The sequence below is a fragment of the Pteronotus mesoamericanus genome, unplaced genomic scaffold (genome assembly GCF_021234165.1).
Source record: "Pteronotus mesoamericanus isolate MK-2021 breed Mesoamerican mustached bat unplaced genomic scaffold, CSHL_Meso_final contig_835, whole genome shotgun sequence".
In the NCBI taxonomy this organism is placed as follows: Eukaryota; Metazoa; Chordata; class Mammalia; order Chiroptera; family Mormoopidae; genus Pteronotus; species Pteronotus mesoamericanus.
The window spans coordinates 181,156-232,567 of record NW_026555266.1 but is presented as its reverse complement, the minus strand read 5'-3'; the positions used below and the strand labels follow the sequence as shown (position 1 = coordinate 232,567).

General features: G+C 55.4%; 4 protein-coding genes and 1 non-coding gene across 5 annotated transcripts; 3 read left to right on the top strand and 2 right to left on the bottom strand.

Moving 5' to 3' along the window:
• The first annotated feature begins 2,468 nt into the window (after positions 1-2,468).
• On the top strand, positions 2,469-9,771 carry CNN2 (calponin 2). Its single transcript, XM_054585330.1, has 7 exons — positions 2,469-2,573; positions 5,900-6,021; positions 6,578-6,644; positions 6,746-6,883; positions 7,866-7,982; positions 8,100-8,246; positions 8,786-9,771. The coding sequence occupies exons 1-7, from the start codon at positions 2,511-2,513 to the stop codon at positions 9,059-9,061; spliced, it is 930 nt and encodes a 309-aa protein (XP_054441305.1). The 5' UTR covers positions 2,469-2,510; the 3' UTR covers positions 9,062-9,771.
• Positions 9,772-10,615: 844 nt separating this feature from the next.
• On the top strand, positions 10,616-24,545 carry ABCA7 (ATP binding cassette subfamily A member 7). The gene is given in 57 exon segments (XM_054585325.1): positions 10,616-10,628; positions 11,908-12,112; positions 12,206-12,291; positions 12,480-12,621; positions 12,694-12,718; positions 12,836-12,958; positions 12,961-13,004; positions 13,006-13,027; positions 13,230-13,281; positions 13,284-13,342; positions 13,562-13,644; positions 13,646-13,718; positions 13,878-14,092; positions 14,433-14,482; positions 14,485-14,602; positions 14,949-15,011; positions 15,013-15,166; positions 15,298-15,469; positions 15,472-15,506; positions 15,558-15,646; positions 15,648-15,742; positions 16,011-16,142; positions 16,358-16,405; positions 16,408-16,510; positions 16,643-16,652; positions 16,826-16,904; positions 16,989-17,120; positions 17,123-17,142; positions 17,366-17,490; positions 17,569-17,678; positions 17,856-18,126; positions 18,287-18,319; positions 18,435-18,445; positions 18,448-18,596; positions 18,681-18,777; positions 18,780-18,849; positions 19,203-19,275; positions 19,277-19,472; positions 19,581-19,648; positions 19,651-19,736; positions 20,043-20,181; positions 20,272-20,369; positions 20,371-20,384; positions 20,740-20,810; positions 20,812-21,069; positions 21,142-21,200; positions 21,878-21,951; positions 21,954-21,973; positions 22,113-22,253; positions 22,864-22,909; positions 22,912-22,999; positions 23,085-23,183; positions 23,463-23,477; positions 23,479-23,553; positions 24,065-24,215; positions 24,217-24,306; positions 24,408-24,545. Coding segments are annotated over 57 exon segments (5,307 nt in total).
• A 1,758-nt stretch (positions 24,546-26,303) lies between these two features.
• ARHGAP45 (Rho GTPase activating protein 45) lies at positions 26,304-37,261 on the top strand. The gene is given in 23 exon segments (XM_054585314.1): positions 26,304-26,430; positions 27,294-27,624; positions 29,970-30,113; positions 30,293-30,377; positions 30,460-30,532; positions 30,642-30,708; positions 30,824-30,961; positions 31,061-31,125; positions 31,294-31,404; positions 31,479-31,559; positions 32,800-32,988; positions 33,199-33,336; positions 33,433-33,623; positions 33,740-33,855; positions 33,965-34,048; positions 34,191-34,298; positions 34,406-34,578; positions 34,755-34,943; positions 35,031-35,168; positions 35,390-35,616; positions 35,700-35,925; positions 36,576-36,684; positions 36,790-37,261. Coding segments are annotated over 23 exon segments (3,405 nt in total). The 5' UTR covers positions 26,304-26,340; the 3' UTR covers positions 37,122-37,261.
• Positions 37,262-41,613: 4,352 nt separating this feature from the next.
• Positions 41,614-41,717, bottom strand: LOC129080096 (small nucleolar RNA U13). The gene has a single exon (XR_008530155.1). It is a non-coding gene; the product is annotated as a small nucleolar RNA U13 (small nucleolar RNA).
• A 2,895-nt stretch (positions 41,718-44,612) lies between these two features.
• POLR2E (RNA polymerase II, I and III subunit E) lies at positions 44,613-51,176 on the bottom strand. Its single transcript, XM_054585313.1, has 8 exons — positions 51,027-51,176; positions 49,253-49,427; positions 47,125-47,240; positions 46,366-46,446; positions 45,965-46,023; positions 45,775-45,853; positions 45,445-45,534; positions 44,613-45,131 (listed from the first exon to the last, which is right to left on the bottom strand). The coding sequence occupies exons 1-7, from the start codon at positions 51,081-51,083 to the stop codon at positions 45,469-45,471; spliced, it is 633 nt and encodes a 210-aa protein (XP_054441288.1). The 5' UTR covers positions 51,084-51,176; the 3' UTR covers positions 44,613-45,131; positions 45,445-45,468.
• Between the last annotated feature and the right edge of the window lie 236 nt (positions 51,177-51,412).

Below are 51,412 nucleotides of genomic sequence, written 5' to 3'. Positions count from 1 at the left end.
ATCAGAAACATCATTTCAGCATGTAATCAATATGAAAAATGATGAATGAGGCATGTGACACCTATTTCTGGACCACGCCTTTGAAATCTGTCTTGTTTGCCACTCACAGCCCAACTCAATTTGTACACTCAGATGGCCTGGGAAATACTCACCTGTATCTAGATTTGGTAAAACTTACTCAGAAAAGGAAAATGCACACATTCCTTCCCAAGTTGTTTCAAATAGATTCAGACATTTTCCCAAAACTGATCCAGTGTCAGTTGCTCATCTTAAATTGGAATTAATTAAAATCAGCCACACTCGAAGTGCTCAGTAGCCATGTGTGGCCAGAGGCTGCAGGGGTAAACTGTGCCTAGTAGGGCACCTCTGCCCTCTCAGTCCTGTTGATCAGCATCGGTCTGCGTGCCAGGATTCGAGTTTTCCAGCTCTTATGTGGCATTTATGGTGTCCCGGGTGTTATTCTGGGTGCTGGTGAACATCATTTCCTGGGAAGTAGTTTGTTTCACAGATAGGAGACTGAAGCTGGGCAGCGCTGCGGGGCCTGCTGGGGTCTCCAGCAGGAGAGGTGGCGGGTGGTTCCAGGGTTTGCAACCATTCAGGCTCAGTCTTCTTGTTTCTGTTTTAGCTCCTGCCTATCCCTGCAAAGGCCCCACAGCCCTTCTTGATAGAAATGCTGTGGGAGGACCCAGCGTTCTGGAACACAGGAAGGCTGCTCTCCTATTAGTATGCTTAGTATTAGTATTAGTATTAGTATGCAGAACTGGCTTGGGGTGGACACAGGGCTGCAGGTATAGGTGGGAGTCATATGCAACGTATAAGAGACCCCGAATTCAAATGGTGTCCCTAGGGAGTAGCTGGTGGCCCACCGGACAAGCACCAGGGCCTGGGGCATGGCAAGAAGACCTATGGCCATGTTGCCAGCAGCCATGGACCACTGCAGGCTGGCCTCCAAGTGCCCCGGGGTCCACCTCCTGTCCCAATAGGACCCACCTGACCACCCACGCCATGTCCCTACCACCCTCACAGCTCCCACCTAGGCACCAAGAAACAGCCCTGTTCCGATACTCAGAGCTGCACTGTTTCATTGTTGATCTGCACCCTGCCCCCCAATAGCCCACTGGTCCCCACTTCACAGATGACGAGAAAAAGACCCAAAAGGGAGGGGACTCACCCAAAACCCTCCAGGTAGGACTTGAAGAAAGCAGTCTTCAGATAGACGGAACGGGAGAATGCCAGGCAGAGAAAAAGAAAATAGACATTGAGAGGTGGGGCATCAGGGATCCATGCTCTCCAGGGAAGAGGCAGCAGTGAGTCATTTCTGAGCCTTCACAGAGTCGCACCAGCTATTTGTCAAATATGTCAAACTCCTATATATGCTTCAAAACCCCACCTCATGTCTCCTCTAAGTGCAGCTTTCCTTGATCTTTCAAGCAGAGCCCCCACTTCCCTTCCAGGTTCCTGCACCCCAGCCTCTTTTTCTGTCCTGTACGTGCTCTGTGCCTGGCTCTGTCTTCTCAGGGATAGGCAGGGCAAGAGCTAAGTTCTCCTGGGAGCCAGCATTGCCTAGCAAGGGACTGGCCCACGGAGCTTTTGATGAGTGAATAGGTATGTGAATGAATTAATAAATGAACACATTACTGAATAAGTGAATTAATTTATTCTATTATTTATTAATTTATTGATTTATCCGTACAAGTAGACATCACCTATTGAGTGCCAACTGTGGGCCTGCCCTAGTATGCTTAGTAGCCTCAGCCCTAACCCCAAGGCACCTCCTGGCTTCAACTGTGCTGTTTCATACACATCCCCATCCCCATCATTCCTCAGCCCAGAGTTCAAGGTCACTTCTCATCCTCCCTCTCCCAATCTCTCTGGTTGATCTCTACATCCTTTCAACCATTGACCGTCTTCCTAGGTCTTACCGCCTTTTGTTCTGCCAGGGACAATAATCCCTTTTAGACTAGCAAACTCCTAATCATCCATCAGAGCCCTAGCTCCAGTGGCCCCGTCCTCTGAGGACTCCTCTAGCTCCTTGTCCACCACCGAGCTACGGTAGTTACTGGATGGAGGGTGAGGCTAAGCTGCGAGGTGTCTCTAAATGGCAGGGAGGAGTACTCATTCGGGCCCCAAGGGAATTAGAGTCCCACTCAACAATTCCCCGTTTTCCATCGCCGAGCAGAAGGGGAAACAGACCCAGAAAGGGCGAGAGAGCCACTTAGAGGCCCCCGGGAGGGACAGGGTAGGTGTGCCATGTCTTGATAGTCCAGAGTCCCTGCCCTTCCTTGCCTCAGTTTCCCTCCGGGCCTCTAGGGATAAGGCGCTCCGCTGGGGAGGGGTCCGAGGGAGCTGAAGGGGTTCAGGAAGTCCGCGGCCGAAGGAATCCGGCGCATCCCGGCCTTATAAGGACATGTGCGCCGGGGGCCAATCACCGGCGGGGGCGGGGCCCGGACCCGCGAGTCCACGGCCGTCTCACCCCGCGGACCGTCTGTCCCGCCGCCGCCGCCGCCGAAATGAGCTCAACGCAGTTCAACAAGGGGCCCTCGTATGGGCTTTCGGCCGAAGTCAAGAACCGGGTGAGTGAGGGGCGCCCCCGGTCCCCACCTCGGAGTTCCCGTACCCTCGGAGTTCCTGTGCCCTCGGACTTCTGCAGGGTTGGGCGCCCCGCCAGGCTCCCCGATGTCTGGGGCGCAGTAGCTCTGAGACCTGGGATGAGAGTGGCTCTTCTCCCCAACATCTGCGATTTTGGGGGCGCCCATCGAGACTTCTTGAACTCTGGGGGAGCAGTGAGGTCCGCGATTCGGCACCGCCACGGCAGCTACGAGTGGTTGGATCTGACCCTTTCCCCAGCCCTGCCCCGCAACCCTCCCCTACGAGAACCCCATAGCCTGGGCCCCTTCAGCACTTCAAGGCCTGAGAATAACTTGCGGGTCTGAGAGGACCCCAGGAACCCCCTCCTCATCCCCTGGCCACACTTCTGCTTTTGGGGCCACTTAAGGAGAAGGGGTGGGCCAGGTGTTATTGTTTTGTTTTTATTTTTAATTAGTGTGTGGGCACCCCCCCCCGGAGGAATTTCCCAACCTCCTACACCTGGGGAGGGGGAGCCCCAAGGGGAAGTTGGAGAGGAGGCAGCCTGCCTGGGCTGTTCCCTTGTATGTTCTCTTTGTCTCCATCTGACAAAGGAACAGCAAAGTGATCCCATAGGACTCCTGAGTCCCCTGAATATGACCCTAAAATGTGTGGGTTTTGTACCCTGTAAACATGCGGTGGAGCTGCAGGAGACACTTTTTAAGACAACTTTGTGGTTCTGGGTCAGAGAGGGGCAGACACTTTTGGAGGGTCACACAGCAGGTCCCATCCTAGGGAAGAGGAAGCATGGGGTGATCCCAGACCCAGGAGGAGGTCTCAGGCCTGATAAGCAAGGGCTCTTCCAGCTGAGGGGGGCGTTGCCATTCCTGCACAACCCCCCCACATCCTTCCACCAGACATCTGGGAATGTGGCCTTGGAAGGGAGCCTGCCTGGGCATGCTGAGGGCACAGCCCTGCCATCTCCAGATAGGCACCTGTGGTGGGTACCCCAGGGTCTGTGGACGGCGGGGAGAATTCTGCATCACCACCTGTGGGCTCCTTGGAGCCTCCCTTCACCCCTTTCACAAAAGGAGAGACTGAGGCTTAGGAATCCAAGGACAGAGTATGGTCACTTGGCAGGCTCCGGACCCCTGTTAAATGCACGATTTCCCCCTCCCGCAACAGTCTCACAGGGTGAATATTGAATGTTGACGTGCTGTCTGTGCAGGCGCAGAGCATGGTGCCCTGCACAGCACAAAGGCGGTTTAAGGGCTCCAGTTTGCACATGGGGCTCAGAGCGGCCCAGGACCACACCACGTGAGAGTGGCGGAGTCAGGACTGGAACGAGACCTGCTGCATCCAGTGCCTGGTGGCTACTGGTCTTCCTGGACTCTACATTTAACCCTGGGCAACAGGAAGTGGTTGAGAGCCAGGTAGCTTCCAGAGATGGAGTAAGATGGGGGCAGGTTGATACCTGCACCACGGGTGAGCTCAGAGGCTCCTTGAAGCCATTTCAGTTTGCAGGTTTGGAGTGTGGGCGGGGGACCTACCAGCTACCAAGGTCACTCAGGGGCCTGCTTTCCAGGTCTCTGGGCCCATGCCCCCACTCACTTTTCCAGCTGCGTACGATGGAAGACCCAGAGACTGCCTGGCCCCTGTGCCTCAGTTTACCCCCAGCTGGATGGCCTGAGGCAGGCAGATGCCCAGTGTGTCCTTCTGGAGCAGCCATGGCCACTCGATTCTGGGCTGGGTTGCCGGGGTTTAGACCATTGGGAACAGCTGGTCCCGATTTAGCAGATTTCTCAGGAGGCGGTGGCTGCATTCCTGGCAGTTTGTGGTGATGAGGAATGCTTCAGGCCACGGTGGGGGGGGCCAGACGCCTCTGCCCAGGACCCTGGCCCTTTCGAGCCGTCAGGGACGGGGCCCAGCTGGGCAGGCTGGGCAGGCTTGCCAGGCATCCAGACCAGCCCATCTGCCTCAAATTCAACGATCAGGACATGACCCTGCTTATTCCTCAGGCTGGACAAAGCTTCATCTGGGCAGGGCTGCTTCCCCGGCCATGGGAACCAGGAGATTGCAGCTCGAGGGGGTGGGCCAAGCAGATTGGGTTAACTGGCCAGCCTCTTGCCTTTGTCTCCCCTGAGCCCTGGGCGGCTCAGCCGTGATCCTATGTCACAAGGATTTACATGCAATGGCCAGGAGGAGGGGAGGGAGGGGGAGCAGAATTCAGGAGGCCCCTATGCAAACGATTCCAAACATAGATGAGGAAACTGAGGCATGGGGAAGAGAACTGTTCACAGTTGTGGAGGAGTTGGGGGCAGAGCTGGGAGTAGAAATTAGGTCTGCAAAAGGTCTCAGTTCCCTTGGCAATGGAAGGAGAGGAAAAGGGCCTCCCAAGCTGGGATCTGTGAGCAAAGGTACGCAGGGGATCTGAAGCAGCAAATGCACTGAGTGTCATAGTCTGGTCCTGAGTGGGGGCTGGACTCAGCTTCTTATCAACCCCAAGGAGCTGCCCTGGAGCTGACTGACTCTGCCCATACTGGCCCCGGTCTCCCTGACTTTTGGGGGCTTCCCTGGGTGCTAGCCATTCTGATTTTCTTAGCTTTTGGTGCTCTGAAATGGGTAATTGGGAGTGTGTGTGCGCGCGCGCTTATGGTCAATGGGTGTGCATTGATGGGGGACCAGGAGCACTTTTATCCAGAGACAGCACTGAGCTGGATGGCAAAGCCCGAGGGGGAATGGATCATAAGCCAGGAGCTGGATCATAACAGAAGGTGGAGATAAAAGCTAGAGGGAAAGTAAGGCAGGGTCAGGGAGAGTTGTCATGGCTAAGGAGGTGACCTTCCAGTTGTGACTGTATGGAAGGCAGGAACCTAGCCATGAAAACATAATGAGAGAAGCCAGACACAAAAGGCCACACATAGCATGATTCCATTTATGTGAATTGTCCAGAATGGGTAAATCCACAGAGACAGGAAGTAGAAACAGAAGGGTCTGTTTCTTGTGCAGGTAGAGCAAGGAAATGAGGAGGGCATGGGTTGGAGAGTAGATCTGCAGGGACCATGTTGGCTGCCATGAAGTGTTTGGCATCATTGGAAGTGGATTAGAGCTGATGTTTGTCAGTGAGAGATGAGTGTGTTCACGGAGTACGGTTTATCTGCCCATGAGTTTCACTGCTGATGGGAAAAGGGGAGGGTTGGCTCTGCAGTGTGGGGTCCTCCAGACCTCTCTGTCTCTTCTTCCCATGGAGCCACCAGCCTCGCCCCATCTGGAGCTTCAGGGAACTTCTGCTGGGTGTGTTTTCACCCCAACCCTGTACCTTCTGCTCCTCCAGCTCCTATCCAAATATGACCCTCAGAAGGAGGCAGAACTCCGCAGCTGGATTGAGGGACTCACAGGACTGTCTATTGGTTCTGACTTCCAGAAGGGTCTGAAGGACGGGATTATCCTGTGCACGTGAGTGTGGACGTTGGCACATGCTCATCACTGATTGTCCTGCACAATATGATCATTCTTCTTGTGCCTTTTGAAGCCTGCTTGCTTTTTCCTCAATGAGTCTTGGGTCTCTCTCTCTCTCTCTCTCTCTCTCTCTCTCTCTCTCTCGTTGTATTGCTTTGTCAAGGATCTCTAACAGGGGACATTCTTGCCTTATGACCGTCCCTTCATGGGAGAGCCTCTAAGATTTCTGGGGGGCCTTTCTGTGCTGTATCCTATTTGACTGTAGTTAAAACATTCCATGTTTTGCACGTTAAACATATGAATGGAAATTCCTGGATTCGCTCCCAGAAATCAGGGCTTATTCTCACAATACTCATTATTGTCACTCTTTAGCATCTTTGCTTTGTGGGTGAAGATGAAATTGCAAGAGGTGAAACTAAGACCCAGAAAGAGGCAGTGAGGTTGCCCAGGAAGGTGGCCAAGGTTAGAATTAGCCTCTTGGGTCTGTGAGGTTCGAGTTTACCTATGTTGATAGAGATTCCCGTTTCCTCCGCACCCATGTGTCTCCCTCCAGACTCATGAATAAGCTGCAGCCCGGCTCGGTCCCTAAGATCAACCGCTCCATGCAAAATTGGCATCAGGTGAGGGGCTGGAGGGTGGAGCAAGTACCGGGTTGGGGGACCCCGTCAAACCTGTGGGCAGCCCAAGGTACCCTTACAGCCCCTCTCCTGCCTTCTCCCAGCTAGAAAACCTCTCCAACTTCATCAAGGCCATGGTCAGCTATGGCATGAACTCCGTGGACCTGTTTGAGGCCAATGACTTGTTTGAGAGTGGCAACATGACACAGGTGCAGGTGTCTCTTCTGGCTCTGGCAGGGAAGGTAAGGCTCAGAGAGGGGCAGCAAGTTACCCAAAGCCACACAGCAAAGTTGATGCAGACTTACATACGCTCTCATTTATTCCTTGGCTAATATTTCTGAGCACTCACAAGGCGCCAGGCACTCTGGACTCAACAGTAAACAGGAGAGACACAGTTCGCCCCTTCATGGGCTCACAGTCTGATGGAGGAAGCAGAAAAATAAATAAACCTTTTTTTTTTAATTTTAAAAAAACACATTACATTTTAGAGCAGTTTTAGGTTCACAGCAAAACTGAGAGGAAGCTACAGAGAGTTCCCATATGCCCTCTGCCCACATCCTCATCGGAGTTTGAACCATTTGTTACCGTTAATAAATGTCCATCCACACCTCATCAGCACCCAGAGTCCAGAGTTTACATGAGGGCTCCCTCTTCAAGTCACTTTTTAATAAGTTATAAATAAGTCGTACATTGTGAGACATGCCTGGAGGGAGAATAAAGAATTAGACCGATGCGTAGGGTCCGGTGACCCTTTAACCAAGACCGGGGTAGGTTGGAACAGTTTTTCCAGAGGAAAAAACAGCAAGACCCTAATGTGGGAATAAGGAGGAGGTTGTCATGTCAGGAATTGTGTTCTGAATGGTGTTTTCAGGAGCCACCTGTGGCTGCCCCATAAGGATTGGGGGTGGGGAAACCAGGGAGGAGCCAGGAGCAGGTGTCCAAGCAAGAGATGTGGGCAGGTCCTCAACAGGCAATGGTGAGGGTTGGGTAGAAGGTGATGGAAAATGAGAGAGAGGGGCAGCAAGGAAACCCCCAAAATTCTTGGCCTGAGCAACTGGAAGGTTGGGGGCCAACAGGACCTCTGAGGCCTGAGGCATTGGGCAGCAGGCAAAGGGGGCAGGTTGCAGCCCAATCCCTCTATCTCCTCCAGGGTCACACACTCTGGGCCTGGCTCAAGGCTCCAAGCTGCCCCTCCCTGATACTCCCAGTCCTTCTTCCCTCCAGGCCAAGACAAAGGGGCTGCAGAGTGGTGTGGACATTGGCATCAAGTACTCAGAAAAGCAGGAGCGGAATTTTGACGATGCTACCATGAAGGCGGGCCAGTGTGTCATTGGGCTCCAGGTGGGGCACCAGGGCCCACTGGGGGAGGAGGGGATTCTGCCGGGACCCAGGCCCTGTCCTGCTCAGTGCCCCCTTGAGTTTGGGGCAGCCTGACCTGTCCTGCCTACGTCCCTGCAGATGGGCACCAACAAGTGTGCCAGCCAATCAGGCATGACGGCATATGGCACGAGAAGACATCTGTATGATCCCAAGAACCATATCCTGCCACCCATGGACCACTCAACCATCAGCCTCCAAATGGGTACCAACAAGTGTGCCAGCCAGGTGGGCCTCACCCAGTCCCCCTCAGGCCCCCACCCCACCCCACCTAGCCAAAATCCTTGTTCTCCCTTAACAACCCCACTCTGGGCTTCCCTCCTGCCTTCTCTGTCTCTGCCTCAGCTTTCTGTACATCCTCAGGGAAGTTTCTACCCAGCTTTGTGCCTCAGTTTCCCTCAAGGGATTGCTCCAAGGCCCAGTGAACTCTGAAATTTTTAGATTCTATGATTCTCACTTTTCCTGCTGTGTCACATGTAGTAGTGTGAAGGTGGCTTTGCAGCACTCATGTTTTCGGGAGACCTCAGCTCCAACCTGGGAATCTTCCTGGCTGGCAGGGAGAACGGGACCCAAACATCCCTATTGCCAAAGGAGATGGTCACTAGTAATAAATTCAACTCAGCAAAGAGGGCATCTAAGCAGGGGTTAGAGGATGCATGGGAGTTTGCACTGTGACTATAAAGGGAAATGGGAAATCATGTGGAAATTTGAGGGCCTAACATTTCCCCCTCATCCCTTCCATCTGACACTATCTCCTCCCTCTTTAGGTGGGCATGACAGCTCCTGGGACCCGGCGGCACATCTATGACACCAAGTTGGGGACCGACAAGTGTGACAATTCATCCATGTCTCTGCAGATGGGCTACACGCAGGGCGCCAACCAGAGTGGCCAGGTCTTTGGCTTGGGCCGGCAGATATACGACCCCAAGTACTGCCCACAAGGCCCAGCGGCCGATGGGGCTCCAGAGTCAGCAGGCGACTACCCCAGCCCAGGGAAGGCCCCAGAGTACCCCCCCTACTACCAAGAGGAGGCAGGCTACTGAGGCCCCATTTGTGGGGTGTCTCCCTCTATCATCACCCCACCTGAGATTTTAGGTTTTTCTGTGTCTTCATCTTGTTTTTCTATGTGTTCAAGTGCTTCCAGCTGAGGGCCTATGAAGGCGAGATCCAGATGCTTGTGGGGTGGGGGTGGGGGGTCCCTGCCAGGGCACATCTAGGTAGCAAATTTCCCAGCAGGCTTTGGGCCAGGCTGGGGGGCGCGGTGCGGAAGAAACCTGTGCAGGGAGGGAAACTGGCCCCAAATGGCTTCCGGTTGTTTCTGCCCTTCCCTTTTCTCTGCTGATCAGTTTGTGGTTTCTGTACCCACAAAAGTTTCAGGCGCTTTTAACAAAACAAAAGTAATTTTTGGGGGGGTGTATGGTGGGGGGGAGTAGTGCTGAGAAGGAAGTCCCCTGGGAGAGGGCCAGGCCACAGTCCCCAGATATTTTAGGCATCGTGAGGGACTGAGTTTCTCCAGGGGCCTGGTGAGGAAACCAAGGCCAAGACAGGACAGTGGAGTTCTGAGTGTTTGAGGCAACGCCAGACCCCCCCACCTTCCATACTAGTCCCTTCTCCCCAGTGAAGTACTGCACAGGGACCCCCCACCAGGAGGCCCTCTCTGGGACCAACCCCACCCGGGAGCCCTGGGAACAAGAGATAATGTGAAATACCAACTGTGGACCAAAGACAATAAAAACCTTTTTAGCAAAAGAAAGTGCTGGGAGAGTTGGTGTCAGGGACAGCCTTGGGGAGGTGTTTGCTTGAATCACTTCTGGGGTCCTGAGGGTGGGGCAGTGTGACAAATATCTGGTACTCACAGCTGTCTTCGGGGAGAGAGAAGCTGACGCCCAGGGCACAGACCAGTCTGGGTTGAAGAAATTACTTGAGGGCCAGGATCTGGGATGGGGGAGGAGGTGGGGCCTCAATGCAATCCCTCACCTGCCATACTAACAGCTGGTGCTCCACCCAGCACTCCCTCATCCAGCCTCCGTGCCTTGGCTTGTGCAGTCACCTTGCCTGGAGTTCCCTCCCTGACAAACTCCTATTCATCCCACCAAACCCCAACAACAAAATCACCTTCCATAGAGCCCTCCCCTACACCACTCACCCTTCCCAGCACCTTCAGAGCTGTGGATCCATACTCTTGTTTCATCTTCAGGATCTTGTGAAACACCCACTTTAATGGAGCAGGAAACAGATCTGGAGATTTTCCTTAAAAGTCGGGTGGCCTTTAGGACCCAAAACTCTAATCTTAGAATGTTGGGGGCCCTTTTCCCTTTCTGCCATCTCCTGTATCACTCTAGATACCAAGGATTGTTTGTGCAATGAATGATGAATAGTCGAAACCCCGTTTTCCTGATGGACAAATAACAGTCTCAGGGTAATGGGGTGAGTATAGCTAGGACCCGGATCTCACAGGGGAAAGTGGGGAGAAAGGGGCCTCTTGCTACCGGGAGCTGCGGTATTGCAGGAGGCTCAGACGTGGGAAAACAGCCGGGCCGGCGTGGGCGGGGGCCGGCCGGGATTGAGCAAGGCTGCCGCCCTGCCACCTCACTAGGATGCAGCAAAGAGGTGAGCGGTCCCTTTAAGAAAACCAGTTTGGCACGGCCCTGCTGTGACCCCACCTATTTTCTCTGTGCACGCGTCTCCGGCTGGCCCCAAGCTTTTGAGTGGTGGTCCAGCATCCAATAGCAGTTGGCGGGGACAGGCCCTGGCGCTGCCCGGGCGCGGAACACAGGAGCCGTCAGCGGCAGGGGCGCGGCGCCCGCTTGGAGTCCTTTCTTAAAGGGGCCGCGCTTCCCCGCCGCTGTCAAAGCGCTAGGACGGCTGCTAGCGCTGGTGGCTGGAACAGCGACAGGGTCCTAGAGAGAGACGAGGTTCCCCAAGAGGATGCAGGTGTGGGGATGAGTGGGACAGAGGCAATTTCCCTGGGAATTAGGGGGTGCGAGCCAGGTCCAGACTCTCACTCACCTTGGCTCCCTGCGGGTGAGTATTGGGTGGGCGGCAGAATTGGCCACTAATTTTCAAGGGCAAGTTTAAACTTACCTGAGACGGGCTTTACCAACGTACACCTGCAGCCCCTTTCCTCGTTAGAACCCCTCCGAAACCTGTGCCCCAGTTTTACAAATAGAAAAACTGAGACCGCTCCCCCAGATCCCACTTTACATAAAGGAGAGTTCTGGAGTGGAGGTCGGGGGCCCAGGGTCCCCTTTTGTATGTGAGTGTGGCAACTCCCTGTCCCCCTAGTGACCTCAGTTTCCCCATCTGTACAATAATTAAGTGGGTCACAGCTGGACAATTACAAGCAAGGTACGGGGTCAGGAATCGCTGGTTCCAGAAATTTCCATCGTTGTCCCTTCTCCTAACCTATTTTCTGGATCTTGGGGGCCCTCTGAGCGATAAATAATAATTGAGAGATAGGTAGGGCTGAGGTCCCGCCTCCAGCTGGATAACTACTTGTTTCTTTGGGCTCTTCAGTTGGCCCTTCTTCCAGCCAGGCGTGTAAAATGTTCAGCACAGTAAATATTTATTATTATTGAGGAAGAGCGGGGAGCGGGGGAAACGGAGATCCTTCCGCCGCTGCCAGGGATGAGGGTGGGAACCAGGGTCTGCAGGCCCCCAGGTGGGCTTAGGGTAAAGCCTGGTGATAAGAGAGTTAAACCGAGACCCCGCCCCCTGAAAATTCAGTTGCTAGGTGTTTGCACCCTTGACTCATTACAGGGAGCGACAGCCCTGGCATCCAATCAGATTCAAGGGATTCAAGGCCTGCTTCAGGAAGTGGTCCCATTGGCTTACTGCACCACAGCGGAGTAAGCACTTTAGTAAGAGCCTACTGTTTGGCTCTAAGCAGAATGTTCAGAAATTGTGCGCAAGGGGATAAAGGAATGAAGTTCCGAGAGGGACAGGAAGTTGCCCGCAGCTGCACAGCACTTCCTCAGCCTGGCTCCTTCGTGCTGTCTCCTGTCTATTCCCATAAGGGCCTTCTCGGCGCAGCTGATACTGTTGCTTTGGAAGAATTTCCTGCAGCGCAGGAGACAGCCAGTAAATGTCTGGGCGTTTGGGACAGGGTTGGCCCGTCCCGTCCCAGGCACACCCCGCACCCCTCCCCCAACTGTTCCTCACTATCCTGCTTGTTCTGTCTCTCCCAGATCTAGCTCCTGGTGGAGTTGTGACCTCTTTCTTTTCATTCTGGTGGCCGTCTGCCATTCCCACCCCCCATTGGGGCAGTTTGAATGTAAGCCCCTGCAGGGTCCAGGTACTTTGTATAGCGAGGGAGGCAAGGGGTCGCCCTGTGCACAGGGCCCCAGTGAGCAAATGCCAGAGAGCAGAGTCCCCAGCAACCAATAAATGGCTGAGAGTGGGCAGAGGGTGGGATCATGGTGAGGACTCTGTCAAGGCCTGCAACACCTGGCATCCCCTCAGGACACTTCCTCAACAAGCCACTGCTCTCTGCGGGCACCATACCCTTCCTCCAGGATCTCATCTGTAATATGAACAACACCTGCTCCCTGCAGCGCATGCCCAGTGAGGAGCCAGGCATCCTCAGCACCTTTAAGTACTCCCTGTGAGCAAGCGCTGCTGTGGGTTCCAGGGGTGCCTGTGGAGCTCCAGCACCCTGCCCTCTCTCTGTCCCCAGGGTCTCCTGGTTCCTGGCAGATGCTGTGTTGAGAACAGAGGCTCAGAGAAACAACAGTTAATTATGCCTGACAGACTTAAGGAAAGAGAGATAGCTAGCCCTGGTAAAGAGGACCTGAAAGAGGCTTTTCTTGTCCTTTCAGTTTCCCAATTGGGAATTGGGCTGGTGGGTATGGAGGCATGCCTCATGGCGCCTCCAACCCGGCCCTGCCTGTGCTGAGCTGATGGGGGCCCTGGACACGCACCCACTGTCCCCCTTGCTCCGGACAGGCATCTGAAGCTGCTGGTCTTGAGGAAACTGCTGTTTGCACCTCACTTGGCAGCTCATGGCACAGGTGGAGGCGGAAGGGGGTCTCCAGTCCCTAATCCTTCCCTCAGTTCAGGGGAGGAGGGCCAGGCCCAGGAGAAGGCTCGAAGAGACCTGTGCCATTCATTGCTCAGAGGCACAGGATGGAGCAACATGGAGGAGAAAGAAGTGCACGGGGGCCCCAGAAGAGAGGTGAACATGGCATTGATCTGGGCTCCTGTCTCCCCCAGGTGAATCAAACCTTCCAGGACCTGGCCCTTTTGAAGGATGTCCAGGAGGTGTGGGGGTGCTGGGACCCCAGCTCTTCAACTTCATGAATGACAATGCAAATGTCATACCGCAGGTGGGCCCAGGATAGAGGGTGGCGAGTTTACTCACAGCCTCCCCAGTCACATTACCCCCTGCTGAGAATTAGGGCAAAGGGCAAGTGAGAGCCTCCTGGGCAAGAGTGTGGAGGTGAGATGTGGCCTCCATATTGAGGACAGACCCCAGTGATGGGAAGAGGAACGACAAGACAATGAATGCCCCATGCAGACCCCTACGTTCCCCTCCTGTTCCTCAGAAGCTCTTGCAAATTCAGGACAAAGGAAAGAAGCAGCTAGGACCCAGAGGCTAGCACCAGGTGGAGGCCCTCTGAGCCTTTCTGTGGCAGCTACAGCTGGCAGGAGGCCTGTGCAGATGTGGAGCTTCTGGTGGGCAAACTGGGCCATGCTGTGGAGGTGAGGGGCCTTCCACTGGGAAACTCTTTTGAGTGGGGAGACAGCCTGTCCTGAGGGAGGTCTACTGGAGGAGGGAGCCCTGCCCTGGGGCTCCTAGGAGAAAGTTAGACTCAGCCTGGAGGTCCAGGACAGGACCAGGGTGCCTCTGACCCTCTCCAGTGTCTTACCCTGGACCAGCTGGAGGCAGCACCTTTGGAGGCAGCTTTGGCAGAGCAGGCTCTGGAGCTGATTGCCCAGCATCGCTCCTGGGCAGGTGTCATCCTGAACCCCAAGGATTCCCCACACCCAGGGTATCTCCCAGGCCCAGGCCATCTATGTATCAAGATCTGCATGGACCTTGACAGTGTCATCAGAACCAGTAAGATCAGGGACAGGTGGGAGTGTGGCCACGTGGTGGGGCCAAGAATGTGATGAGTGAGGTCAGGACATCCTGCCAGTGGAGACCAGCTGGCAGAGCCTGATAGATTCCCTAGACCAATTAGGGCCCGTTGTGGGCGGGGCCTAGGTTGCCTAAGGGGCCTGCTCAAGGGCTTGATGGATGGGCTCAACACTTTGGCTTCTGTGACAAATGGGAGTGAGTGTGAGACAATTTTGTGGCAGCCCTGGCCAGGCCTCTAGTTGAGCCTGCGGGTGAGGATGGCCCTCAGACTATGATGGACAGGGCCCTTGGAGTTTGCAGTCAGCCCCTGCAGCTGACCATTATGCCCCTCACAGGTTTTGGGGCCCGGCTGCTGACCCCCTGACAGATCTGCATTATGTATGGGGTGCCTCATGTACGTGCAGGACCTGCTGGAGCATGAAGCAGTGAGTGTGCTCAGTGGCAATGTGTCCCGTGCCAGCCTCTATCTGCAGCAGATGCCCTACGCTTGCCATGTGAATGATGTGTCAGCCTCTCTTCCCCGCTCATTCCCCTGGCTGCAAACCCCAGGCCTTAGGTGGGACTTGGGCTCCTTTTGGAACATTAACGCAGTCAAAGCTGTGAATTGCTAATTTAGGTAGACCACTCCCTGTGACCTATAGAGGGAGGAGCAAGGACTCGGAGGATATGAGGTCTGGTGCACAGAAAATGTGGCCTGTGCTGACAGCTGGAACCCTGAGACTGGATGAAGGGTCCGAGGATAAGAGTGGGAGGATGTCTGTGGCTGCCTGCGCCTTAGGATCTTGGGGTAGGAAACACAGTGTCGGATGGGAGCTGCTCAGGGTCTCCAGCATCCACCTCTGCTGCCCCAGATTCCTGTGTGTGCTAAGCTGGTCACTGCCATTCTTCCTGGTTCTGGCCTGGATCTGTGGGGCCACTGACAGCGGAGGCTGTGGCGCATGAGAACGAGACAGGGCTGCCCTACACGATACACTCTATGGAACTCAGGGCACTGCTGTGGCTGGGCTGGTTCCTCAGCTGCCTAGGGACCTTCCTTCTTAGCACCGCACTGTTCATTATGGTACTCAAGGTGGGCATGCCATGGTCTTCCCAGGCCACAAGAGTATGCAGGGATGGATAACAGGCAGGAGGAGCCTTGTGTGGGTGCATACTCCTAGGCCAATCTGGGCATCTGATCTGAGCTCCCTTTGCCTCCTGCAGCTCAGGGACCTCCACTATAGCCACCCAGTTGTGCTCTTCCTGTTCTTGGCGGCCTTTGTTGTGGCCACGGTGGTCCAGAGCTTCTCGCTGGGTGCCTCCTTCTTCCGTGCCAACCTGGCAGCTGCCTGCAGCGGCCTCGTGTACTTCGTGCTCTATCTGTCCTATGTACTGTGTGGGACCAGCTGCCCATGGGCGGCCAAGTGGTCATGGTGAGAGCTGGGCTGGGGGAGTGCAGGACCTGAAGCTGCGCTCACCCACAGAGCATTCTGTCACCTGTGGCGTTTGGCTCCAGCTGCGAGAGCCTGGAGCTGCTGGAAGAGCAAGGCGAGGGCGCACAGTGGCACAATATGAGCCGATGCCTTCAGCCAGCCTCAGGTCTCTGGCCCTCTGCTGCTGGATGCTGCGCTCCAGGGTCTCGCCACTCAGTACCTGGAGGCCATGTGCCCAGGGGGGCTCCATGAGTAGGGGCTCCCTGATTGTGCACACCTGCACCAGGGAGGCTAGGCTGAGGGGCAGGTTCACCCAGGATGCCTTAGGTAAGAGGGTGGGGATTCCTCACACAAGGACATGGGTGGCTGCATTTGAGGATGGCCTGGAAGGTGGGTGGGGTCTTCTAGTCACCGCCTACCTGAATGCTTGATTCCAGGTATGTGGCCAGAAGATGGCACACTCCAGGGGAATGGGGTCAAAGGATAACTGAGCACTGCTCCCCACAGGCCGGTATGGGACCCCTGAACTGTGGAACTATCCCCTTCAGAGTTGCTACTGGTCTGGGCCTAGACATTCCAGGTGTCCCACCCTGCCCCCAGCCCAACAGGACCCAAAAGATGAGGAAACAAGCCTTAGTAGCTGCTTCCCCAGCTGGACCTCCAGGCCCCTCCAAAACCCAAGTTCCCATGGACCCCAGCCTCTGACATCCCCAGCTCCCCAAGCCCATGGGGTACCCCACCTTCCCATAGCCTGTAACCCAGCAGCTCCCTGACTCCACAGGTGGGGTTTTAACAGCTGCTCAAGGGCTCCCACCATGGACTGCCCTCTTTCCCCCGTGCTGGTGGACAAGGCTCTGGCCTGATTTCCGGGGTCTCCATATGGCACCTGGACAAGCACTTACTGGCGACCCAACACCTGCCCTGTATGGGCCTTGCCTGAACTTCTACCAGGGCCACATCACTGCTTTCCTGGGCCACAGCTGCACCAGCAAGTCAACTACACTGTGAGTGGCCACCACCCCTTTCCTTCCCCTGGACCTCAGTTTGCACATCTATTTAAAGGGAAAGCCATGTAGGGCCAAATGGTTCCCATCTCTGCATTGGTAATGTGGCCCCCAGTTCACTTTGGTACACAGTAGACAGGTGGTAAGTATTTTCTTCGAGTTTCCCTCCCATAAAATAGGGACATAACACTGCTTTGGTCTGGGCATTCAATAGGTGCTCTATAAATGTTGATGCCCCTTCTTTGGGGAACAGCTGCTCTGAGACCCCTGCACCCCCGGGTCCATCCAGAGTGGCCTCTCTCTACCCGTTGATAGCTCACCATTACTCACCCAAACATAACCACGGGGCTCAGGATTCTGCCAGAGGAGTCAGCCCTGGAGGACGTGGAGCTGGGTGAGTTGCCCTATCCTGACACTGTGACCCTGTGGCCCTTCTCAGTTCCCCCAGTGTGAGCACTGACCCTTCCGTCCCTTACAGCTGGGTCTGCCCCAGAGACACTGGCCCTGCAGGGCTCTCGGCTGGATGTTGTGGGCTGGGTACAGGGTTTGATGCTGACCTACCAGCAGTTCTGGGCCCTGCTTCTCAAGTGCTTTCTGCTTGCCCACTGCAGCCACGTGGTCTGTTCACACAGGTAAGGGCGGATGGGCACTAGGGAAGGCACATGGGGGACCCTGGGTACTTTTTCTTCATTGTAGCCTAACCCACGTGCCTGACCCTGGGCATATCCTCCACCCAGCACACCTTTATTGAAAGCACTGGGGAGCCAGGGATAACTGTGAAGTGGGAGCAAGGAAGGAAGGGTGTGATGAGCGTGGAGGCTGGGTGGGGAGAGCAGCTGATGGCCGGTCCTTCAGATCCTGCTGCCCGCCCTATCTGTGGGCCCGGCACTGATATTCAGCTTCATCGTGCCTCCCTTTGGGTACTCTCCAGCTCTGTGGCTCACTCCCAGCATGTATAATGCCCAGGTATCCTTCTTCGGGTGGGTGCAGAGGAGAAGGGCTGGTGGCAACAGGACCAGCGGCCCATGGGCACAGCCCTGACCCTGCACCCTGCACAGTGAAGGTGCCCCAGAGGACCCCAAACATGCCCACCTTCTGTAGGCGCTGCTGGAGGAGATGGGATTGGAGAACTGCCACTTGCAGAACAGCTCCCAGAGGGGAGTCCCTTAGCCTGGCCCTGGTCCTTCTCTGGCCTCGGCTTTCCTATCTGGGCTCTGGCCATTGGGCCTCAGGGGTGCCCAGAGCACCCTGCCATGCCTGCTTGGGATCTGAGAGCCTCCACGTTCCGGCCTCCCTGGAAGCTGGGTGCACACAGCCCTGCCCGGCTCCTGCGAAGCATCCAAGCGCATGCAGCCCGTCACCTGCCAGTTCTCGGTGCCCAAGATTCCCACAGATGTGGCTGAGGTCTTGGCCAGGGGCACCCTGGAGTCTGCATCCCCTGCCTGCCAGTGCAGCTGGCCTGCCACCCACTGCCTGCTTCCCAGCTGTGCCACTACCTCTGGTGGCCCCCCACCACCTCAAGTGCTGACCGGCTCAGGCGAAATTGTGCAGAACCTGACAGGCTGGAACCTGTCTGGCTTCCTGGTCAAGACCTACCCGCGCCCGGTGCTCCAGGGGTGAGTGGTAGTCAGACTCAGTGTGCCCTGCTGTTCTACGGGGTAGATGCCCAGGTTAGAGGCCACCTGAGTGCCCTCCATGCCCAACCCCTTTTTGTGTCTCACCGGACCCCCCAGCATCTTGCATTCTGCCTCACGTCTCCGTCTGTCTGTCTCACAGCCTGAAGACTAAGAAATGGGTGAATGAGATCAGGTGAGGAGGAGCGCCTGCCTTGAGTTCTCTTCTGCACCCCCTGCCCACTGGTGGGCTTTTCCACCCCTTCCTCTCTGGTCCTCACCTACCCCTATCTGCCCTCACTGCCCCAAAGGTATGGGGGCTTCTCCTGGGGAACCAAAATGTGGGCCTGCCCTCGGGGCGTGAGGTGGGACGCTCGCTGGAAGAGCAGCCAGTGCTGCCAAGCTCCCAACCTGGCGGGGCCCTTGACCGCATCCTGAATGACCTCACAGCATGGGCTCAGGACGGCCTCCAGGTGGGAACTGGGGTAGTGGGCAGGTGCTGGTGGGAGCAGGGCTGACTTCGCCACCCTGACCCCTCAGCCCTGACCCCACTCCAGATCTGGTTCAACAACCAGGGCTGGCATGCCATGGTGGCCTTTGTCAACCGAGCCAACAATGCGCTCCTCCATGTCCACCTGCCACCAGGCCCAATTGCCGTGCCCACAGTATCCACACACTCAACCACCCTCTGAACCTCACCAAGGAGCACCTGTCTGAGGCCACCCTGTGAGTCCCTCTGCCCTACGTGTCCTCCCCCACCTCGGTTTCCCTGTTATTTGGGGGTGGTAGGAGCTGGATTTGCATTCTGCACACTCTTGCTGTATAAATGGAGAATAGAAATGCCCCGTCCTCTCCCTAGGCCAGGGTAATGGGACATTGTCAGGCTCCAGTCTCCCCCAATGGTCCACATGTCCTTGTCACATCAACCTTGTACAACTTCTCCTTGCCAGATGACCCAGCCACCCTCATCCCAAAATGGCTTGAGCCATCTCCCCAACCAGTGACCAGCTCTGTGGCCCTTGGTCCTATCAATGGAATGCACAGTTCTGCCCCACGCGCTCATGCGCCCCCACCCCCAGGATGGCCTCCTCGGTAGACATACTTGTCTCTCTCTGCGCGGTCTTCGCCATGTCCTTCATCCCAGCCAGCTTTGACTCTGGTCCTCATTGGGGAGCATGTCACCCAAGCCAAACACCTGCAGTTCATGGAACGCCTGTCCCCTACTCTCTATTGGCTCGTCAACTTTCTCTGGGGCGTGGTGCAGGGACTGCCCGTGAGGCGTGGGGTGCCCAGCCGCTGCCCCTCGCTACTGCCCTTTCTGGCCTCTTCCGGGCAGAGACTGGGGGGAAGTTTTGGAGGCTGTGGAACCTTGCATTCTGCTCTCAAAATGCGGGTGGTCAGGATGGGTCACAGGGCCGAGAGCAGCAGCTCCCAGCCCTGCACACTGACGGGGGTAGCTGCTGCTGCTCTGCAGTGTAACTGCTTGGTGTCAGCATGCGTCGTGGCCCCAGTGGCCATGCCCATGGTATCCTCATATTTCTGGCCTTTCAGCAGAGGGCGTCCATGGCCCCTGTCAACCTGCCTGCCCTCCTGCTGTTGCTCCTGTTGTGTGCGTGAGGCCTCCAAACCCATAGGGCCCGTTCTTACTGGCCACCCTGCCACCACAGCCACCACGGATGCTGTTGAGGGAGATAGGAATCTGCAGTAGTTCCCAAGGAGAGAAAGAGAATATGGGGTCTGAGGTGACTCCAAGTGGGATCTAATTCAATGGTGTGTCAAGGTGGCCTTAAAAACTCATCTTGTCCCAACTCACATTGATAGAGGTCTGCAGTGCAGAAGATGGGAGAGATCTGTATTCCTCTTGGGCCTTCTCAGCTCCCCATCTGAGTGGTTACCAGGCGACTCCTGTAGCCCCCCAGCTGGTTGATCACGCCACTCACGTACTCGGCCTCCTTCTCTGTGCCCAGAATGGTCCACGTGGCGCTCACCTGCTTCCAGCTCTTTACTGGCATCAGTGGCAGCATGGCCACCTTCGTGCCCGAGCGCTTCTCTGACCAGGTGGGACCCTGCAAGGCTGGGCCTCAGGCTGGGGCCGGGCTGCGGCCTTGGTCCCTGAGAGTCACCCTCCTTTTCCCTTCTCCTGAGCAGAAGCTGCAGGAGGTGGGCTGGATCCTGAAACACATTTTTCTTCTCTCTCCCCACTTCTGCCTGGGTGGGGGGCTATTGATACAGTGCAGAACCAGGCCATTTTGAGCGCTTTGGTGAGAACTTTCCTCCAGGTGGGGTAGTGCCTGCCAAGAATCCGTTACATAGGGCAGGGACAAACAGCAGACCCCAGGAAGAGAACTGGAGGTTTTAGGTGGCCCCAAGTTTGGGTCAAGTTAGAGGTGCAGAAAAGCGGCCATAAATAGCTCATTCCATCTGGGGTTACAGGACAAGAAGTCTAAAGCCCTAAATAAGGGAGGTGGTGATACCACTGTTTTCTGTATTAGTTAGACCCCCGTTGAGCGGCCTCTGCAGTTCTTGGTCCCTTAAGAACCTAAGGTGACTTAGATGGGGAGGGGCTCAGAAACCAAGGCCCTCCAAGGACCCAGCCCCTCCTTCCTGTTTCCACAGGAGACAGGTAGTTCCAGTCACCCCTGTGCCAGGTGGTAGTTGGCAAGAACCTCTTGGCGATGGTGGTACAGGGGGCCCTTCTTCCTCCTCTTCACACTTCTGCTATGGCACCGCACCCACCTCCAGCCACAGTCAGTGGGGACTGGGGCAGGGTGGCAGGGGCTAGGGTCCAGCTTTGGGCCCACTCATGTCTCTGTTCTTAGACCCAAGCTGAGGCCACTGCACCCTCTGGGAAAGGAGGATGAGGGTGTGGCTCGTGGGTGGGAATGGGTGGTTGAAGAGGCCACGCAGAGGGACATGTCAGTGCTGCAGGACCTAACCAAGGTGAGTGCCGAGTGCTGGGTGGGGGCTCCCACTGGCCCACTCACCTTTCTCAGGGTCCTGCACCCCTCCCCGGTGCAGCCCTGGCAGAAGACACCAGCTGTCGAGCGCCTGTGCCTGGGCATCGCCCCCCCGGTGAGGTGAGTCCAGGGTAGAGGTCCTGGTACAGGAGCGGTAAGAGGTTGCCCTCCTGTGTGCCCACTGCCCTTTATTGAACACCTTCTGTGTGCCTGCTGCCTTTTATTGAGCACCTACTGGTTGTCACCATTTGAGCTCCTAATTTGAGGCAACAAACTGTCATTAAACACCTGCTGCATGTTTACATTTATTGACCCCTCCTATGTGTAATAAAATACTAGTAAGCCCCTACTGAGGACAAGCATATATATTATTGAGCGTCTATTATGTGCCCACACATGTGCCAGTAACCTTTATCAAGTACTGTGTGCTAGCCAACCTCTCCACCTTGGGCTGACTGTGCATCCAGACTGAGTACCCCCTTCCCATGTGGCAGGAAATAGTTGGAAACCTCGTGTCCCTATATGTAAGGAGCACTTGCTGTGTATTACCTCTATAGGTTACCTACTGTGTGCCAGGACTGATTAAACACATGCCATGTGCCAGTCTCCATTCCTTACTAAGTGATGGACTTCTACCTCCCCACACACCCCAGCATTTGCCCCAGGGGTTTCCCTTGCCCACAGCGCAACCTGCAGAAACTTAGAAATCCACCCAGAATCAGAAGTGCTGGGATAAGGGGATCGAGGCCTCATCGAACGCCTCCTGTGGGTGTCATCGCAGTGTTTTGAGCTCCTAGTGTGAATAGAACAGGGAAGACTTCCATGTTTCACATGGCAACTGGGGACGCATTGCCCAGCAGGGGCGAGGCTATACCGCAGGCCACAAGCAAGGGGCCTCCCGGCGGGGGCGGAGCAGGCTCGAACCCCCACACCCTCACAGGCCCAGTCGTGAGCAGGGTGGGCCCTGAGGCCCCGGTGTTTGCCCCAGCATGCCTGAGGCCTAGCTAGTTCCCTGAACACCTGTCCCCGCAGCGTGACCCAGGACTGGCCGCAGCACCCTGCAACATGGGCTGCTGTCCTCAGTCAGGTGCCGTCTGTGAGCTGCTGACTGGCCAGGAGCACCTTGAGCTGTTTGCATGCTGGCATGGCATCCCTGAGGCCAGGACTGTCCAGGTGACTTGCTGCCCCCTTCCCTCCCAGGGCCTCTGGTCCCCAGCCTACCCTGGCCCTGGTCGGCCATACCTTCGGTCCAGTCCCACTGGCCCTCTCTATTCTCTGGGCCCCACCCCTGCCCTTTCCCAGCTCCCACGGACGCAGGGACCACCGCGCTTTCTGCTGTTACCCAAGCTGTGCCTGCCCCTTCCCTCCCGAGTGGGCCGTATCCAGTCCGTCCAGGACCCTGCCACTGGCTGAGGACTTTGGGCCTTTCTGCCCCTGGGCCAGGTCTCACTTTGCATTCACTGTGGCCCTGCCCCCTTATTTACCTTTAGCCCATCCTTATGCCCGCCCCTCCATTCCTATCTTCTCTCTGATCCCACCCAGTGTGAGGCTCCACCCACTCACCGTGCTTCCCCCACCTGATCCTACCCTCACTCTGGTCACCCAACAGTTCACTCGGGTCCCCTAAAGGTCATTGATCCCTGCAAAATGACTCTGGACCCCCAGTGCTCACTCTGACACCCCCCACACCCATTCACTCTGGTCTCTGCTCACTTTGGTCCCCTCAACTTTCATTGGTCCTCCCACATTCATTCTGTCCCCCACCCGCCTGGCACATCCACAGACAGTGAGCTTGGGCCTGGCGAGCCTGGGGCTCCAGCAGCATGCGTCTAGCCCGCGGGCACCTACAGTGGTGGCAACAAGCAGAAACTGGCAACAGCTGTGGCACCAATGGGGAATCCAGCAGTGGCCCTTCTGGTGTGCGTGTGCCAAGGCCTGGGCGAGGGTGGGGCCTGGGAAGGGCAGGGCCAGTCTTACCGAGTCTTACTCCTGCCCTCTCCCAAGAGAGCCGACTGGCATGGACCCCAGTGCAAGGTGCTTCCTCTGGAACTGCCTCCCGGCTGCGGTGCTGCAGTGCCGTTCCGTGGTGCTCGTCTTGCACAGGTGGGCCCTGTGCCCAACCCCAGGGCTGTGGGTCAAAGTTACCCGGGCTCTGGAGGGAGAAGCTGAACCCAGTGAGAGGCTGTCAGAGCGGAGGGACACATGGGATGGGTGGTCCTGACCCTGGAGGAGGATGCCAGGCCCGAGTGTGAGGACACAGGGCAAATCTGGAAACTGAGTGGTCTGGGCCCAGTTGGACACATTCAGAGTGGCAGGGTGGTCCAGGCCCGGAGGGTAGGTGGTCTGGGCCTGGGTGGAGCTCGCAGCGCTTGGCCCTGACAGTATGGAGGGATGTGAGGCTCTGTACGTGCCAGACCGTTGTGGTGAATGGGTGGTTCCGCTGCCCGAGAAGCTCGCAGCACCTCAAGGGCAGGTAAGCTGGGCCAGGCCTCAAGGGCAGGTGTTGGGGCAGCAGGAACAGGCTGGAGGAGGGTGGGGGTGCAGGCAGGGCCAAAGGAGAGACCAGGTGCAGGGCCAGCTTGGCTCTAACAGGTGAGGAGGGAGGATCAGGGACTGTCCAGGTGAGATGTTGAGGGGGCCGGGCAGGACCTGGAAGGGCTGGAGTCTTTTGGGTACTGGTGGGTGGGTGGGGCGACGGGTGAGGTAGAGGAGGGCCAGGTGAGTGGGCAGGGCCATGTGGGGGCAGGGCCTTGGGGGAGGAGGGGTTGGAGAATGGATGAACATTGTAAAAGACAAGGAGATGGGGTTACCTGTACTGGGTAGGGAGTCAAGAGAGGCCTGGTGTTGAGGGTGGGGCCAGAAGGGAGCAGGAAGCTGTGTGGCTGGGTTCGGCTGTGGGCATGTCCGGTAGCCCCTCCACCGTGACTCCCCTCCACCACCACCAGCACCACCACCCTCCTCCACCACCACCCCTTTACCACCAGATTCAGTTCTGACCACATGCTGACCCTGCGGGTGCCCATGGGAAGCTCTGAGCCAGTGGCAGTCTTTGTAGCAGCTGCATTCCCAGGGGCTAAGCTGTGGAAGGCACAGGAGAGTCGTCTGCGTTTCCAGCTGCTGTCAGGAGGGTGCTGCATCCCTATCGCACATCTTTGGAGAGCTAGCTGCTCCAGGGGCAGAGCAAGGCATGGAGGACTTCTCAGTGAGCCAGACTGCCCTGGAGGAGGTGCCCGAAGCACCGGGAAGGGGCTGGGGGCAATGGCGGGCCTAGGGGCCAGGCCCTTAGGCTGACCTCTCCCCTATTCCCTCTGGCCACCCACCCGCTAGGTCTTCCTATACTTCTCTGAGAATCAGGGGAAAGAGGAGGGGGAGGATCGCTGGAAAGCGGGAGTGGGGGGCGGACCCTGGGCTAAGCCCATCACCTGGCTCCTGGATGATCCCAGCACAACGGAGGTGCAGCCATAAGCCTCCCTCCTCTGTGGGGCTCGTGGGAGTCCCTAGGTGTGACGAGGCAGGACAGAAGGCCTGGAACTGGCTCCTAGACTCCCAGAGGAGTGCTTTCCTGGAGGAAATAAAAAGAAGTCCTCCTGTGAAACCATGTGTGCGTGTGTCCGTGTGCCAGTCTACATGTGCGTCCACAGATGGCTCTGTGCTCGTGTCTGGATCCAGCCTGAGTGTGTGCATGAATAGGTATGTGCACACATGCAACTCATAGGGCACAGGGGAGAACCAGCTACAGCTGACTGGACCCCCAGCTGTGAAGGCCTCTGGTGGGCCTGGGTAGTGGGGGGCTCTGCACACAAGTGGGCTTCATAAGAGTGTCCATGTGGCCTGAGGGCAGTGCGAGTGAGCGCCTGGCCATGCAGGGGGCATGAGGTTGGGGCTTGGGGATGTCTGGGGCAGCTTTAGAGGAGCCCAGTGAGGGTGGCTGGGCCCTAGAGATCTCAGGCTTTGCAACCAAGCCAGCAGCCTGCCACGAGCCAGTCTGCCCTCACCACCTGGTCTCGGCCCCCAGAGCAATGAGTGGTGGACAGAAGACCCTCAAGGAACTTTTAGGCTGGGTTTGCAGATGGACCTGGGCCTGGAGAGCTGGGTTTGGCATAAGGGGCTGCAGCCCATGTGCCCTGTACCTTGGAGACCTACCCCTCCCACCTCAGGTCAGTGAGGGCTGGTGCTGGGTAGTGGGGTTGGAGATTGTGGGTGGGCCTCTGGAAGTACGCGTGGGGGGCTCCAAGTGAACTGGAGGTCATGGGGGAGGGGACGGGGCTCAAGGGCCGGTAGAGGGGTGTGGGGATCTGTACACATGGCTTATACCAGGATGTGAGGAGGTGGCCTCATGAGTTTTATCAGCCCTGCTGCCCAGCATGTGTTTGGTCAGCCCGTGCGTCCCTGGAAGGCAGAGTGGGGGATGGGGGTAGGGAGCTGAGCTGAGACCAGCACAAACGCCACGCTGAACGGTGACCTGCCCCTGCGTAGCTTAGGCCCTGGGGTCTGCAAGGGTGAGGGGTTGCCAGGGGACGTAGGGCGGGCACGCCTGTGAGAGGACAAGGGGACTGGGAGGGTGTCTGTGTCCCAGGTCTGGGTGCAAAGCTCCAGGTTATCCATTTCATCTGCAGAGCTTTATGGAATCTGAGCATGTGTGTGCATCAGTGTCCCTGTGGTTCAGTGTCCCTGTGTGTCATTGTACACACATGTCAGTGTCCCTGCATCCTTGAGCATCCGTGTCCCTGCATTTCAGTGTCCCTGCATTTCTGTGTCCCTGCATGTCTGTGTCCCCGCATCATCATGCCTGCGCGTCAGTGTCCTGGGCATGTTCATGCCCGTGTCAGTGTTCCCCTGCTTGCACTCGGGTGTGTCTGAGGATCTGTGCAGTCAGCCATGTGCCTCTCTGTGCCCACCTGTGCCAGAAGGGGGCGCCCAGTCCAATACACATGCAGAGCTCCTGAAAGTGGAAGCTGGGGGTGGGGCCTGGGCCAGGGGCGGGGCTTGGGACCCCACCTTCAAGCCCACTCTGTGGAGTGGCAGGCTGAGGCCTCAGAGGGTTGGGGTGTGGGTCTGCGTCATCACCTCCGGAGGCCTTTTCCTGTGGGGGGAGGGTCTGCCAATGAGAGCTGGGCCTGTCACGTGGCCCTGACAGCTGGGGACAGAGGTGGCTGGTGTCTGTGTGGTCCTGAGGTGGTCAGCTCCTAGAGCTGCATCGCTGCGACCCCGGCCTGCTCTATCTCCGCCCGCCTGCCTAGGCTGCTCTGCTGGCCCCACCATGTTCTCCAGGAAGAAGCGCGAGCTCATGAAAACCCCTTCCATCTCGAAAAAGAACCGGGCGGGAAGCCCCAGCCCGCAGCCCTCAGGGGTAAGTCACCCTCTTCGGGTAGGAGGAGAGGGTGGGGACCTTGGAGCAACAGCGGGACAAGGGTGCGCCCTCTGCTTGGGCAGCGATCGGGGGCCCAGCAGCAACAGCATGCCGGGCCTGCAGTGGGGGCTCAAGCTGGCTACAGCCCCCACCAGGCAGGACTGCGGGAGCCACACAGGACCGGCCAGGACCCTGGTGTTCAACTCATGGTCGGAGTTTTTTGGGATGGCCACTACCTCCGCTGTCTCCTCCAGGGCTGGCTGCAGGACCCAGGGAGCGGGGTAGGGTGCTAGGGTGGGAACGGCATTTGGTTCTGGACTCTGTAGGACAGGGCTCAGAGAACTAGGGCACATCGTTGGGCGGGAGGTCCTGGGTGTGGCAGAGCATTCACTAGGACCCCCGAGGGTAGGGCCTCCAGGGCCCCGGGAGTGTGCACAGTTTGGGAGTGTCTGTGGGACTCGAGGGTCTCCAGGACCCTTAGGGTACAGGAATCAACAGCGGTGTCTTTACCAGGGAATAGGTGTGTCTGCCACGGCCTGAGATGGGCTATAAGGCCCAGCAGCCTCTCCTTGCTCTCTGTGCCTCACCAGGAAGTGGGGTACCGGCGCCCCTGCTGGCCCCGCCCCTGGCTGTGGTTTAGGCTGACGGTTGTTTGTGAAAGCTCTGGGGAGAGGATGTTGGGTAATAGGTATGAGAGGAGCATGGCCCCAAATCTCAGCTTTCTGACCTCTAGTCTTTGACCCCCATGGGGTCAGGCTGAAGACCCCCAGAGCCCCATTACACTTCTGGGGAAACTGAGATAGTACCTGGGCCAGAGTACCTGCCTTACCCCCCACCCCACCCCACCCCACCCCACCCACCAGGAGCTGCCCAGGAAAGATGGGGCTGATGCTGTGTACCTGGGACCCACCCTGGACCCAGTGAGCGGGGCTTCCAATGCCAAGGTCACAGGCACACTCAAGAGGCCCACAAGCCTCAGCCGCCATGCCAGCGCGGCTGGCTTCCCTCTCTCCGGTGCCAGTTCCTGGACTCTAGGCCGGGGCCACCGAAGCCCACTGACAGCAGCCAGCCCTGCTGAACCACCCTTCGAGGGGCCCTGCCCTGATGCCGTGGAGGACATCTCGCAACTCCTGGTCGACGTGGCCCGCTTTGCCGAGGGCTTGGAGAAGCTCAAGGACTGTGTTGTTCGTGACGGTGAGAGCCAGCAGGGACAGCGAGGCCTGGGTGGAAGACCCAGGTGGAGAGAGATATCCCAAACCCTGTGGGGTCAAAGCAGGGTAGAGGGAAGGACTTGGGTAGGCTCAGAAGAGGGTCACAGGGACAGCTTTGTGGAAGAAGCCACTGCAGCTGAGGCTTTGAGGGAAGTGTAAGAGTTTGATGGCAACTAGAAGGGAAAGACATTGAGGCAGAGGAGATGTCATGTGCACAGGTCAGAAACATTGAATGGAGTTGTATTTGAGGGAACAAGATTTGGCTGCTTCTGGTTTATAAAGTGTGTGAGGCTGAAGGTATTGAGGACATTAGGCAGAAGGATCTTAGACGTTTTCCTGAGGTCAGTGGGGAACCACAGGAGGTGTTAGAGCAGAGGTAGGACAAAGTCGAATTTGTGTGTTTGGCTGAGGTGGACTAGAGGTAGGGTGAGTTCTGATGGAGAGTCTGGAGGGACAAGAGCAGGATAGCATGTGAGCTGCAAGAGGGAGCAGCCTGTGGGATGGCAGTTCCGTTTTCTCCTCCACGAGACTGACAGCCTGGCTTCCTGCTGAGTTATTTTCATCTGTTTCCTGTTTGTCCCTGGCAACCCTGGCAGGCACCTCAGACTAGGCAGGCACAGCACCTTGTGTGCTGCCTACTCCTCCCGGAAACCACAGTGCCAGGGCCACGCCAAGTACTCTGACCTACTCACCCAAGGCATCCACTTTACAGATAGGAAAACCGAGGCCAGGAGTGGGGTGCTGACTGCCAGCTCACCCAGCCAAGGAGGGGCCAGAGCCAGATCCAACCTCAGGCCGTGGGCTCTGTGCCTTCAGGGTGCTGATGAGGAGCTCTCTGCAGAGGCCCAGCCCCTGCTGGAGCCCCCAGTGTTATCTGGTCACAGGGCAGGGCCTGGGCTGTTTCCTGGGGAAACTCTCTAATCTCGGTTCCTATCCTATTCTGGTACTTCCTTGGAGGTCAGGCCTGGGTGGGGCTGAGTCCTGCAGGCAGTTTGCATGGAGTTGGGGTCACCCTTCTCTCTGCCTGGGGCATCCTGGGCCTGGGGAAGGGACTAGAACAGAGAGGATGTGGGTGTGAGTCCTGGTGCTGCCCCTGCTTGTCCAGCTGTAAGACCTTAGACCAGCTGCCACCTTTTCCAAGCCTCAGCGGTCTTATCTGTGATTTAGGGTAACAATATGCCCTGGGCTTACTGACTTACCAGGTGTTCTTAGCATATTGTGACTGTCATCTTGGAGACTGGTGTGCTGCTGCACAGGGCCTGAGGTGAGGGGACAGAGCAGGATGCGGGGTCCCCAGCATTCCAGGAGCACGTAGAGCTTGGGGACGCAGCTGCTGCAGCGCTTGGCTTGGCTGTGCCAAGCTGGGCATGCCCAGGCTTTGCTGGAGTCAGCTTCCCAGGCTGGGGTGCTGTAGGGGCCCCGATGGCTGAGGCCAAACAACACAAGGGGCAAGGGACTGGACGCGTGGAAGGAATGTCCTTGGAAGGGGCATGGCCTGACCTTTCCCCAGCACGTTCCCTGAATCCCAGAAGCTCCTTTCTGCCTCTTTGAATTGGCCTCAGTTTCAGAGCCCCCGGGTTTCAAGGCATGGGGTCCACCCAAAGGGGTCCTCAGTGCCAAAAAGGGTTGGGCACCTATTTTTAGGTTCCACTTATGTTTTCGAGCAGGACTGCCAGGCACAGAGTCAAGACCCACAGGTGTCAAAGCTGTCTTTCCCACTGGCCGTCAGGCCCTCCTGGGTCTTCATGCCTGGTTGTCCCTTCCCCTTACCTGCGCTGCTACCGTTTTGTTTCTGTTGGATAGTGTGTGTTCTGCCTGGTGTTCTCATGTCTTCAAACATAGTATAGGTGAAAGCTGCATGATCCTTGAGAAATGACTTTACCTCTCTGTGCTTCGGTTTCCTCATCTGCACAATGGGGATGACAGTGTCTGTCTTTCGGGGCGGCTGTTGGGAGAGTGTGAGATAACAGGGTGCTTGAGGCCAGGTGCCCAGGCAGGGAAGGTGCCGGGTAGGCTCCATGGACGAGGAGGTACCAGCACTGCAACCTGAAGGACAAGCAGGAGTTTGCTTTTTGGAGAGATGAGGAAAGTGTTCTGAGCAGAAGGGACTGACTGCTTATGCCAAGGTCTGGCCTTTGTTGCCCTGGCCAGCAGGCCAGAGAGGGACAGTGTTCTACCCGAGGTCCCACGGTGAGCCTCAGGCAGCTGCCGTCTCCCACCTCTGCCTCAGTTTTCTCACCTGGGGACAGGATCTTTGCGGACTAGGTGGGCGGGTTTTCCCTGGGGTAAGGCCCCTCCCTCCCTACTCAAACCTGTTCTGCCCAGCAGATCTCCTTGAGGCCCGCCGGCCCCTGGCCCATGAGTGCCTGGGCGAAGCCCTACGAGTGATGCGCCAGGTCATTTGCAAGTACCCACTGCTCAACACTGTGGAGACACTCACAGCTGCTGGCACCCTCATTGCTAAGGTCAAAGGTCAGCAAGGGGTCTGCCTGGAAGGGCTTTCTGGAGGAGGGAATGTTTGAAGCGGGTTTTGAAGGCTACATAGGAGTTCGATGGGCACAGTTGATCTAAGGATTTCCCTTCAGTTAGTTGCAGGGGTGGTCATACCCAAAAGTGGGCCAACCCCCTTCATCCTTGTCTCTGCCCACCAGCCTTCCATTATGAGTGCAACAATGAGGCAGACAAGCAGGAGTTTGAGAAGGCCTTGGAGACCATTGCCGTCTCCTTCAGCAGCACGTGAGTGCAGGGCCTGCAGGGCAGGAACAGGGGAGTGTGGGGCCCTTTTCCCTCTGGATGCTGACTGTGCCCCCGCCTGCAGTGTGTCTGAGTTCCTCATGGGTGAAGTGGACAGCAGCACTCTCCTGTCAGTGCCTCCTGGGGACCCGGGCCAGGTGAGCAGGGGTGGCTCCCTCTGTCCAAGGGGCAGTGATGGTCTCCTGCAGGGTGGGCATCAGACAGGACCTATCACAGAGCGGTACTCACCTGGGTCTCCCCCCGCAGTCCATGGAGAGCCTATATGGTCAGGGGAGTGAGGGTGCCCTGCCCAGCGCTGAGGACTGTGATGTGGGTGAGTCTTGGAGCCACACACACGGGTGGGCGCTTGCATGGTGGGTGGAGGGGCAGAAGGCTGGGACTGAGGGTGTGCTGGGGGGTGAAGCCTGGGCTGAGAGGCCACTCTGCAGGCTGCCTGGTACCCGAGGAGGTGGACATGCTGCTGCAGCGCTGTGAAGGAGGCGTAGATGCGGCCCTGAACTATGCTAAGAACATGGCCAAGTACATGAAAGATCTCATTGGCTACTTGGAGAAGCGGACTGCCCTGGGTGAGCGCTGACCCTGGATGAGATCTGCTGGAGGGCTCTCTCCCCTCACATCCCCCTCCCCCCTCCTCCCTGTATTGACTCCCCTTCCCTGCCCTGCAGAGATGGACTTTGCCAAAGGCCTGCAGAAGATTGTCCACAACTGCAGGCAGAGCATCATGCAGGAGGTGGGGCCATGGGCCTGGGCGTGAGTCTCTGTATCTGAGAAGGGCCAAAAGGAAGAGGTTCCCCATCTATGCTATGGTGGTGGCTGAGGGACCCTGAAGGGACCAGGGAGGGCTTCCAGGAGGGCCTGGATGCTGTCCCACCCCTCTGACTACCACTCTCCCCCAAAGCCCCACATGCCTCTCCTGTCCATCTACTCACTGGCCCTGGAGCAGGACCTGGAGTTTGGCCACGGCATGGTGCAGGCAGTGAGCACGCTGCAAACCCAGACCTTCATGCAGGTGGGCTGCACCCTGTAGGGTGGGCTAGGAGTGGGGGTGCCGAGGTTTCCTACTTATGGCCCATCTCACCTCAGCCCCTGAATCTGCGGCGGCTTGAGCATGAGAAGCGCAGGAAGGAGATCAAGGAGTCCTGGCACCGTGCCCAGAGGAAGCTGGTACCTCCACGGGCAGACGGGTGGGTGGGGGTGGGATGGGCCGGCCTCTGAGCAGGCGCTGTCCCAGGCATGTTCCCATGCCATGCTATGATTTCCCCACCTCTTACACACTTGATGACAGCTTACCAAGCACCCTTTCTGCTCCTGGCCCCTTACACTCACCCCACATCCAGAGGCTCTCCCCTCCTCCTTCCTTCCTTCTTGGCCCTTCACAGGTGCTCAGCTGTGGAGGCCGCATGGCTTATTTCACTAAACCCTTATTGATGTTAGTTGTTGCTGAGCTGTTGCTGTTTCAAACACCATTGTTGTGACCAGCCTGTGCCCTGTCTTTCAGACATGTGATCGAGCATTCTGATTTGTGCCTGAAAGGGAATGGCTGGGATGGGGTGTGAGTGTGTGAGCTACCCTCTTGAGCCAGAGCCAGACTTCCCCGTCTGTGAAGCTTGGTCCATATCCTTTGCTTCCCTTGGACTGTGGCTTTTTTTTTTTTTTTTTTTTTTTTTACTGATTTGCTCGACCTCTTTACATATTAGAGAACTCAGCCCCTGATGGTGTGTGTGTTACAGACTCCCCCTACCCAGTTTATTGTTTTGACTTTTGAACTTACGGATAGCCTATTTTGCCAGGTAGAAACCATGATTGTCAGCAGTAGTCTTTTCTGTTGTGGCTTCTGGGTTTTGTGTCTTACATCCCATTTTTTTATTTAAAAAACTCCCCCGTGGTTTCTCCTACTACCTGTATGAGTTCTTTATGTTTAAGCCTCTGATGGTGTGGCTGCAATGTGCCTCCAGAAGGCCGTGGGTTTTGACTAAGTGTCTTCCTGCTCACCCAGAGGGTGCTTGACTTCCTGCCTGGGTGGCTGCACTGTTCTCCTTTGTGAGAGGGGAAGTGAAAGAGAGCATGCGTCACCAGCAGTTCTGATGAGGGTGGGTTTAGGTGTCAGGGACTGTGCTTCGTTCAGAGCTTAGCTATGCTTCAGCTTCCGAGGCTGGTAAATGGACACACCAGACGCCACTTCCTCCTGGGGTCCCAGGATAGGAGTCACCTCCTGTTCTCCTACTGTCAGTTCTTGTGCAGTTCTTTTTGCTCACTGGGCCATGGGGTGTCAGCACAAGAGACATGGATGGTGGTGGTGCCTGATTCAGTGTCCTGCTGTTGGGGTGGAAAGTGGGGGAAGCTGGGACACCGAGCCCAGTTGAAGAGAAGTTTGGAACTGGTCTCCTCGCTCCCACACCCACAGCAAGAGGCAGAGTCCAACCTTCGCAAGGCCAAACAAGGCTATGTGCAGCGCTGTGAGGACCATGACAAGGCCCGCCTGTTAGTGGTCAAGGCAGAGGAGGAGCAGGCAGGCACTGGGCCTGGAGTCGGTGGCACGGCCTCCAAGACCCTGGACAAGCGGCGGCGCTTGGAAGAAGAGGCCAAGAACAAGGTGAGGCTGAGTTGGAGGTGGCAGTGGAGGATAGGACCCAGTAGGGGCAGTTCCCGACACACTATGTGAAGTTTCCCGCCTCTAGGCCTTTGCTTGGGCTGTACATCCTGCTGGGAAAGCCTTCCAACCATCATCTGCTGTCTGAGTTTGTGTGTGGGGCCTGAACCCCAGGCAAAGGCCTCTCTGCGCAACCCCTCTGCCCCATTCCAGGCAGAGGAAGCCATGGCCACGTATCGTACATGTGTGGCGGATGCCAAGACTCAGAAGCAGGAGCTGGAGGACACCAAGGTCACGGCGCTCCGGCAGATCCAGGAGGTTATCCGGCAGAGCGACCAGACCATCAAGTCGGTGGGTGCCAGATGCTCCCGTACTCTAGCCATGGGCAGGCTGGGCACCTACCCACGCAACCTCCTAACCTCACCGCCTGCACCCTATTGTCTTCAGGCTACTATCTCCTACTACCAGATGATGCACATGCAGACGGCCCCGCTGCCTGTACACTTCCAGATGCTGTGTGAGAGCAGCAAGCTGTACGATCCGGGCCAGCAGTACGCCTCCCACGTGCGCCAGCTGCAGCGTGATGAGGAGCCTGACGTGCACTATGACTTTGAGCCCCACATCTCCACAAACACCTGGTACAGCTGTGTGCACATGCCCTGGGAGCCAGCTTTCCACCTGAGTTTGGGCTGAGCATCACAATGTCCCTGTGACCCCCATCGTGGCTCTTCCTTCTGGCTTTTGGTCCTACCAGGTCCCCTGTCGTGCGCACCCGGAAAGGCAGCTTCAGTGTCGGTGATGCCGCAGAGGCTGCCAGCAGTCCTCCAGAGGAAGGTGGTCCCAGCGAAGGGGCGCCTGCCAAGCACAGGGGTGAGCGCCCAGTGGGGGTGAGGGCCCGGTAGGGTCATGAGGTGGGCGAAGCGTCCCTCCAGCCCTTCTCAGCCATGCTCAGTCCTTCACTAGGTGGCCCATTCCACAGGTGGGCGTGGACACCAGGTGCACAAGTCATGGCCAACCTCCATTCCAGACTCCGATGGCAACCTGGACACCAGCGCTGGCTCAGGTGAAGGGCCTGCCCTGCCAGCTGAGGACAGAGATCACCATGTGGCCAGGGTGATGGAGAGGGCTCTCGGGACAGCATCCGGCCAATGAGATGCCTGCTCTCTCCCGGCTTGGGGTAACTGACACCCTTATTTCTTGCTTAGGGGACTTTAAGAAGTTTGAGCGGATGTCGTCCAGCGGCACCATGTCATCCAGTGAGGAGCTGGTAGACCAGGAGGGAAGTGAAGGGATGTCGTCAGCCTTTGAGCAGGGTGAGAGGGACTGTGACCCTGGCAGTAGGGGAGGAGAGTTTAGACTCAGCTTGTGGGCGTGGGCCTGACCTGCCTTGGTGACAATGAACACCTGTCCTGCCTCCCAGCTGACCTCAATGGCATGACCCCTGAGCTGCCAGTAGCCGTGCCCAGTGGGCCCTTCCGCCACGTGGGGCTGTCCAAGGCAGCCCGTACTCACCGGCTTCGAAAGCTGCGCTCGCCAGCCAAGTGCCGGGAGTGCAACAGCTATGTCTACTTCCAGGGCGCCGAGTGTGAGGAGGTGAGTGTGGGCCCCAAGGACTGCAGGAAGGTCCCATGCAGAGCGCAGGGGACTCTGGGAGCAAAGATCTGGACTGTGCTTTCAGAAGCTGCCTTATGGAGATGTGGGTTGTGAAAGCTTCAGAGAGGAGGAGGAGGGGGGAGCCAGGCTCTCTGCTTACTATGTGCTGTCCCCAGTGCTGCCTGGCCTGCCACAAGAAGTGTCTGGAGACCCTGGCCATCCAGTGTGGACACAAGAAGCTTCAGGGCCGCCTGCAGCTCTTTGGCCAGGACTTTGGCCAGGCAGCCCGGGGCACTCCTGACGGTGTGCCCTTCATCATCAAGAAGTGCGTGTGTGAGATCGAGCGACGGGCACTGCACACAAAGGTGACTATTGTGGGGACGGCAGCAGGGGCTCTGTCCTGGGAGCGCAGAGGGGAGGCAGGCGTGGCTGACGACTGTGGGCTGCCACAGGGCATATATCGGGTGAATGGGGTGAAGACGCGCGTGGAGAAGCTGTGCCAGGCCTTTGAGAATGGCAAGGAGCTGGTGGAGCTGTCACAGGCCTCACCCCATGACATCAGCAATGTCCTCAAACTCTACCTGCGCCAGGTGAGCCCCATGGGGACAGACCAGATGCTGGGCCAGGACCTTTGACTGGCAAGGGTGGGGGTTTCTTGGGGCAATGGGCTGCTAGGCTGGAATGTGGCCAGGGCAGGAGCAGATCTGATTATGGGTTGGGGGTGGGACCACCACCTGGTAGGGGGATAGCCAGGTGGCCAGGGCAGGATAGGAGGGGACAAGGCTGACCCCACCCCACCGGCCACTTGCAGCTGCCGGAGCCACTCATCTGCTTCCGCCTCTACCATGAGCTCATGGGGCTGGCCAAAGACAGTCTGAAGGCGGAGGCTGAGGCAAAGGCAGCATCCCGGGGTTGTGCAGAGGTAGCTGAGCGTGAGGCTGCGGACATGGCTATGGCGGGCCGGCTGCGGGAGCTCCTGAGTGACCTGCCATTCGAGAACCAGGCCTCACTACGGTATCTGCTGCGGCACCTGCACAGGTGAGGGCCATCCAGGCAGGGGCTGGGATGACTGGGTCCAGGGAGCCGCTCTCACCCACTCCTGCACACCCCGGTCCCTCCAGGATTGCAGAGGTGGAGCAGGACAATAAGATGACCCCTGGGAACCTAGGCATTGTGTTCGGACCCACGCTGCTGCGGCCTCGGCCCACCGAGGCCACCGTGTCCCTCTCCTCCCTGGTCGATTATCCCCACCAAGCCCGCATTGTGGAGACCCTCATCACCCACTATGGTGTGGTCTTTGAGGAGAAACTGGAAGAGGAGAAACCTGAAGAGGAGGCCACAGGCCAGGTGAGGCAACAGGTGGACCCCAAGGCTGTCTCCTCGGAAGAGGGTGTAAGGTTTGCTCGTGGCAGGGTACAGATGGGAAGGACTGGGAAGTCTTTGGTTTCCACAGGGCAGCCTCTGAGGGGTCTTTCAAGCAAAGAATTGACAAAGTGTGGGCTCAAGTCTGGGGGAGACCCCACTTGGTGCAGAGGCTTTGGCTTGCCCTGTGCCCTCCAGCCAGCCCCTCAGCTGGGTCCAACCTGCTACTTTACCAGGCTACCAGGTTTTAATTTCAAGCCAGCAGTTTTCCTTTCTGCAGGCTGTTCTGTGTCCAAGCAGCACCCTGCTCTAGTATTCAGTGCCTGTGCCCTGTGTCTTTAACCATCTTCATGCATCTCTTGGGGTTTGGGCGGCAGGACTGGGTGTGGCCTCAGGCCAGCAGTTCCCTTGCTGGTCTTCCCTGCAGGACTCAGCCCAACTGCCAGAGGCTGCTGTCCCTGCTGGAGGAGCTCGGCCGCTCATGGGAGCCGGGCCCTCACCTCCTCAGACGCGGTGGACCATGACGACTGTTAGGGCTTTTTCTTTTTTTTCTTAATGTGGTTAATAAGATAGAAAATGGAGCTTGGATGGGCTAAATTCCAGGTCCCTCTCTGACCTCTCTGTCACCCCTGCAGTATGGGATGTCCACCCAGCGGGCTGAGGTGCTGCTCCAGGTGCCCTACCCGGAGGCCAATGAAGGGACTGCTTTCACCCTGCAGGAGGAGGCCGAGGATGGGGGCCCAGGTGAGCATTTGGGTCTAGGGTATTCAATGGCAGACACCTCTCCCGGTCTCTCCTTAGTTTCATCCCCCTCTGTCCCTCTCTCTTCTGTCTCTCCCTCTCTCGCAGACCTCCCAGAATCCCATGTCACCTCCAACGACTCTGACTCGGAGCTGGAGGAGTCCTCCGAGCTGCTGTCCTCAGCAGACAGGAGTGTCCTGAACCACCTCAGCTTCCTGGAGAAGCAGAGCAGTGAGGCCAGCGCGGAGGAGGCCCAGGACAGTGGCAGTGAAGAGCAGCTGGGGCCCTCGGCTGGGGAGGACGGTGACTAGGAGGGGCTGTCCCAGTACACCACCAACCAGTGCAACAACGTAGCTGAGGGCCAACTGCCTGCCATGAGGAACTGTGGTAGGCAGGTCACGGCAGGCACTGGCTGGGAGAGGTGGCCAGAATTTGTCTAGCTGGGGCTATGGGTAGCCTGTACCATGGGTGAAGGCCAAGTGCCACGCCATTCTTGGCTCTGTGGCTGTCCCTGGGACTGGCCACACTGTGCCAGGCTCTTTGCCCGGAGTGCCTAGAGGCCTCTCTGGCCCACAGTGATAAGGGCATCGCTGGCCACCTTTTCCACAAGCTTCTCAGAATGTGGGGCGAGCCCTGTGCCTCTCTGCATGACCCGCTTGGCCGAGCTGGGGACTTTGCTCTCAGGAATTACCATGGGGCTATGTGGACAGAGGAACCTCCAGTGGCCCCTGCCCTCTCCTCAGGGCTGGCCACTCCTTGGACCTGCCCTGAGCTATTATGACCTCTGGCTGCCAGGCTGTGGAAGGCCACTCTGCCAGCCAGCCAGACGGTAGGGGCCAGGCCACAGCACCGAGCTTGGACACCCGGGGTCTAGGTACATGGTGGGGTATCTCCTTCACATATGCATGTATTTTGCTTAAAATAAAGTCTGTTAACCTGAGTGGCAGCTTGGGAACTGGGACACAGGGGGGCTCTTTGCTTCCTTTTTTGGGAAGTTGTGAGGAAGGAAATTCTACCCCAAACAGCCTAGTGGGGTACAAGAGCCCAGGGGGCCTTTGAGGCGGGCCATGCGAAAACGCAGATGTCAGACAACCACCACTTCACACAAATGTCCCACTTAGTGCTATCCAGTAGGACCTTCCAGAGAAAGAGGAAACATTCTCCCTCTATGCTGTCTGGCTGCCAGCTGCCACCTTCATTTCCCGTGGGTGCTCAGCAGTTGCAAATAAGTTCCTCAGTTGAGTCTGGCCTAATTTCATTTCATTTAGTTTGTTTTGATAGAAAAGGCGCAGGAGGGTGGTGGCCACCATCAGGGACAGCGCAGAGAGGACGGACAAGGACCCGCCCTAATGCATGTTACCCTCCTGTAGCTCAGAGATCATCCCACACAGCAAGAGGGTTGGAGAGGGGTGGGCACCCAGCAGAGATGAGCCCCAACTTTTAACTTGGTACAGAAGAATCAGACAGAATCCATGCCCAGTTGTGACAAAGGCAGCCAGGAGAGCAGGGACCTTCCCTCCTGATACAGAACAGTCCCCCAAAACCACAGCACGCTCCAGGCATAGATAAGCAGCAGCTGTGACAAGCCAGTCAGGACACTTTGGAGCAGGCCTCATCCCTGCGGAAACTTTCAAAGAGCCAGAAAAGTAGACCATGCGCGAGCAAACTACAGTCTGGTGCTGTTTTTTGCAAACAAAGATTAGCTGGCACACAGCCACACACCCACTGACAGGCTGCCCTTGCACACCACTTGTTCCCAGCAGAGCTGGGTCACTGCCACTCTGAAAACATTTACTGTCTGGCCCTTTACACAAAAAAACATGCTGACCTCTGACCTTCATTTTTAAAAGGACAGAAGAATTAACGGATAAAACTAATAGTCCAGAGTTCAGCTGGACAGCAGCTTTCTACTCTCAGTGTTGGTCAGATAGCAAATGTCATGAAAAGCACCCCATTCTCAGATGCAAAACCACCTCCCGAACCTGGTGGGTCTGTAAACAACAGCCCCCAACCTGTTAGAGGTGCCTTGACAGGGAGGTCCAACTTCAGCCTCCTAGTATGTCCTGGTGGCAGGGGATTAGGCCAGGCCCCCACCTCATCCCACCCATCCTCCAGGAGTCCCAAAGTGGGTGTCACAGAGCAACGGCCCACCCTGAGCCAATCTCAGGACCTGGGAACAGGCCTCAAACAGTGGCAGAGACAGAATCTGGTCTCCAAGGAACAAAGGGGAACCAGGTGCTACAGGGAGGAGGGCACAAAGGCCACAGTAAACTCCCCCACAGGTGACAGCAGTGTCCATGCCTTCTGTGGCTGGAAGCCTAACCGACGGCAGGCTTTCACCTGCTTCAGAGACAGAGCAAACCCAACTACAGCAAAGGACTTTTCCATGGATGCTTGTGAGGTGAGTCTATTCACTCAAAGAGTAAATACTGAGGAACAACCAAAACATTTTGTGTGGTAAAATATACGTAAAATTTACCATCTCAACCATTTTTAGGCATGCACAGCTCAGGGGCATAAAACACATTCACACTGTTGTGCAGCCATCACCACCATCCATCCTCATCTTCCCGAATTGGAACTCGGCCCCCATAAATGCCAGCTCCCCTTCCCCTGCCCCAGGCTCTGGCTCCTACCGCCGCCTTTCTGTCTCTGAGTCTGACTCCTCTAGGGGCCTCCTGAGTGGAATCGCAGTGTTTTGTGCTTGGCTCATTCTGGCCAAGATGATTTTGGAGAAAAAGGGGACACTAATTCCACCATTAGACATACTGTAAAAACACTTTTAAAACTGAAATTGAGCAATGGAAGAAATCTTGAAAACTTACGTCTGTGAGTCTACATGGGAGAGACAGCCCAGGCTGGCTACCCAAGGATCTGCCAAATACTCCACAGTGTTGAGATCACTGTCTGGGGGAAAGTGACACCCCTGGGTCACAAGGTGCCCAGAAGCAAATCCCAGGATTTAAGGCCTGTGTGCAAACACCACACCTCTAACTGGATATTTAAGAAATACAAAAAATAAAACAAATTAAAAAATAGGATAATTTTTGCAAACTGTCTACCTAACTAGAATAAAGAACTACCACAGCTCAATAACCTTGCTCACCGCCACTGGGATGGACCATAACAAGGGTCCCACAGATGTGGAGAAGCTGGAATCTTTTTATGGGGCTTATAGGAATGTAAAATGGGGCAGCTGCTTTGGCAAACAATCTGGCAGTTTCTAGAAACAGTATCCAGCATTTCCACATGACCCTGCAATTTCCCTCTTAGGTGCACATCCAGAGTACTGAACACAAGTCCCCACAAAACCTGTTCACAGCACCATATTCACAACAGCTGAAAGGCAGACACTACCCAAAAGTGTCCAACAGCTAATGAACTCAGAAACACAATGTGTCCACCCATTGTGGACTCAATGTGTCCATTGAGTTTAATAGAACTCAATGGTGAAGTTCTATTAAATCTTCTGCAATTTATTGGTCAAGAATCCACACAGGCGTGTCCCAGAATATCCTTGGCAAATAAAATTAGTGCAACTCAGTAGTTACAGCAAGAGGACAACACTAGGTCAGATTAAAGGTTTATTGGGCTACCCTACAAATTAAAAATTGACAAATCCAGGATATCACAATGAAGTAGAAGACCACCAAAAACCAACTGATTTTAGACATAAAGATTTAAAAATGTAAGAACAGCTCTGGCTGGTGTGGCTCAGTGGATTGAGCACCAGCCTGCAAATCAAAGGGTCGCCAGTTCGATTCAGTCAGGGCATATGCCTGGGTTGTGGGCCAGGTCTCCAGTAAGGGGCTCTCGAGAAGCAGTAACACATGGCTGTTTCTCTCCTCTTTCTCCCTCCCTTCCCCTCTCTAAAAATAAATAAATAAAATCTTTAAAAAAACAAACAAAACACAATGAAACATCTTACACCTGCCAGAATAGCTATCATCAATAAACAAACAAGTGCTGACAAGGAAGTAGAGAAAAGGGAACCCTTCTGCACTGTTGGGAACGCAGACTGGTGCAGCCACTGTGGAAAGTGGTATGGAGATACCTCAAAAAATTAAAAATGGATCTGCCCTTTGACTCCGCTATCCCACTTCCGGGAATATAGCCAAAGGAACCCAAAACACTATTTCAAAAGAACATAGGCACCCCTATGTTCATTGCAGCATTATTTACAATCGCCAATGTATGGAAGCAGCCGAAGTATCCATCAACAGATGAGTAGATGAAACAACTATGGAACACTTACACAATGGAATACTACTCGGCCATAAAAAAGAAAAACTTATCTTTTGTGACAGTATGGATGGGCCTGAAGAACACTAAGCTAAGTGAAATAATGAGGCAGTCAGAAAGCTAAAAACCACATGATTTCACATGTGGAATCTATGTGGAGTCTAATGAACAAACTGAACTAACGAGGAAAATGGGGACAGACTCATACACGGATGGAGAGCAGGATGACAGCAAGTGGCGGAGATGACGGGGTGGAGGGACTGGGCAAAATGGGAAAAGGGCTCATGGGCATGGACAACAGTGTGGGGACTGCTGGGGGAGAGGGGCTATAAGGGCGCTAAGTGGTAACGGGAAAAATACAATAAAGATGGCAAAATTTAAAACACACACTAACATTAGGTTCACAGGTTCTGCAAAAAATCTCAACTTTGATCCTTATTTAGGCAGGCAAAACACTAACTGAATAAAAACTGACAGGCATCGAGAGCACTTCTTGGCCTTCGCCCTCCCTTCCCCCAGGAGCATCAGCTTTGCCTGCCCTCAGCCCCAAGGGCCCTTCTTTTGCTTCTGTAACTTGTTTCCTGAGCCTCCGCAGCCCAGAAGGCCAGAATGAGCAGAAGTGAGTCCTCAGTAAGTAAACGAGGGAAGAAACTAAAAACTAGAACATTTAAAGAAAAAAATTCTTTTTCACATTGGACGGGTAATGTGCCAATGCCGTAACAAGGTTTGAAGGAGGCACATCTCACAGAAGGGCATGAACACCCAATCACCATGCTTATGAGCTATAAAAATATAAAAAACACATCTAAAATTTTAAATTAAATGCTACAATAATGCCAAGACTTTCGTTACTGGGACATACAAAATTATTAGTTTAGCAACAACACGTAAGAAAGTATATAGGAAGAGAGCTGTGCTTCCTTAAACAAATGGAAATACTGGTATTTTGAAACTGAGTGGAAACCACATCCCCAGAATTCTGTATGACTTAAAGGTGTTCTTGACAGTAAATTTATAATTAACACTGTAGGATTTACAAAACAATGGGTAATTAGCTCTGGTTGGTGTGGCTCAGTGGCATGAGCGCTGGACTGTGAACAAAAGGGTTGCTAGTTCGATTCCCAGCCAGGGCACATGCCTGGGTCATGGGCCAGGTCCCCAGTGGTGGGGCATGCAAGAAGCAACCACACTTGGGATGTTTCTCTCCCTATTTCTTTCTCCCTCCCTTCCTCTCACTCTAAAAATAAACAAAATCTTTAAAAAAACCAAAACAATGGCTAATCAATTGTATTAATGACTATAAAATCACCATCAACACTATCCTGTTCAAAAATTCTAGACATGGAGAAAGATCATTTGTAACATCATAGCCCAAAGCTTATCACAGTTTCTGGTTTACTGTTATACTTAAAAGTCCTAGTTTTCCAGCTACCACAAAGTTAAAATTCTCAATTTGCTTCCTAGCTTTCAAACATCACCAATTAACTTATTGGTGTGCTTAGTGCGATTATTAAGTGTAAATGAACGGCTAACTAGAAAGTGAATTAAAGTGTGTACGTTAAGCCTGACCTCAGCTTCAATGAGCCTTTTCTTCAGAAGAAACTCCACAAATCTCAGAGCATTTGTTTTGCTTGAAGCCTAAGAAGTTGTCTCCAAAGCAGCCATACATGGTCCTTATGTAAAGCATCAAGAACATATGTCAGGATGAACAACGCAACTGACTCAGGAAGAGCAGAGCTAAATGGCTCAGTATCACTATTACCACAGGACCCACTAAGCGAATGTCCTCTACAAGCTACTTACAGAAACCCTCAGATAATCACCCCCAGTGTGTGGAGAGCTTTACAATGACTACAGGTAGTGTTTTTCTACAACTGTCACTCCCCCCCCCCCCGCCTTACTTACTAGTTTTTTTATCATTTGCAGTCTCTGTAGCATGTAAGTACTAAGGGACAGAGTTCAGAAACTGGTGTGTGGGGGTTACAGTCCTTATCATCATCATTCATTAACCAAATACTAAGCATCTACTATGTATCAGGCATTATTTCTACACAAAACACCAGTGGAGAAAAACAGACCTCTTGCCCTCCAGAAGCTTATGCCCTGTCAGGGAAGACAGGATAAAAATGAGCATGTAAGATACGCAGGATGCCTGGAGGATAAACTGAGAAAGGGGAACAGGGAACTTGCAGTTCAGACAGTAGCTGCAGAAGCCCCAGGTGACATCTGAGCAGCCCTGAGGGGGAGGGAACTGGCCGTGTGGATGCCTGGAGACTGGGACAGAAGTCCTGCCTGCAAGGGGGTTGGGCGGTGCCCCAGGCCACTGTACGCAGCCTTCAGTCCTACTGTTACACGTACCTGAGCACCTTTTACCTGGAGGTGAGCTCCCTTTTCACTTGCACATGTAAACATAACAGAACCATGGAAGGCGCCATTTCCTATGTCATGAAAAGAACGGAGCTCTGCCCATCATCATGTCTGCACTCCAGCTGGGCCACAAAACCTCACTGCTCCAAACGTGAGGAAGGAAATGCTGCTTGAAATCAGCTGGCCAGGCCACCACCACCCAGGTCTTTGTACCCCTACTCAGGGAAGAACCTAAACCACTGCCAAAAGCAAGCAAGATCTAAAAGCCACATATGTCCAGAAATAAATGCAGCACAGACTATTCCAATTCAGTGCAGCTGAGAGGCTTCCTCGCCTCCGAGGGCCATGTTTGTGATTACCAGGGAGCAGGGCAGAATGTCTGGTCTCTCCAAAGGGTGGACACATCCACCCACCAGGAAATATAGATGGGAGAGTGGCCTGCCTGTGCTGCAGGACACTAAAAGGTAATCTGCATGACCGAAGACTTGACCTGGGATAGTGAGCACACACAATACAATACACGGAGAATATATTATAGAATTGTACAACTGAAACCTATATTAACTAACACCACCCCAAAAAATTCAATTAAAAAAGAAAAAAAAAAAAAGATAACCTGTACAGCTGCTCAAAATGGCAGCAGAGGTGAAGTGGAGAAGAGGGTGTGGTTGTTAAGAGTTGGGGTTGCTTTTGAGGATAAAATGTCCCAGAAGTGATAGTGATGGGTGCACAGCTGGGAATATATTAAAAACCACTGAACTGTGAACTGTAAATGAGTAAATTGTATGGGATGTGATTACGTCTTAATAAAGCTATTAAAAATATACACGATTGCTTTTAACCTCGGGAAGGAAGGCCTTCTGGAACCAGACACTGAAGGGGAGAAGGGGCTCACTGTCCCCCAAACATTTTTAAAAAAAAATATTTATTTACTTTTAGAGAAAGGACAAAGAAGGGAGAAAGTGAGAAATATCAATATGAAAGAGATCCATAGATTGGTTGCCTCTTGCACGCCCCCAACCGAGGCCCTGGCCCGCAACCCAGGCATGTGCCATGCCTGGGACTAACCAGCAACCCCTTGGTTTGCAGGCTGGCACTCAATCCACTGAACCATACCAGCCAGGGCAAGGACCCCAAACTTCTACATGAGAAAAGCATATGGGAGCACAGCTGGAAGTGAGCACTGGAGGGCAGGTGCATAGACAGCCAGCCAGTCATGGCTGTGGCAGTTCAACGGTGGGGGGCAGAGGGGGGCCCTGAAGACCCTGCTTTGAAGCCACAGCAAACCTGTTCTCCCACCTGGGTTTTTCAAACAAGTGAAATTGTTTACTCAAAATTATCTTTAATTTTAAAACGCCCAGCATTCAACACCAACTCAAAATCCAGATGCATTTTAATTTCCTGGCCTGCTGCCCTCAGTGTGCTCACAGTTGACTCCTGGACAGGGACAGGGCCACTGTGAGGGCGGCACAGAGATGGGAAGCCAGAAAGAAGTGGCGGCTGACGAGAGACTCAGACCCATGTCCCATTTGTGGGGAACACGCTCAGGATGCCCGGGGGGAAGCAAGAACCTGTCCTGGTTGCTGGTGGGCTCACTGGCCTCCCCTCAGGATCCTTTCCCCTCCTGAGACACCATTACACAGGACCGCAGGCAGGGCTCAGTGTCCAGGTGAGGACATGGGGGTCCTCAGCCCACGAAAGGAAGCCAAGCAGCCTGCCTTGGGGTCCAGAGGAACTGGGGGTAGGTTTCAGGGGTTGAGCAGATTCCCGTGGGGCAGGTCGCCAGCATGCCAACTGCCCAGGGCAGGGTGGTCACAGTCCATTTGTCTGTCTCCCAGGGGCTGGGGGAAGAGAGGAGAAGGCCATCATGTGATATGCCTGTCACATGAGCTGGGCACACCCTGGCTGCTGGTGTCGCTGCTGCTGGACAGTGAAGGGCTGTGGCAGAACCTGGGAGGGGGTTGGGGTAGGGCACAGGAAAGCAGGTCCAAGAAGGAGGGTCTAATCTCTATGCTCCAGGTCAGAGCACCGGCAGGACAGGTAACAGACGCAGCTCACTTAGGGAGAGTTGGGTGCTTCCTGAACTCCCACACTGTATGCAGACACACTCCCACCCCTACCCAGATGCCCCAGCTGGGGTGGCATCTGTCTCACCTGTTGGGCAGTAGGGTGGCTAGGCTACTGTACCAGCCGGTAGGTGATGTATCTGCCTGCGGTTTCGCTGGGCCGGATAATCTTCACCACCTGCACCAGGGTGAGAGTAGGGCTGGGAGGGGCCTCCTCAGGGACCCAGCTGTGTGTGTGAGGCGGACGGGGAGGGGGAGCGGCATGGCTGGTGGCCCCAGGACCCTGACCCTGGGCAAGAGACCTGGGGCAGCCCTGACTCTAAAAGGAGCTAGAGTCAGGGAGGGGTGGATCCTGAGGGTGCCGTCTAGGAGGAAAGGGGCTGAGGGCCGAGCTCTCCTGGCAGGAACGGCCTCTCACCTGCCCTCGCTTTATCCCAAAGTAGCGAGCCACAGGGTCTCCAGCCTGGATCCTGGGCAGCTGGTTCTCTCGGAGTTTACTGGGAAGTTCAGTCAGGAAAAAAAAGCCATGTAGAGCTAACTGGGAGGGATGGAGAATCCCAAAGAAGAGGACTGGGGAGGGGAGAGGATAGGGAGGCCAGAAAGGATACTACCGGGCCAGTAGCTCTGTCACCTCCTCCTTGGTCATGACGACATGCTCTGGGACCAGCTGCCAAGAGAATCTGTGTCTCTAGAGGGCCGTGACAGACCCCGCTGTGTGCCACACCCCTACATGGGAGCCGGCTAGTGTGCCCCTCAGGGGGTCGGCACCCCACCCTGTGGCCGTCATGCAGATGCCTTGGGAGACAACCTGGATCCCCTGCAGCTTCCAGAACAGATCTCCCCTCAGGTCACTGGAGTGGTCCTGGGAACCTGCACTCCTAGCAAGGCCCCAGCTGATGCTGATGCTCCGGGGCCCGGGAGGCTACATACTTTGAGAGCTTGGCTCTGCTTCCTTCACTGTCTCACCGCTCTCTGCCACCCAACTCCCCCCACCTTCCCCAGGCCCCACCTCGTGCTCCGTGATGTTGATGAGCAACTCCTGTTGCAGAAACTGCTCCAGTATGTACTTGGGGGCCATGTCAACCAGGGACTAAAAGAGACAGAACCTCAGGCTCAGCCACAGCTCCCACCCAGGGCCTTACCTACCCACCCTTATGTGACTGGAGACAATTAGACCTGGTTTGTTTCTTCCCCATGGGCCAGGGCAGGCAGGAAGCTGAACAGGTTTGATCTTGTGCTCAACGAAAAGCCGGGCATCATAGCTGGGAATACCCATCCCACATGTGGGTTTCTCCCTGCTAGCCCAGCCCTCAGCACATCTCTAGGCCTTGGCTTGGTGTCACAGAATGAGTTTCCATCAGTCGAATGAGTCCAAGGGTTGTCCGAGCTAGTGTGGTGGCCCTTCCCCAGGAGAGGATCAGGATGGTTAGGACTCTGCAGCTCCCAAAGGCACAGAGAAGAGGGTGCTTGCTGCTCCTTCAGCCTCCACTCAGGCCTGTCCAACCTCAGAGGGGCAAGATGGGTCTGCTCTGTGGATGCCCCATGCAGCCCACATAGGGCAATAGCTCCTTCTCAGACCCCAAGCTCCCGCACCAGGACATGGAGTCCATGCACCAAGGGGCTAGAGTTGAGCGTTGCCCAGGGTGTAGCAGGTGCCCTGGGTGAAAATAGTGGTGGGGCCTCACAGGAAGTGCCGCAGGGAGGGAAGTGAGGCCCAGGACCGAACGTGAAGAGGAGCGGTCAGGCTCATCGCTGTGGGGGCGCCTACCTGCTTGGCGGAGGGCGTCATGCCCTGCTGCACCACAATGAGGGCCCGGGTGATGTTCTCCTCCTGCATGCGCTGACAGTACACCTTGATGGTCTTGATTCCCACCTTGGGCTCCTCTGCAGGCAGAGTGCATGCTGGTCTACAATACCAGGTCCCTCACCTGCCCCTTCCCAGGCACGTGTGGCACCCCATTCTGGGGCCTGTTGCCCAGTTTGCAGAACAGGGGCTGGCTGCCTCCAGGTCAACAAGCTTCTGAAAGGCATCTGTGCCCCTGGACCTTAGAGGGTCCCTGTATAGAAGTGGGTGTTCTGGGAGTCTGGGTTTGGTTGGGTGCCTCACTGGTGTCAAGGTTTTGGAACCCCCGGGTTAAGTGGCTCGTTTAATCTGGGAGCCCATGAGGCGCATGGCTGTGGTGAGGTGAGGTTGGCTGATCTGCCATGGAGACAGACCACCTACCCTGGAGTCCTTATGTTCTCAGCAACATTCAGGGTAGGGGCTCTGTCACTGAGGAAGTGCTGGATCCTACGAGCCAAGCAGGTCAGTGTCTGGGCTCCAGCCACCACGATTCGTGTGAGACTCCCAGCTGGGCCTCTACCTCTGTGCAGTGCGTATCACTCCACTGATGGGCAGGGTCTTGGGCTGAGTTGTGTTCCCCCCGAAATCCCCATTTTCAAACCCTAACCACCAGGACCTCAGAAGGTGACTGCGTTTGGTAATGGGGCCTTCAAAGAGATGATTAAGGTAACAGGAGATCATGTGTGAGTCCTGATCCAATCTGCCTGGTATCCTTTTAAGAGATTAAGACAGACATTAGAGACCCTGTGAGGATGCAGGAAGGAGACAGCCACCATTTACACATTTAGGACAGAGGCCTGAATGGGAACCAACCCAGGGAACACCTTGATCTGGACTTCCAGCCTCCAGAGCTGGGGACAACAAATGCCTGTTGTTTAAGCCCCTCTTGTGTAGAGTTTTGTTATGGCAGCCCCACCAAACCAACACAGGCAGAAAGCTCAGCCCTGCCCTGAAGCATGTCCCAGAAAAGCAGTGATGCCCCCAGTGTCACTTAAGACCAGGAAGTACAGCGAGACCTCCCACTCCAGGGAGGAGCTAACCCCTGGCAGGTCTCGAGATGGCTCCATGGGAGGCCTGTGATAGGCATCAAGGCCTCAAATGATCATGTCTCAAACATGGGGACATTTTTCTTAAAAAGTGACACCAACACCCTGGCTGGTGTGGCTCCATAGACCGAAAGGTCGCCAGTTCGACTCCCAGTCAGGGCACATGCCTGGGTTGTAGACCAGGTCCCTGGCTGCGGGTGTGTGAAAGGCAACTGATCATTCGATGTTTCTCACACTGATGTTTCTTTCCCACTCCACCTCCCTCCCTGTCTCTCTAAAAATAGATAAATTAATTAAATCTTTATTTATTTTTTTTTTAAAAAAAGTGTCACCAGGTTCTGCTCTGCCCACCCCCTTCACTATGGGCACAGAGTTGGCCCAAAGGAGCAGGACACAGCCTAGCCCAGCTTTTGCAGGCCTCAGAACCAAGCTGCTTCAGTGGGGTAGGTGTTAAGACAGAGGAACACAGGAGTCTCAGGACACCACTAAATGGCTCTTCACTCAAGCTGGGGTTCAGCGGGACTCCTAGTAGAGAAGGCACCTGAGCGAGGTCTCCAGGGACAATGACTAGATACTGAGCAGGCAGAGGGAGGAGGAAAGGGTATGGTGAGGTGGGGGAATTGGCAGGAAAGAGGCAAGGATCCTGCAATGGTGCAGAAAGGAGCTTCAGGAAAGGTAGGTGCTGGGAGTGGAAGCTGGGCTGGTGGCGGGAGAACACAGTGGGTCTGAGGGCAGGAGGGGCTGGAGGCTCGGCTGCAAGGCCTACAATAATCCTGGTCGAAGAAAACAGCCTAGGAATAGAGAATGGGAAAGGGGACCAAGAAGGAAACTGAAAGGCACTTAGAGGGGTCAGAGATCAATGGTGTCACCCACAGCACAGAGGGCAAGGGGGAGAGCTCTTTTCTGGGTCACACAGCAGGGGGCGCTGTTAATAAACTAGATCCTGAGCAGGCCCTTAGGTGGTTCCATCAAAGCCGTGACCCCTCCAGCACTAGCAAGACACTCACCTGGGAAAAATACAAACATCTGGTCGGTGGGGTCATCGTTGTGGGCCACCAGCACAGTGAGGTCTGTGCGCCGTGGCCGCCCTTCACTGGGCTTGTCCCCAAATTGGGCCTTGAACTCCTCCAGTGTCTGGTCTAGCTCATCCTGAGTCACCAAGTAGCCTCGATCATGGCACAGCTGTGGACAGAAAGAGCCAGGTAACACCAGGGTGGAAGAGGGATGACAGCAAGAACTTGGGCCAAACGAAGCCACTATGAGGGCAACATAGGGAGTTTGGGGCTCAGTGTGGCAGGTGTGTGAAGAGGCCAGAGAAGAGGGATGGGGAAGGTGAGGACAAAGATGGGGCACACCCCAAGAGAGCCGTTGCCCTACTCCAGTTAACCAGCTGCCATGAGTGTTGTCATTTTATCCTGACCCGTGGGGAGAGGCTGTGATTAGGAAGCAGCTGCAGGGCTGGGACTTGGGGTTGCGGCACTGGGGCAGATGAAGACAACTGGGTGGAAGGGGCGTTGCTAAACTCGCTAGGCAGACTCTGGTTGGGAAACAGATAACAGCTTGAGGGCAGCAGTTCTAGGTCTTGTCCTGGACATCAGGGCTCTTTGAGTAGACTGACTAGAAGAAGATCCAAATGGAGAAAGAGGAGGTCAGAGCTGGTACTCAGCCTGGCTCCCGACCCCCTTTGCTCTGTGAAGTCCCCACACCCTGATTCTCTCTCAGGACCCCAACACTGTCCGCCTGTGGCACAACCGTTTCAATCCCTGTCTTAAACAAAATAATGAGAAAATAAGGGAAAAAAATCCCTGTCTTTGGGATAGCTTTGCAAAGCAGTGAAGAGGCTGGGTTTGGCTGCCTCAACTTAGTCGCAGCAAGATTCCTGTGAGGCGAGTGCAAAGGCCAAGGTCTTGGTCAACACCACGCACCTCTGTGGTCTCTGGGGATTACAATTACCCCCCACCCCCTGCCATGGGGTGGCTTAAAGCACGTAGCATGTACTGATTGCTCAACCAGCTTGCTGCTATCACTCTATCCCAAGTAACTTAAAGTTCATGACTGAAGCACTGAAGTAGCCACCAGAGAGAGATCAAAGAAATACCTACAATGAATGATAGCAGGTCAGACCAACTAAGCTAGGTTCCTTCCAGCCCCACAATCCTGGAATTATATCCTATGCACTTGGAGTAGTGCTGGAGCCTTCCAGGAAGTAAACAAGAGACTGCGGATGAAAAAGGGGTTCTATGGAAAGTAACCTCAAAGGGTGAATCCCTAACTGGGCAGGTCATAGTGGGTAGCCACGTCCTAGGCCTGTAACTTTTTTAGCATAAGGTTTATCTTTGCCTTAAGTAAACCCTGTCCATTGTTCTTCTGCAGCCAGGTTACACACCTTTGGTATACGCTGTGACCACTCTCAGGAGAGTACATAATCTTATTATCTATCTTGTAACCCAATCCCTGCACTGTTTTCTCCCCCTTTCATGCAATCTTCCTTACATTCCCTCAATTCCAAATGCATAAAAGAAACTACAACATTGTCATTTTCCGAAAGCGTATTTGACATCTTGCTTCCAGGAATGTCGTCAGTTTTGCTTAAAATAAACTCTTATAAAAGTTATTTACAGATTTAGACGTTCTTTACGTTGACAAAACACTGACACGTAGAGACAGCGAACATCCCGGGAAGTCAGACCCCAGACTCCTTCACTCCTTCGGACTCACAACTGGGCCACGAAGGCCCGCCTTCACCGCGCTCGCCAAACAGGGAACCCCACGCGGACTCACCTGCATAATGGTCTTGCGAATCTTCCACAGCCGGTATGTCTCCTCCTCGTCGTCCATGCCTCCCACGGCTCGCACTCACAACGCCTGTGCCCCGCAGGACTCGCGCCGATTGCGCCTGCGCCGAGCCCCGGTCAGGCCCCCTTAGCCTCTCAGTTTAAAGCTGTCTTCAGCGGACGCCTGAATGCAACGACCTTCCGGAGTGGCAGTGCCAAGGGCAGCCCGAGCCTTCCGCTAGCAGCGGTTCGCCATTGGCGTGCAAAAGGCACTGCCCACCCTCGCCTGCGAAGCTGTCGCGTGTTTTTGACTGCACCGCTTTTCCAGAATTAGAATTTTTTCTCAACACTGGCCTCAGGGTGGCAGTTTAGAATCCCAACGGGCAGAAGCGA

Bases quoted from the DNA above. Each gene is read 5' to 3' on its own strand.
- CNN2 (XM_054585330.1), top strand. From the start codon at position 2,511: ATGAGCTCAACGCAGTTCAACAAGGGGCCCTCGTATGGGCTTTCGGCC. The intron at 6,022-6,577 runs GTGAGTGTGGAC...GTCTCCCTCCAG, and splicing joins GACGGGATTATCCTGTGCAC to ACTCATGAATAAGCTGCAGC. The intron at 8,247-8,785 runs GTGGGCCTCACC...CTCCCTCTTTAG, and splicing joins CCAACAAGTGTGCCAGCCAG to GTGGGCATGACAGCTCCTGG.
- POLR2E (XM_054585313.1), bottom strand. From the start codon at position 51,083: ATGGACGACGAGGAGGAGACATACCGGCTGTGGAAGATTCGCAAGACC. The intron at 46,447-47,124 runs GTAGGCGCCCCC...TGTCTCTTTTAG, and splicing joins TGACGCCCTCCGCCAAGCAG to TCCCTGGTTGACATGGCCCC. The intron at 46,024-46,365 runs GTGGGGCCTGGG...TTCTCTTGGCAG, and splicing joins TCAACATCACGGAGCACGAG to CTGGTCCCAGAGCATGTCGT.